Below are 72,089 nucleotides of genomic sequence, written 5' to 3'. Positions count from 1 at the left end.
AAACCATAGACCTTAGATGTTATGACTTTTCCTTGAAATCGTGTCCAAGGACGAGAGGTGTAGCCAAGGGAAAAGAAATGGGCTATAGTTTGCGAGTAGCCTCTTGGAATGTATGTACTCTTAATAGTAAATTGTGGGAGGTAGTTGATGCACTTAAAAGGCGTAGAGCACACATAGTGTGCCTTCAAGAGACTAGGTGGAAGGGGCAAAGAGGGGATGAGTGCAATGGGTATAATATGTTGTATTCGGGGTCAGATGGAGCCAAAAATGGGGTAGGATTTCTGCTGGCATTGGAAGTGCATAAGAATGTGGTTGAGGTGATTAGATACAATGATAGAATTATGGTGTTAAGATTAGTTTTAGGCGACGAGGTAGTGACAGTGGTCTGTGCGTACGTGCCACAAGTTGAATTGGGGGACGGGAGAAGAGAGATTTTGGATTCGTCCAGACATAATAGTGAGGGCCATGCCTAGTGAGGAGAAAATTTTTATAGGAGGTGATTTTAATGGCCACATTGGTAAGGACAATGATGCCTTTCAGTTGATCCATAGGGGTTTCGGCGTTGGGGTTAGAAATGACTCTGGTAGGGATCTCTTAGAATTTTTGCTGGCCCATGACTTGAGCATTTTAAGCTCGTTGTTTGGGAAGAGAGATTATCATTTGATAACTTTTAGTAGCGGGGAACATCATACACAAATCGACTACCTCTTGACAAGACGAGAAGATCGAAGATGGTGGTAGGACTGCAAGGTTATACCAAGGGAGACAACAGCGGCTCAACACCATTTAATGGTCGCGGATACAATTCTCAGACAAAAATTGATTGTAGGGGAGAGGAGATTTCTACCTAGGATCCGATGGGGGGAATTTAAAGGGTGACAAAATTGAAGAATTCAAAGATAAGATCGTTTCAGTAACACCAACTCGGCAAGGGGAGGATGCAAACCAGATGTGGGAAACTATGGCGACTACCATTACCCAAGTAGCGAAAGAGACCTTAGGGGTTACGACTGGTAGGTCATGCGGGCAGAAGGAATCCTGGTGGTGGAGTGCGGAGGCACATAACAAAATAAGGGACAAGCAAGAGAGTTTTAGGGTTCTCCTAAGGTGCACAGACGAAGAAGAGAGACTACGGTTGAGGGAGAGATACAAAAAGGCCAAGAGGGAGGCAAAGAAGGCAGTCGATGGTTGGTTAATTTGTATATATTTAAGTTCGTTTATTTACTAGTTTTAATAGTTTATTGTGTGAACTGTACTTCATACGCGTGTATTGTATCTCAGGTCACAAGTATTTTAAGCAGCTAATTTGGACCTGTTGAAGCACGGGATGAAGACCCGGGACGTCCAACATGCAAAACAATGCTGAATAACATTTGTTGCCGGTGAAGAGACCCATCGCGATACGCGATGCGAGATCCAGAAGACCCATCGCGTATCGCGATAGGATTAAAATAAAGCTTTGTTGACTTTGGTCTATCGCGATACGCAATGGACCCCATCATGTATCACGATGGGTTGCGAAGACGTGAAAGTTAGGGTTTTTGATATTTTATTTATTTGACGACCCTATTGTTACCCCACTCATTCCATGTAGTTTCTAGAGCAAAGAGGGGGGAAATACATCATGCCAATTCATACCGAGATCACATACATGTTCCACATCTTTAGAATTGAAGATTTCGTGATGTTGAGACTCGGATAATACATTTGAATCATATAAGTGATGTAAAGTTTGTATTACTTTTATTTTTCTCATATACTAAGAACATATACTTTGTAATTATTGTTGATTAATCTATGAGTATTGATGTTTAATATTGTTTTGCATTCAGTCGGTTTAGGTTTACGTTGATCAATACGATTAGTTTGTCGGTTGCGATAATAATTGTTCATAGGATTGTTTTTACTAGTTTAATACAACGAAGCATACAATTGCCCTTAGTTGAGTCACACTGGTAGGGACCTTTTGATAACCAGTGTCGTGTGTTAGCGATTGTTGACGCCTAAGGTTTAGCTCGTTAGTCAGTCTGTTTTGATCAGTGATAGTTAATATGTTAGGTTGCATGAGACAACTGTTTGTTTGCATACTTGAACCATGGGTGTGATTTGTTTTTGTTAATTGCTTGAGTGTTAAAGTGTTTAATCAGTATTAAACTAAATTATTTGCTTGTGTGAGCAGCACTACAATCTGCTACTTCATAAGTTTAGAAATTTCTTGCACGCTACATTTACCACATACTTCTCGTGGTTCAACACCCTGCTTAACCTAGCTTTCTTAGGTGATTAGGAACTTAATTTAATTATTTTTTACTAGATAACAACAGTCTAGCATCATAATGGCGCCATTGCTGGGAGTAGTGCACTTAGTGTTTTACTTGTTATTTGTTTTTTTGTTTATTTTAGTTTTAAGCTAGTTTTAATTTTTAGTTTAAATTTTATTTTTCCATTTTACGCGAGGTGTGTTGTTTGTGCGGGTAACATGTTTATGCACACCTGCTACTTGGGTAGGTAGTCACCACTTATTTAAGAGCCCGAGATTGAGAGGTTAGCTCGGCAGAACCGAGCTCAGAATAGAGGATCATAAATGGAAGGCCAACCTCAGAACCTGAATCAAAAGCATAGCCATAACCAAGATCCAAACTCACTATAAGAAAGTAATGTTTTCAACCCAGCCAATGATTACCTACCCAAAAATGGCCAACTCCCACCGATAAATTCCAACCAACAACCTAACCCGAACAACTCAGCTCGTTTAATTAGACACCGAAACCTAAACCAAAACATCGATCAGGCCGGACCATCAGCCCCACATAATAGCCCCAGACACAGAGTTTAGATTAACCCCGATGAGGATTATGTCAGTATTCATATAGAAGAAGAAGAAGAAGAAGAAGGGGAATGGAATGATACGGGTCACGGTGTAGAAGGAGATAACGGGGCAGATTGGCAAGTAAGAGATAACAATGAATTCGATCCAATAATTGAAACATTCGTTACTTTTCAAACCCGAAAACTCGACCCATTTTAAATTTTCGGTTTTTATTAAGGAATATATGTACAAATATAAATAAATTTAGGGTTTTGTCTTATGTATTTATATTCGTTGAACCGACACGTTTTGACGTTTCGATGCCATCGTAATTTTTGTTTATTATTTGTATAACATTCTCAAAAATTCAAGTAATTAATCAAGCGTTTTCTATTCAACCCATCTAATTTATAAACTTCGGAATTTAATGTTGTACTTAAATGAGACCCGAACTATCCGGACATAATGCGAAAAATATCTAAGATTATAAACTTTTATTTCCATTTCTAATACATCTTAAAGTTCAAGGTTTAAAATGTAAATATATTTTAATTTATATTTAAAAGAAACATGAAAGATGAAGGGCTGAAAGTGTAAAATTATTTCAAATATAATAATAATAATAATAATAAAAATAATAATAATAATAATAATAATAATGAAAACATGCAGCAGCCCACCCTGCCCCAATTCTTCACGTTTTTCCGGTGAGTACTCTGGCGGCCAGAAAACGAAGGCCGAGAAAGCCGATAGTCACGTTTAGACACCAAATCAATCCGTTAATTAACCCAAACGTCGTCTCCACAATTTCTAAACATTATTAGTTGAATAATTTCATCATTTACACACAAATAAACTCGCATTAATTACCGCGACCATCGGATTATAATCAAATCAAATTAACGCGAAATAAACACTAATTGATCCAATTTTTATTACGAATAGAGTCTAAACAATCATCTAAACTTGCACTAATTATCAAAATCTCTCTAATATACTCTTTATAATTCCGCAATAATTCTTCAAAGTTCGTTTCCGGCCAAGCTCCGACCACCGTCAAACAAGAACATAATGAAGTAAGTATTGTATGTAAACTAATCGTTTCAAGCCGTCTAACAAACCCCCCAACCTAATTTGTGCAAACATGGAGCCAATTAACATATTAGGATTCTAGGGTTTGGTAGTGTAGAAGACGAACTGGAATGTTTGTATATATATTAGTTTATATTCTTTCAATAAACTAATATGCTTGTCCAACTGGTTAGGTCCTGGATGTGTCAAACAGGACCCGGGTTCAAACCCGGTCATGGCAGTTTTGTTTTTTATTTATTTATTTTTAAAACCTATCTTTTAATATATGTTAACCAAATAAAAAAATTTATAAAAAAACTATATTAAATCAATAAACTTATATAAAGTTAAATTAGTTATAATCTATTTTCAGCTATAAACCCTACTTTCATTTCCGTTAAGTTTTCGTTAAAACTCCGACTAATATTAAATTAATATATATTATTTCGTTAAACTTTATATCACGCTAATATAATTATTTTTCAAAGCTAAATTTTGTGAAGATCCATAATGCATAAATGTTATAGATCTTAAACCCGTCAAATTCGTTTAAAACAAGTTTAACTTATATATATATGTATACAAATTTTCCTTCGTTAAACTCTAAAGTTCATTAACATGTCGTTGTTCAAAATAAAATATACCATTAACATCCAAATTCTGTAAACGTTATAATATTCAAACTTAGCATTTACCTCGTAATAAAAAAATATTAGATTTAATAAATCGTTAAATTATATTATAATATTATAATATCAACCTTCATAAAATGATGAAAAATATATAACACTCCCGACAACCCGATTTATCTACTTTTATCAGTCGTTAGTTAATATTAATTTTGTGCTTTTAATTCTAGTTCGTGACGTTCAATTGCTTCGGTTTCATTTATGCACTTTCGGTTTTATTTCAAGTTTGTCTTCAACTTCAAGGTGAGTTTCTCACACCCCCTTTATACTCTTTTACTACTTTTGGCGGTAGCATATATATCCTATCCAAATTACAATTTTGTTTATTCATTATTACAAACTACAATTCGCTACATGGACTTGTGTGTTTACTTGTTACTTGCTCAAAATTACTTGCACATGGATTACTTCAATATAATATGATCATACGCCCCCCTCTGCGCTCAAGAAATTTGTTGTTATGAGTGGAAAAGGGCCTCATTATCCGAGTACGTTGGTGCGCAATCTCAACTGGAAAGGACCTTACTTGCGCTTATCTGAGTACATTGGTGCACAATCCCAGTTGGAAATGACCTTACTTGCTCATTTACACTTGTTCATGGAATTGTATGATTTTTATGTACGTATATCAAAAACTTGTGTGAACTCACCAACTATTCATTTAGTTGACATTATTTTATATATATGCTACAGGTACATCTATTCGAAGTTGACACATGAAGAAGACATTAGAACTTAGGTTATATTAATAAATGGAAAATTGTTAATTGTTCTTATATTTTTCCTTGTATTTATTGTTACAAACTTGTGTATTTGATGTATAAATAAATTAATGATAATATTGTCAGTTAATAGTGTCACATGTGTTTTGAGCAATCTGTACGTCACACTCGGGCGTATTCCGCTTTAGCAGGGGTGTTACAATAATCGAGGGTAATGAAAATTGGGATGAAGTGGTGGAAGAACCGGTGAACCAGAGACAGGGTGAGTTCGTTAACAGAAACATGGGGAGAAATGGTATTGGGAGAAACATGGTTAATAGGGCAGAAAGAGTTAACAAAGTTAAAAGAGGTCAAGCTACTCAGGTTAACAGATGAGGTCTGGTAAATCCCAAGGGGCGAAGGAGGAATTATGTAGCCCCGGTTCAGGGTGTTAACAGTCGGTTCAGACCGGACATTTCAGACGGTCCATCACTAATTGTCCTGCAAGTTCGTGTACAGGGGCACCAGACTTTTAAATCCCGTCCATCGTACATCAACATATTACCTCTATTTCACGGGATGGCCTCAGAGGATCCATATTCACACTTGTCTGACTTTTAAGCTATTTTTGGGTCCATTGGAGATGGTACGTTTGACTAGGAAGAGGTTCGGTTGTGGTTATTCCAGTTTTCATTGAAAGATAAAACAAAACATTGGTTTAATTCGCTACCGATGCACATTATTGGTAATTGGGCCGAGATGCAACATGTGTTTCTTAATAAGTATTATTCACAGTCGAAGACAAACGAGACCCGAATTGAGATTCTCCATTTTCCACATTACCAGGCGAACTGTTTCACGAGGCATTCACCAGATTCAAAGAGAAGATTAGAAAATGCCCACCTCATCAGATTGAGTTGCGGAAATTGGTAAAGTGCTTTATTGACAGGTTGACTTACGAAGATAAAAAAAAATTAAAAAGCTTCATGTAATGGTCAACTGTTCAACCAACCCGAGGAAGATGACTTGGATTTTCAGGAGTTTATGTGAGAAGACTCTAAGTCAGAAGAAGCAGCAGAAAGACAAAGACACCATACTACTTCTAGGTCAATAAAGTCAGTCACGAGTGAGTCTGAACGGATAGCGAAGTTGGAGCGTGAACTGGATGGGTACAGAAAAGGGAAAAAGAAAGAAGTTGGTAAAGTCGGGGTTAAAATCCCGGCGTGTGAAGAATGTGGTGAGCTCGGGCACAAGGCAGAAAATTGCCTTGAGTTTTATGATGATGATGAGGAAGATCCCGAGGAGGTTAACTATGCTTACGGGGAGTCCAAGGGCCAAGGGTTTAATTCAAACACTTATCACCCGGGTCATAGGAATCACCCGAACTTTCGATACGGGAACGCGACTACTCTGTTGAACCCAAACTTTTAGGGATCTAATCAGAATAGGCAGCAAGGAAATTACCGCCAAGGAAATTATCAGTAGTAGGGTTCGTATAATCAGAATCAGGGGTATAATAGAGATGGTAACCGAGGTGGTAATTCAACGGGTAATCAGAATCAGGACCTGTAGAAATGGTCCTCGGGAAATTCGGACGAGCCTATGCACTCGAAGTCGGATGCGTTGCTGAAGATCGTGACGGATAATCAGATAGACACTAAGAAACAGTTCGAGTTACGGGATAAATCGGTGGAGGCAATGTCAAAACAGATTGGTCAGCTCGCAGTAGATATGGCAAAATTGTAGAAGAGTGTTGGTCGACCCCCGAGTGATACTACAGTCAACCCGAACCACTATAGCTCGAGTTCAAAGAAGCACGTTAACCACATAAGTATTTTAAGAAATGGAAAAAAAATATGATATTAAAGTTGGGGTTCCAGCATCATTGGTTGAGAGGGTGGTGAAAGAAATTGATGAACCTCTCGTCAATGATTTCGAGCTGGAACCGGTTAATTTAACTGAACCTAACAAAAGTGAACATAATATTAATAAACCGGTCCCGAGAGATGACAACAACAATCCTATGGACAAGGGGAGGGTGAAAACCGCCCTTATCCCGATGCATTGTTGGTGCCATCTAAGGCGAATATGACATCCAAACGGGGTCCAAAACAATAAGAAATGTGGGATACGTTTATACAACTTAAAATTAATATCCCCCTTTTAGATGCTATAAAAAAGGTTCCCGCCTATGCGAAGTACTTGAAAGAATTGTGCACACAAAAGAGGAGTCTTAAGATTCCCAAACAGATTGATTTTTCCGATAATGTGAGTGCAATCCTTTCGGGTGTTGTTCTACCCAAGTGACAAGATCCGGGAACACCTATTATACCCATTCAAGTGGGTGATTTTAAAATGACAGGGCACTCTTGGATCTTGGAGGTAGTATTAGTGTTCTTTCGGGAAGCCTATACGATCAGTATGACTTCAATCCGCTTCGGGCAGCCGCCACCACGGTTGCTTTAGCTGACCAAACACCGAAACTTCCCTGAGGGATATTGACTGACGTTATCATCAAGGTGAAAGATTTTTACTTTCTAGTTGACTTTTTGGTCCTCGATTATGTTTCGGGTGAATGGACCAAACAGCCCATGGTTATCCTCGGTAGACCATTTTTAGCCACCACAAATGCCAACATAAATTGTAGAAGTGGTACTGTTGACATGGCATTTGGTAACCATAAGTTGAGAACTAATGTTTTCACGCATGCAAATAATTCTCCTGTCGATGACGAGTATTTCATGGCCGGTGTCATTGACAAGTGCATCCCGCTATACGACTCTGTCGTCAGCACATATGGCACAACGGAGACGTGTTTTTTTGTTTGACAGATTACAGATGGAAACTGATAAGCAATTGGAAGAGGAAGAGAGACAGTTGGAGGTTGCAGCTGTGAGAGGAGACCGTCCACCATGGTTAGTTTAGGTGGAATCACCACCCGAGAAGATAGATACCGGGTTGGAACCTTCACTGCACGAGGCACCAGAAGTCGAGCTGAAGGAGCTCCCAAAGCATTTAAAATATGCTTTCCTTGGTAATAATGAAACTTTACCTATTATCATAGCTTCTAATTTATCTTCTAAACAAGAAAATGCTTTGATGGCGGTGCTGACTGCAAACAAGGAGCAATTGGGTGGACGATAGCGGATTGAAAGGGATTAGTCCCTAGATTGTTATGCATAAGACTGAAAGGGAGCAAACAAGGTAGCCACCCGGCAGGTAACTAGGTGGCGTATTTGTATTGATTATCAAAAACTGAACGCGGCTACATCGAATGATCACTTTCCACTTCCGTTTATTGATCAAATTGTTGAAAAGGTATCTGGTCAGAAATTTTATTTCTTTTTAGATGGTTATGCCGAGTATAACCAAATAACTATTCTTCCCGAGGATCAGGAGAAGACTACGTTTACATGCCCGTATGGCACATTCGCCTTTAGGCGAATGCCATTCAGGCTATGTAACGCCCTTGCCACCTTTCAAAGGTGCATGATGAGTATTTTTGCCGATATGGTGCGGGAGTCTTTAGAAATATTCATGGATGACTTTTTGATTTTCGGCACATCTTTTGAATCATGTTTAAAACAACTCAAAAGATTATTTAAAAGATGTGTTGAAAGGAACTTGGTTCTTAGTTGGGAGAAGAGCCATTTTATGGTCCAAGAGGGGATTGTTCTGGCCCATATTGTGTCGATTCGTGATATTGAGGTGGACCGAGCTAAGGTTCAAGTTATTTCTACTCTACCTCATCCCACGAATGTCAAAGTCATTAGATTATTTTTGGGGCATGCCAGGTTTTATAGATGATTTATTAAGGGTTTTAGTGATATCACTAAACCATAATGTAATTTATTGTTAAAGAATACACTGTTTGACTTTAATGATGAATGTTCTAAAGCCTTTGATATTTTGAAATTGAAATTAGTTGAAGCCCCGATATTGCAATCACCTGATTGGAATTTACCTTTCTAAATAATGTGTGATGCAAGTGATTATGCGGTCGGGGCTGTTTTGGGTCAACGGGTTGAAAAGAAACTCGTTGCCATATACCATGCAAGTAAAACCCTCTTGGATACTCAATTGAATTATACAACAACCGAGAAGGAGTTACTAGCAGTAGTATATGCTCTAAATAAATTCCGGTCTTACATTTGGGGTAGTAAAGTGATTATTATTCTTACCACTCTGCATTCAGGTACCTTATGGACAAGAAGGGTGCAAAACCGAGGATTTTTAGATGGGATTTGTTGCTTCAGGAATTAGATCTAGAGATTCGGGACAAGAAAGGAAGTGAAAATGTTTTTGCAGATCATTTGTCCTGAATTATGGTGGAAGATGGAGACAAGTACGAGCACATTCACGAGTCTTTCCCGGATGAACAGATTATGGCAGTCTCACAAAATCCCTGGTTTGCTCATATTGTTAATTTTAAAGTTGCAGGTGACACGTCAGAGCACTGGCCAAGAAGGAAAAGGAACATTTAATTTCACAAGCTAAACAGTATATTTGGGATGACCCGAACTTGTTCAAAATTGGTGCAGATCAGATGATCAGACGATGCATACCCGAGGAGGATGTCAGATCAATGTTAAAACACGCACATCCGTCCGCGTGTAGGGGTCACTTTAGTGGCCAGAAAACTGCTAGAAAAGTCCTTACGAGTGGTTTATTTCTGCCATCACTTTTTAAGTATGCTCACGAGTTCGCGACACACTGTTTAAAGTGTCAACAACTTGGGAGCATTTCTAAGAGGGATGAGATGCCCTTGAACCCGATCCTTTTAGTTGATATTTTGATGTTTGGGGGATAGATTTCATGGGCCCATTCCCTAGTTCACACGATAATTTATACATCCTAGTGACCATCGACTATGTGTCTAAATGGGTCGAAGCGATATCCACTAGGACAAATAATCACATGGTCGTTTGCAATTTTGTGCAAGTAACATATTTTCAAGATTTGGAGTCCCCTGAACCATCATAAGTGATGGGAGATCTCATTTCACAAACTTTAAGTTTGGAAAGCTTAAACGATATGGTGTGGATCATAGAATTACAACGCCATACAATCCACAAACGAGTGGACAAGTTGAGTTATCTAATCGGTAAATTAAACAATTTTACCAAAAACAGTTCGGACGAACCACAAGGATTGGTCAACCAAGTTGACCGATACTTTATGGGCCTACCAACCGTTTATAAAACACCTATTGGGAGCACCCCTTATAGAATTGTGTATGGAAAGGATTGCCATTTAACGTTAGAGATTGCACAAAGAGCATATTGGACTAATAAACAAGTTAGTATGAATTATGATGATGCAGGTACGACAAGGAAATTGTCTTTGTGCAAAATTGAGGAATTAAGGGGCAAGGAATATGATTGTGCATCCGCTAACAAGTCAAAGATGAAGAAAGTGCATGATGCTAAGATTCGGTTGAAGAACTTTGAAGTTGGACAAAAGGTTTGGTTATACAACACAAGAATGAAGCTCTTCCCGGTTAAGTTGAAAAGTAAGTGGACGGGCCCATACTTAATTGTTGGAGTCAGAAATCATGGTCAATTCGAGATTGAAGACTTTGACGACCATTTGAGATGGTAGTGAATGGTTATGGATTGAAGCCATACTTAGAAATGGATGACATTCAAAACATGGACAAAGAATCAGTGAGTTTCATTATGACCTCACCAGTTTAAGAAGATAATTAAGCATTAAAGGCATTGTTGAGCTTTAGACACGCAATTCAGAGCTTACCGCGAGGCAACCCAGGGTTTGTAAGTGTCTTTACAATTTGTTTTCAGTTATTGAGTCGTGTATTGATTGTTGTCTTGAGTTTTGTGCAACAAATATCAAGTTTGGGGAAGCTAGTTGGTGGAATTTCATTTTCAAGAAGTTCGGTAAGAGTTTGGTCATTTACACGTCTTTCCAGGTATGTAAAGTATGTTTTGAGTTCGGAAACGTGTTCAGGGTGATGTCGGGATTCCGAAAAGTGGTCAGGTCGGAAAATGTACGGACCTAAATTCGGGCAAAACTTTCTATGGAAAAGGACCCATCGTGATACGCTATGACCTCTACCACAGCTCCATCACGTATCACGATGGGTAATCACATTATTTTAAAAGTGAAGGCATCGCGATACGCGATGACGTCCATATTAATCCCATAGCGTATCGCAATATCATTTGGATCCCGTACATATGTGACGTAATCACGATACGCGATGACATCCTTAACCACCCCATCGCTTATCGCGATCGTTTCAAGCCCTAATTGAAATACAATTGGGTTGCGATACGCGTTCCAATTTCATTTTACCCATCTCATACCGCGATGGGTCATAAATACTCCAAAAAAAAATTATAATATTAAGCATCACCATCTTCCTCATTACATCACATCACACCAATCACCTTCCACCACCATCCTTCTCAATCATTATAATATCATTACCCACCACCGTCCATCGCAGCCCTACCGTCTTCCCCATATTATTCACAGTCACCCACATCATCAATCATTACAACCATCACCACCCATCATCGTCCACAATCACTATCAACCACCACGAGCCGTAACCATCACCACCCATCTCCGTCCACAATCACTATCAACCACCACGAGCCATAACCATCACCCACCACCAACGATCACCACCACTGTTCCAGTTCACCTCCAACCATCATCATCCATCACCACCGCCATACATAACCACCACCAATCACCATCTCTATAGCCACCGTCATTTCACCATCACCATAGTAGTAGCAGACCATCACCACCGTCATCTTTGATTTGTAGTTTGACTGTATTCCTGACACCAAGGCATGGTTTAACTGATATATTATTCTATTATTATATTATTGTGTCGGGTGGTTAGAACTTTGTTTGGGTGTCGGGTAGTAAGGACTTAGTTTGGATTTGTGTAGATAGGTGTGGTTGGTGTTCGGTTATGTTTAAATGTTTTAGGGCTTATAAATTTTCGTGGTTGTCGGGTCTATTGGTGGAGTACGGTATATGGGAATATTATCATACGTTGTCGGACATTGTTTAACATACTAGTTTGAGGGGTTGGTCTTAAGTACAAAATCAAAATCATTAGTTTCTTATTATTTTAATGACAGTGAACCGTCAGTATTAAACGAGTATTTTGAACTAAGAATATTAATATTAATATTCTATATCTTGAACCCGACCTGTCATCTATTTATTTATTTCACCGAAATATGATTTGTTTGTGTGCATGTTGTTCGAGGCTGATGCAACGATAAAATAATAATGAAGATCAAATCACGTTGATTCTATGATTGCCGTGATGAACTTCTCAAAACTCCCAAATCTCACCCAAAGGTCAAGGAAAATGAAGCGAAAATTCTTTATTGATAAAATTTAAGTCTGTCTTCTCACATTACATTAGCATCATATAAATATACTTTCGAATTCGAAATGGGCCCAAAAAAGTCCATGGGCCAGACACAAACCCAAAAATAAAAATGTAAAATCTGATGAAAATGTATAAAAAAGCCCATAACTTTATTTAGGAGGCCTTTTTGGGCATTGGACAAGGGAAAAACCGTGCTCCTCGTCTCAAGCTTCCATTTGACTGGTCGTGGGCTTGAAACAGAGCTTCGTAGGCCAAGTTATGCCTGTTTTCGTGGGACACCTTTGGAAGCACGATCATGTGCCTCCAAATATAACATGGCACCCTCTTCAATACTTGGGCCTCCATCAGAGGCAGATAGTCATTTCTTTGCGTGTTTGATCGAGTCAAAGTGTGAACGTGTTGTGAATAAATCGATTCATTTGTTTGCTTAGTTTAATCGAGTCGTGGGATTAGTTTTTTAGATTGTAATTGAATTGAATATTGATTGAACCGCCCGTACTCAATTTCCATTCGGGCGGGACAATCTGGTTTTTTAAATACTGTACAAGGTGTCCCCTAATTTTTGTTTTTATTTAATTTTCATTTTACTATTTTATTATTTTAGTATTATTTTATTGTGTGGGATGACCGCGACCAAAATGTTATATGGTCGTCACCACAACTTGTTGTTGACATATCTAACTTGAATGTTTTAACTTTACAGATATGTCTGACATAATAGGACCATCACGCGCCGCAGTGCGCAAGAGATCGAGGACCCGACCAAAAGGTTCGGGCATCCATGGTCGTGCTGCTGCTCCCCAGGGTGCACATGACCCCCCTGCATTTTATCGAGCAACCACCAAGACTGCCTTGCGAGATACGTTATAACGGTTCGGAGTTACCAATTACTCCGGACATAGAGCGAGAGGATATTGTTTGAAACAGTAGACACACTCACCACATGGTGAGGCAACAGTGGTTGTACTGCTTCTGAGTGTAACAGCGTTAGCTATCGCATTCGGGTTGGTGATTGTGTTGCTTCGAAGAGTGCCGGGTGGTCTTTTGGATAATTTTCGGGCAATTTGTTCGATTTGAGTTTCTAGATTCTGTAATGATGCTTGTTACCTTTTGAGGTCGGCTTCATGTATTAACAATACTCCGCTGATATCAACAGCTCTTGAGAAGGCCTTCTTTTCTGCTTCATTTGTTTTGGTCATAATTTGGATCAACATTTCTTCGATTTTTGAGTAGCTTGGGTTTTAATGGCTACTGGAACTTTAATCTTGAAATTGGGGTTTTGGTTGGAAAGGTTGATTTGTCGGCCTTTTTTTTAATCCGGGTAAGGGTTGAGTGTTACCTCCGTCTTTCCAGCTGAAATTCGGGTGGTTTCTCCATCCTGGATTGTAGTTATTGCTGAAAGCGTTGTTCTGTCGAGCGATGAAATCGACTTCTTCCATAGCCATGATGACTTGTTTACAGTCACTTGTCTTATGACTTCCTCCACAAGTGTCGCAGGTGAGTTTGGTTTTTGATAGCTCGGCTTGAAGTTGTTCGAATTTTTTAGAACGGGCTTCAAGCTGTGCTGTGATAAAAGTGTTGGAATTAACATGGTGTATTCCTTTATGGGTTGGTGTACATCTTGGTGGGTTGTAAGCGAAACTCTTCTTTGCTTCCTTTTCCAGGACTTCAAATGCTTCGCTAGGTGATTTGGATCTCAGGTCTCCACCAGCGATTTGATCGATGGCCTGTTTGTTTTGACTGGATTGTGTGTCAAAGAAAGTTTGTGCTTGCAACCATACGCTCAGTCCATGATGTGGGCACCTTCTCAGAAGGCTTTTGTGTCTTTCCCATGCTGCGTGTAACGATTCATCATCATCGGTCCGGAATCCGGTAACGGTGGCTCGGTATTTGGCAGTTTTATCAGGCGGAAAATATTTGAGGAAAAACTGTTCAGTCATTTGGTCCCAAGTGATTATGGATCCAGAGGAAAGAGATTCTATCCATTACAGGGCTTGTCCCCTAAGTGAGAAAGGAAAGACTTTAAGTTTGATTTGATCGTCTGAACAGTTTAGTATTTTAAAGGATCCGCAGATTCGTAAGAATCGAGATATGTGAGAAAGAGGGTCTTCGTCGAGGAGACCATGAAATTGAACTGAATTTTCCAACATATGAATGGTGCTTGATTTGATTTTGAAATTTTCGGTGATTTCGGGTGGAGCCACTCCATTGCCGTAGCCTTCGAGGGTTGGCCTGACATATCGGCTCATGTACGGCTCATTGTTCTGGGCCGCCATCATTTCTTCTGTTTGGTTTTATCCTGATGTGGTGGCGTATACTGATTCGTCTTTAATTGCTTCAGCGGTTTGTGCAGTCTGTTTACGTGCTTGTCGACGAAAGAGTCGTTCCAGTTCAGAAATTAGAGAAACAAGCTCAGGCTCAGAAGTAGAGGACATACATGGGACTAAATCAAATTTAAAACTAAATGTTAGTTGAAGTTAAAATACGAGTTAGGCTAAGCTATTTTAAACTAAACTAAAGTCTAAGTTAATTAAGCTAAAGGTTAGGTAAATAAAGGTTAAAATTCAGCTAGCCGTAAAATTATATAGTTTTGATATATTAATAAGTGAAAGAAATTAAAATAAAAGTTCAAAAATTTCTACAATTATAGACAATGATTAAATTAAAACTTGGATCGTTCTTAGAAACGTACCGTGTCCCTGGCAACGGCGCCAAAAACTTGATGTGTGCTGCGTGTAGCTTGTAAAATATGATGGATAGGATATTTAGCTTTTGCACAAGATCGTGTTTTAAATTTATAAAAGTGATTTCTTCAAAGACTAAACACACACAAAATAGGCAAATGTACATATATTATATGTAGAATAGTATTGGTAAGAACCAAGTATCGATCCGTGGACACAAATGTTTATAATAATGAATCGTCGTCTTACTTTAATCGGAGGTTTTAATCATATTGGGGTTGATTTTTGAACTTTTTATAAAATATAAATACTTATATATAATATATAGGTGACCAAGACGAGAAATTCTAAACAAGTAGTTCAATTATATGAAGGTTACCATCTAAGATCGAGAATCCACTCCATTTTATTATTGATGATTAATATGTAAACATGTGATAAACTTGCCGTAATAATATATGATAGAATAGCCCCTCATTTCTAAGCGAGCATCTATGACATAAAAGAAAGTAGCATGCACATTTTAAAGTCGACCCTTTCCTAATGTCATGCTACCACGAGAATGTCAATTTAAGTTGGCAAGTAGTTTAGTAAAATAGAAAGATTAAGATTTACTTCGATTTCTCAAATATCAATTCTAAAAACTTCGGGTGATTATAGTTTAGTCACACAACCTCCCCTTGGTTTATTTAAGTAGGTTATAATTACACATTCCGTTAACATATGATTTCTTTAACTAGCATGATATCCTAAGCAATTGTGTTAGCGATGCCATTTTAGATTACCAAAACTTAAAGAAATAGATCATAACTTATATCTCATAATTTCTAAGTACAATACAAGGATCCATGTTTCGATAAGTTATCAAAGTATTTCTATCTTTCAAGAACATGAATCGAACATGAATGATTGTCAATATAATCGACAATCACCAACTTTGAATTGTTGAATTAAGATGGTGAAACATTTCCCTTCAAAAGATAATTGCAAGATAACCATGTACTTTACTAAACTAAACCACATGTTTTATATAGTCATCAAGTAAAACAAAGCTTCTTCATAGATTTTATATGGTAAATGGAGTTTAGCTCATAGTGAGCATAGTTATGAACATTAGAATGGATGATAATAACAAACACATGATTAAACTAGAACAATCTAACCAAATGTGGATGGATCTTCCTTCTTAATGATGATGGTGGATAGATGATGATGATGATGATGGTTGATGATGATGACCTCCAAGCCTTCAAACTCTTCACTTGATCTTCAATATGAATGTTAGTGGGTGTTTTTATAAGTGAAAACCGTATAGAACTCTCATCAAGGCACACCAAATGAGTGCAACATGAGCCACTATTTATAGGCAGTCTTGAGTGAGAAGCAAGGCCCCGTGCTTTTTATGACATTTGCTAAATGGGGGCATGTTTCTTGAGGCATGGGGGCGTGTTTCTTGCTTTTCTTGCGTTTTCTTCCGTTTTTCTTCGTGTTTTTGCTTGTTTCTTCGTTTGGGGCTTGGTTTTACCTGAAATTGTATTTTATTATGATAAGAAGCCTTCTGTGCTATGTTATTTGATAGAATTGGCAGTTTTTAGAGATTATTTGATGCTAAAAAGATGTATAATTTTATGTACATCAAACATCCCAACACTTGAACATTGCTTGTCCTCAAGTAATCTACTTATAAATATTCTCTAATAACAGCAAGTCAGGACCAAAGCTTAAACATCCCCTAAAAGAGTTCCAAGAAAATGGAAACAAAATAACCAATCTTAAATTATAGGAATATATGTAGTGATATATAAAAAAGGTGATTTGTTTTTATGAGCTTCTATTTATGCAAAAAGTCACGTTCTCACAATGTTCACTCACACTCGGTTTTTTATCTAATCATACCTGTGATGTATGTATGTGAACACTCTTAGCCAAAATGTAACCTGTGATAAATAGGCTAGTAACAACTTCAAATCTCCACCTTCGTGAATGATTGCATATATCAGAAGATAATATGGGTTGGTTTTGTGTGAGTAGGGATTTTGGTATTTTGTGATGGTTCAAGGGTTTATGTTAATGAGGATGGTAAATACAACTTCTGTTGATTGTCGGGAGTCTTCAGATGCCTTCAATGGTTAGCTCTTTCTCCCAATTGCTGATGATTTTTTTTTACTACAAACATAGTGACTCTTTTAAGGTCAGATCGTCAAGACCAGTTTTGTCGAGGATGTGGATCAGTTCTTCCTCAATCCTGTTCTGAACATAACTTCTAACTCTATTGGATCGTTCTGCTTTGAGCCTAATAGCCCCCACCCTCATTAGCTCGGTATATTCATGCTGAGACTGAGTTTGACTTTTTCTACATCTTCCTTCGTGGGACCAGTTTCCGCAACCTAAGCATCGTTTGTATCTTTTTTCTCTTCTCTTCATTGCGCTTTTGGAAACTCCACAAAATGGTGGCTTTTGTTCGTCTTGGCGCCACTTTTTCCTCACCTCATTGCTAAAGAGAAAGATTCTCTCCCTAAGTTCTGGAGGCAACCTATGTTTTGCTAAATGTATGCAGCAAAGGAAATTGAAATCGAATGAATGCATTTCTAGTTCTTTAGGGTCTGCCGGTAAAAGACCAGTGTTGTATTTTATCGGTGAGATGGATAAATTGGTAAGGTTTTGGTTAAGGTTTTTGGGTTTTGTAATTTGGCCGGGGAATGTTTTATGGAATGGTGACAATATTACCTTCTTCTTTATACAACACTTCGTGTGGCCTTGAAATGAATATTTGCGACAAGTTCTAAATCACACGAAACATATGACTCACTCAAAGCTTCCAAAAAAATATTTATATGGCATGAGGTTTATCCCACAGTAACGGAGGAATTGGGTACAAACGCCATATTTTGCATAAATTTCTTCTGAGTATTACAAATTGTCTTTTTACCTTTTCACTTTTCTTTGGTCATAATAGATTAGTAATTGGTTATTTGCAAAAAAATTTCTTGGATTTTTCTTTAGGTTTTGTTATAAAAATAGTCTTTGTTTGCTGCTAAAATTTCGTTGATTAGAGAATTTTTATAATTATTTGAGCATGCAATTGGTCAATTAATTCCCCTCCCCCACACTTGATTCTCACATTGTCCTCAATGTGAAAAGATTCATGAAAAGATTATAATTCTAGTTAAGTATGGTGGGTTAGAATGGAGAGGTACTTCCCTACGGGCTAACGAAATTTTGACAGAGCGTCCCCTGTTTATCGTTCGTTTTCCTGTTTTGTACCTGTAGAATATAAAACTGCAAACAACCACAAACAACCAAGCATAATTTGCTGACAATTGGGTATGGAATTATCCATCCCTTGCCCGAACGGGTTAAATAAGTACCTACTAATAATGTCTTGGCACCTACGGACATAAAAGTATCCAACCAAAAGACAAAAGATGGAAAGTAAATTGTTCAAACAAACATTATAATAATAGTAATGTCATGAAAGAGCTACCAACCCGTGCATGCCCATACCCTTACCTACCAGTGCCGCTGCTCATCAGTAACCCGTGTCCTGGTCAAATGGTCCCCACTGCTTATCAATGCGATAGCCCAAACGATCAATCTCTCACCTTGTTTCTGCATATTCGGCTGCCCACTGTGCATCGGAGGCAGCCATCTGCTCTGTGATCCTGTCAAACGAGAAGGTGGTTCTTTCTGAGAACTGATCAATTAGGCCGTTTAGGCCCTCGAAAGAATATCGGCTATCAGGTGAAGAGCTAGGGCCGGCCCCTGATGAATATGGGCCTCATCGCTGAGAGTAGGTGTGGCGGCGGTACTGTCTGGGCGGTGATCCCCTCTTCTCGGGCACATCCTGGAGTAGCATCTCTCCCGGGTCTTCTGTGTGACACTCGTCAATTTCAGGTTAACTCCGTTAATCCGAACTCCGTTAATTCAAACTTAAGATCACACGAACTGCAACGCATATCTCATTACATTTAAATTAGGGTTTAAATGACGCATGACAATCATTAGATAAGTAGTCTTTCATAAATTCACTGAAACACACATGAGTCGATTCATACCGTTGGTGAACAAACGATAAATATCAAAACAACAAGTAATTGATAATTATGTGTTACGTTTATGTCTTACTTGGTGTTTACATGTATAACATTAATTCATGAAGAAAGTAAACTAGCTTGTGCTAGGAATTGATTAACTAGAAGTCTAGGGTGTGATGTGTAACTTATGTTATAATTATTATATATATAAACAACCTTAACTAAAACCCTAACTCCCTCTCCCTCTCCCTCCCTTTGTACGACGCAGCAGCCCCCCCCTCTCCTCTCTTGTTCGACCGAGACCACAAGCACATACACACACATACAAAGTGTTACAAGCTTGATTGAAGGATTTAATTGCTAACTAGGTAATCAAACACACCCTTTTGACCTATTCTATTTGATTATGCACATCCTTAAACATGATAATCATACATCCTAGATTCTAGATATGTTGTTTATTGATATGCTAGGGTTACATGCATTATTTCTAGTTCATAGGTTAATAATATGTTGAGTTTTGATGAAAACGGATGCTGGACAGATTCTTAAATTCGTGTTTAAATGACTGTAACTTGATTTTAATGTTGTATTTGGACGTGAGTATTGATTCTATGATGTAGTAGGTCAAGTCTAGTTTCTAAAAAGTCTGAGTTTGTAATTTTTAGACGGATAAAAGTTAGTTTTTATTATTTTACAAATCTGTTGTGCATGTCTGATTCTGGAAGTCTGCTGGTAGGCTGTTTTGTAATTAATATATCTCATAAAAGGCAAGACCAATTGAGTTTATTCCACACCTGAAAGTTAATATTTTGAATTAGGAATCTGACCCAATTGGTTTGGTATTAATTGAATTTAACATGAAACAGGAATAACAAATAACATTCTGTTGCGCATGAAAATGACTGCTATGTACTTGCTGTGATGTTTTGATCATTGTGAGAAAACCGTATGTGATAAAAATATAATAAAATTATTTCTATAAACCTAACTCACGTGTGCTTCTTTTATGATTTTTGGTTATTTACTTGATATGTTATGATTTATTAAATAGAGTTATATTTTTGAGTAAAAATCTGCCTTGATAAATTAGCTGCTGAATTACTTGAATTAGCATGAAAAATGATTTGTTGATTGATGTTTGCTATATTATGACTTATTTGCCCTTGTGAGGGCTAGTTGCTAGTAATATACAATGGTAACACTTAATACTTGTCTTCACATGTAACTAATCACCAACGTGTTTGTCGAGTCGTACTTATTTCAGAAACAAAACACGAAACATATCTCATGCATAAGTTTTATGTGTCAAGTCTAGGAACTCACTCGTAGTAAAAATATTTAGAAAATCTCATTTTTTTTAGAGCACTAGTGAGGATTTTATGTGATGCACACCTCTCTCGGATCCTTTTTGTTATCTTCGCAAACAGTGAGTTTCAGGGCCCCTTTTACTCTTTTTAACGCTTTTATTAGGGGGAGATAACATACTCCACGCTTTAGATTTTGTTATTCTTTATATATCACTTGTAAGACTAAGTGGAAAACAAACCAACTAAATTCCTTCTAAACATCGAACCGGTTAATATTTGGATAATAGCGAGTCACCTTTGAGTAGTACTACTGGGTTTGACAAACCCCACCCAACTCTAAACTCGACTGTAGGTCGAGTGGGTGTAATCTTGGCTAACACATTACCATGGTCGTGGTTGACATAGTGGCAAGGCAAACATTAAACAGTCAGCTTCGGTGTCGAACACTTAGTAATGCATGCTTGATAGGTTAGCTACCTATTGATATATAATTGACTTAACACTATCTGGTAACGCTAAAACACAAACGCTTTAATTTTATAAACCTGTGAACTCACCAACCTTTGTGTTGACACTTTTAGTATGTTTATCTCAGGTAGCCGAGGCGGGCGAGCGGTATAGGACATGCATTCGCTGAACACCATTTCTTTAAAAACTTCTTTTAATTTTTATCTTGATAACTTGTGTTTTTAAGTCGTCCTGTGTGGCGCAACTTTTTTCTTTACAATTTACGCTACCGCATTTCATTTAAGACTTGATGTCTTGTTGGTTTTGGAAACTTTAAATATGGTGTTTGATTATAACTAATGATTCCGATCCTGTTAGTTCACACCCTCTGACGGTAAAACTCCGTTAGTGGATTTTGAGGGTGTGACATTCTGGGTCCCAAACCTGGTTATACTTATCACAGAATCTCCATACATCCGGGTGTTGACTGATCCGCTGACCCATCTGCATGCTAATACAATAATCAAGGGTGAGAGCAATCGAATATGGGCTTCATGTACCTTCTCTGTCTACACCATAAGCTTCATAGATGTTAAAGATCCATGGCCCGCCAAATATTGGTGTGTTCCCTCTAGCATTTTCATTTGTCGTGAACAGCTTACATAATAAATACGTGATGTTGCACGGGACGCCGTTCTTCATGCAATAAAGTGTCCAAAGATCCTTTAAATTAACAACCCCTTCACTCTGACCTCTAGCAGTGACAGTGTGACTGAGCAGGAGGTGAATGTATCTCATAAGTGGGTCACGTAGTGCCGTGCTCTTTGAAACAGTTGCATTATAGTTCTCGGTCCCATAGCTCAGTTGTTCCCATGCATGTCACCGTGTGCTCCCGGCTTCAGCATCATCATCACCGTCTTCGTCTGCAAATGTTGTCCCTACTCTGAACCAGATTTCATTGTCTGTTTCCTCAGCTGTGTATATTCCCAGATCAATCCCAAGTTGGGTGAAAGAAGTTGTGTGCCATTCACCCCACATCTGAACTCAATGGCGTCCTCATCCCACATGTCCGGATTCTTGGTCTTTATATGGAAAGAAGCCAAAAATTCCTTTGTAAGTTCTGTTACAACTTCCCCTATTTGACCAAAAACTCACTTCAATGGTCCTCGAACAAAGGTTTTGTACCTGTTCCATTGGTTGACTTTCCTTAGTGTGTTCCTGCAGGCGTAAAAGTTCGCTTCTAGAAATCGACGGTTAAGGTAGGTTAATCTTGTGTTGGCCCGTCTATTCCTTGTATCATGTCCGGGAAAGACTAGAAAAGCGTGTGTGTCATCACCATACTCGGCCATATGCAATTTGTGTTCAAATTAGTCAAAATGTATTAGAAATTATTAATATGATGGAACAGAGAGTTAAGCACAACACCGTGCTTTTAAAATCACGGCCCGTGCTGTTACTGTTCGTCAGTTTCCTTCAAATTTGACTTTCTGTTGGCCAAAAGATGACCACGATTCGTGTTGTTTAAAACATGGCTCGTGTTTTTAATCCTAATTTCAAACTCATCAAGACTCGAACCTGCGTTTCCAACAGGATGTACCAGACGTGAGGTCGAAGACTCACTAAAAAATAAACCGAATACAACTAATTAGATAGCGGTAAGCGGATATCGAACACAAGGAGTTTGTGGAAAATGTATTACTAAGTAGTTTTATAATTAAACTATATTAAACTAAGTGCAAAAAGTAAATTCAAAGATTTGGTTGTTGGTTTTGATTAACAAAAATAGCTAAAACAATAAACGAGTTTTAATCAATATGAGACAATATGCCTTCCCTCGGTTTGAGGTTTCTATGAATGTCAAAGTTAATGTTTAACTGAGATGAACAATAAATAAAGTTCGTGTTTATGTAAATGATCGCGATAATTGAGGATCAAGTACTTGGATTATAAAACGCAAGGTAATCACTCAAAAACCAATTAGTTTATCCAACCCCGAATCCCTCCCGATTAATCTCGATTACTTAAAGCACCAAGAACTGACGGTTTAGAACACAAATTCGATAAACTAACAATCTATCAACCAATACATAAACACCATAATAATGAAATCAATAAGATAATTCATTATCTCAGAAATTGCATAAACATTCAACAAAACATTTATAAATAAACCTTACAATCCGAGGGAAAACAATAAGGAGTTTAGCCGAGCATGACTCGGTTCATCATTCCTTCGATTATAGTTTGCATACGAAAAAAAACGAGTCTTTAATGATTACCACACTCAAAATATTGTTCTTGCACTCCAAAATCGCCTATTGGTTGCTCTAGGGTGAAAAGATATGATTAGAATCTCAAAAGGCGTCCCTAAAACGAGTTTATAAGGCTGTTACGAGTTTCAGCGTCAGGCCCACCGTAAGCTACGGTGGCCACCGTAACTTACGGTGGCTTCCAAATTCCCTACGGTTGTTTTAAACTGCCATACGGTGGGTTTTTCTTCAGATTCCACCGTAGCTTACGGTGGCTACCATAAGCTACGGTGGCCTTTAACATGGCCTCCTTGTTTTCGTCATAACTTTCTCGTTTCAAGTCCATTTTCTTCAACGTTTTCACCCACGTACTCGTAATTACATTCTCTATCTTCTCCTACCGGCAATTATATGAGTAACCATAGTCAACTAATTCAACAAGATAAACCCATTAAACATATGATTATTATTGTTCTTAAACCACTTAAAGGTTGTCCCATGGACCACCCGTCAGTACCATTTGGGTTTTTTTATAGTTTGTCGGATTTGCAACCCTAGACCCGAACCCGAATGGTTTCCTTAATCAATCTTTAACAAACCAACTATCTAACAATTCATTATCCTAGACCTAACCGAATAACCTATCTAATTTTCGGGTTTAGACCCGATTCAATCAATTGGTGATATTTAGGGTTAAATTAGACCTAGAAAGATGAATTTGAACAATAGATTTGTTAAATCAACATACCTTTGGTTTGAGATCGAAGAATTGATGTAGAAATTAGTGAAATAGGGGAGTGGTTGGCGGTTTGTGTTGAGGAACGAAGTTGGTTTTAGGGTTGAGTGGTTAGAAAATTTATTTATCAAGTAAAAACTCGTAACTGCACTGGAGATAAAAACACGGCCCCGTGCTTTTAAAAACACGGTACCGTGCTGTACAAGACAGAAAGTTTCTTTTGTTTATGCTGTTTATTTGTCGTGCTGGTTCGTTTTTTGACTAATTTCTTTGTAGGTTAGGATTAAGACAGTAATTAAAAGTCCTAAATTTTATTAAAACATAAAACATAATTAAACATAATAAGAAAAGTACGATAACAATTCTAGATCCTAACACATAACACTAGCAAGAGCAACTTCAACAAAGTCGGAACTTCAACGACCACCATTCCCAAACAGGTCTTGAATGTGTGGTGGGGCTCGCTTAACTTCCAAGAGCTTAGAAAGCTTTTTTTCTAGCTTTGTGATTAAGATAGTTGAGCTTGAAAGCCACATCCTTTTTGTGGCTATCCACAACATGGAAGTTTTCAAACCGAAGCAGTTCGACTTTGTTGATTAGCTCGATTACGCGAGCTTCAGTTTGGATGTTGCTTTCGACTTGGTCTCCTATGATGCATTGTAGCCTCATGACCTCCTCCTCAAGATTTGAGGAAGAATCATGTTGCTTGCTTTTCCTCACTGGCCACCATTCAACTTTCTTGCTTTCTATTTCAGTAATTTTGTGTTTGGTATGAATGGAATAGTGAGTTTTTGCATGCATTATATAGAGACTGGAAAGTCGAACACGACCCCGTGCTGCTAGGGGAATAAATGTTTCTGAGTTAGAGAATTGTACGGAGTCAACGCGTATCATGCTGAAGATTCTAGGGTGACCACGGCCTCGTGCTTCTTGAAGCACAGCCTGTTTTTTTTTGTCACTGAAATTTTCTTTTATTTTTCAGCCAAACACAAGAGCCGGAATTTTTGATGTTTAGCATGTTATTTTAAAAGTTTGGTCATCCTAAAAATTACTTTTCATTAAAATTAAAGGTCCTAAAACAAATATGGGATAAGCCCGGTTTTCCTAGAAACATAAAAATATTTGGGTTAAATCCGAAATTCCTAGCACAATGTGCGTAATGCATTTGTTTACACATGAAAACAGAAAATTAAGGTTCCTAAATATTCCCGAAAGGTTCTCCTCCACCGAATGGCCCTAGTGGTAGAAAGTACATGAAACCGAGAACTTGAAACTAGAGTTGTTCGTTAATTTCTCGGAATTCCATTTTCATGTTTTCCACTGATTCGGTGAGTTGAATGAGGCGCATCTCAGCAAGGAGATTCATTTTGGTGGGTTCCTTAATGAGTTCTTGAAGTTTCAAGAGACGCTCGGTTTTGGAAACATGGGGGGCATCGTTTCTCGGTTGTCGAGGAACGGGAATTTCTTCGCTCATTTCAGTAGGCATGTCGAATTTTCAGAAATGAGTGTTTTGGTTTTGGTTTTGGTTGGTGCAAGGAATGCATTGGCAAGAGGTGCCTTTTATAGCCAACCAGCTTCAAGGCACGATCCTGTGCTTTTGGAAGCATGGCCCGTGGTTTTGCTCTGACAATTCTGTTACAAACCAGTCTGACTGAGATATTTGCAGCGAAGTTTCCGGTCCGCATATTATGGCACGGCCCCGTGCTTTCTTAAGCACGCCCCCGTGTTTTCGTATTTTTATTTTTCAAATATTTACAAGGCCTAGTTTGTGGAGGTCTTGGCCAGACCTTGTCTCCTTATATTTCTATTTAGGGAGTTGGAGGACTATTACCTCCGAGACTTCTTAAATTGGCCCATCGATATACGGTTTTAATCGATGTCCATTAACTTTGAACTTGTGGCCGTTAGAATTTGAAATCTCGATTGTCCCATAGTCGAAGTCTGATTCAACTATGTATGGACCTGTCCATCGCGATTTTAATTTCCCTGGGAAAAGACGTAAACGTGTGTTGTATAGCAGTACTCGATCGCCAACTTGAAACTTTTTGTTTCCTTTCAAATGGGCGTCGTGCAGACGTTTAGTCTTTTCTTTGTAAGACCAGGAATTTTCATAGGCCAATGTTCTTAGTTCTTCGAGTTCGTGAATTTGATCTTCCCGGTTTATGCCGGCGGACATTAGATCGAAGTTCACTGCTTTGAGAGCCCAGTAGGCTTTGTGTTTTAATTCTACGGGTAGATGACATGTTTTCCCACAAACAAGTTTGAAGGGTGTTGTTCCTATGGGGGTTTTGTAGGTTGTCCTAAGGGCTCACAAAGAGTAATCTAACTTTTATGCCCAATTTTTGCGATTGATTCCTATAGTTTTTTCGAGGATCCTTTTTATTCCCCGATTCGAGACTTCTACTTGCCCACTGGTCTGTGGGTGATATGGTGTTGCCAAACGGTGGTGAACTCCATATTGTTCTAAGACTTTTTCCATTAAGGTATTGCAGAAGTGAGTACCTCTGTCGCTTATTAGGGATTTTGGAGTATCGAATCATGAGAATAACTTTTTCAGAAATCGTACAACTACTCGAGCAACGTTAGTGGGAAGAGCTTGTGCTTTTACCCATTTAGACACGTAGTCGACTGCTACAAGGATGTACTTATTTTCGAATGAGTTAGGAAATGGGCCCATGAAATCTATTCCCCATACATCAAAGTCTTCAAAAATTTGAATGCCTTTCTAAGCCATCTCATTTTTGGCTGAGATGTTTCCGGCTCTTTGACAAGCATCGCATGCTTGGATCAAAGCATCTGTGTCCTTGTATTTGGTGGGCCATAAAAATCCTGCATCAAACACTTTTCTAACCATAGTGGCGGTACCGTGGTGTCCACCAGTAGGTCCTTCATGACAGTGTTTGAGAATATCTAAGGCTTCCTTTCCTGCTACACACCTACGAACAACCTGATCGGCATCTATCCTAAATAAGTAGGGATCTTCCCAGAAGGAGAACTTAAGGTCGGAAAATAATTTCTTCCGTTGTTGATTTGTAAGCCCTTTTCTTAGGATTCTACAAGCTAGATAGTTTGCGAAGTCGGCAAACCAAGGACTTTCGTCTTTCTCCTGTATGACTGCCTGGATATGCATGAGAACTTCATGTGGAAAATTATCATTGATAATTTCCTTGTGATGTTCTTCTGAAGATGGGCATTCTAAGCGTGAGAGATGGTCTGCGGCTACATTCTCTGCTCCTTTCTTATCTTTAACTTCAATGTCAAATTCTTGGAGTAGTAAGATCCATCGGATAAGTCTGGGTTTGGCATCTTGCTTGTTGAAGAGGTAACGTATAGCGGCATGGTCGGTATAAACTATGGTTTTGGAAAGGACTAGGTGGGATCTAATTTTTTCAAAGGCAAAGATTACTGCTAGTAACTCTTTATCTGTTGTGGTGTAATATTCTTGTGCATCGTTAAGAGTTTTACTGGCATAGTAAATTGGGTGAAAATGTTTTTCCTTGCGTTGTCCGAGTACGACTCCAACTACAAAGTCACTTGCATCGCACATGATCTCGAATGAAAGGGTCCAATTGGGTGTAGTCATGATTGGTGCATTGAAAAGTTTGTCTTTCAATATGTTGAATGATTCAACACATTCTTCAGAGAAGATAAAGGGTGCGTCTTTCTCCAAAAGTTTGGTCATAGGCCTAGCAATCTTGGAGAAGTCTTTTATGAAACGACGGTAAAATCCTGCGTGACCTAGAAAACTTCTAATGGCCCTTACTGAAGTTGGGTGCGGAAATTTAGAGATAGTTTCTAGTTTTGCTTTATCAACTTCTAATCCCTTTTGAGAAATCTTGTGACCGAGAATGATGCCTTCTTTAACCATAAAGTGACATTTTTCCCAGTTAAGCATTAGATTTACTTCCTCACACCTGGCTAACATTTTGTCAAGTTTTTTTAAGCAATGATTGAAGGAGTCTCCAAAGACTGAGAAGTCGTCCATGAATACTTCCATAGAGTGTTCGATCATTTAGTGAAATATGGCCACCATGCAAGTTTGGAAGGTGGTTGGAGCATTACATAGTCCAAATGGCATTCTCCAAAAGTTTGGTAATAGGCCTAGCAATCTTGGAGAAGTCTTTTATGAAACGACGGTAAAGTCCTGCGTGACCTAGAAAACTTCTAATGGCCTTTACTGAAGTTGGGTGTGGAAATTTAGAGATAGTTTCTAGTTTTGCTTTATCAACTTCTAATCCCTTTTGAGAAATCTTGTGACCGAGAATGATGCCTTCTTTAACCATAAAGTGACATTTTTCCCAGTTAAGCACTAGATTTACTTCCTCACACCTGGCTAACATTTTGTCAAGGTTTTTAAAGCAATGATTGAAGGAGTCTCCAAAGACTGAGAAGTCATCCATGAATACTTCCATAGAGTGTTCGATCATTTCGTGAAATATGGCCACCATGCAAGTTTGGAAGGTGGTTGGAGCATTACATAGTCCAAATGGCATTCTTCAGTAGGCGAAGGTTCCATACGGGCATGTAAAAGTGGTTTTCTCCTGATCTTCAGGAACAATGGGAATTAGGAAGTACCCGGAAAATCCATCAAGAAAACAGTAGAACATTTTTCCAGATAAATTGCAAGCATTTGATGGATGAAAGGAAGTGGAAAATGGTCTTATCTTGTGGCGTCATTAAGTTTCCGGTAGTCAATGAAAACTCGCCAGCCTATAATGGTTCTCATTGTTATTAGCTCATCCTTTTCGTTCATTACAACTGTCATTCCTTCCGTCTTGGGTACTACTTGAACGAGACTAACCCAAGGTGAATATGAGATTGGGTTGATTAATCCGGCATCAAGGAGTTTAATTACTTCTTTCTTCACCACATCTTGCATGTTGGGATTGAGACGTCTTTGATGTTGGACAACGGGTTTTATTCTTCTTCCATGAGGATTTTGTGAGTACAAAAGGAAGGACTTATGCCCTTGATATCCATGATCTTCCATGCGATAGCCTTCTTATGGTTTTTGAGAACCTAAAGAAGTTCGTCTTTCTCTTCTTTAGAAAGGTGAGATGAAATGATTACTGGGAGTTGAGAGTCGCTTTCTAGAAAGGCGTATTCGAGATGGTTTGAAAGTTCTTTTAACTCTAAGGCTGGTGGTTCTTAGATTGATGGTTTTGATTTTTCATTACATTCAGTTAACTCACATACCACTTCTGATGCTTTATGATAGTCATCATTGAGATTTTCGTTTTCTAAAATGTGATGGTTTTGTCTAAGACTTGCATTTCTAGTGGGTTAGTGATGGAGGAATCTCGCATATAGCAACTCAAGATGGAATCTATGATGTCGACACAGTATAACGTGTCATCGTAATGTTGCAGATATTGCATAGATTTTCCTATGTCAAAAGTGATTGTGTCGTCATTGACCTTGAGAGTGAGTTCTCCGGTACAAACTTCAATAATAGCCTTTGCAGTGGCTAAGAAGGGTCTTCCTAAAATAAGAGGTACACTTTTGTCTTCCTCCATGTCTAGAATTACCAAATCTATTGGGAAAACAAACCTGTCAATTTTGACAAGCATATTTTCAACAATGCCCCGAGGATATTTAACAGATCGGTCAGCTAACTGAATGCTCATGCGGGTGGGCTTTGGTTCTCCTATCCCTAGTTTTGCAAAAACAGCATAAGGCATTAAATTAATACTAGCTCCTAGGTCAGCCAGGGCATTGCTAAAAGACAAATTTCCTATGAGACAAGGGATAGTAAGCTCCCTAGATCGGTCATTTTTGTTGGTAACTTGTTCTGGAGGACAACTGAACATTCTTCACATAGGGTGACATGTAAGAGCTCCTCCAGCTTCCTCTTGTTTATCAGCACTTCTTTGAGAAACTTGGCATATTTTGGCATTTGAGCGATGGCTTCAGCCGTCCAGGGTATGGAATAGGTGGAATATAAGTTCAAACTGGATCCTTGGGTTGTACGGTGCTCGTTGGGATCAGACTTTCTTACGTTTTATCAGGGGATTCTTTTTCCGTAACTGGTTATGAAGTTGGTGAGGCAACAGTGGTTGTACCGCTTCTGAGTGTAACAGCGTTAGCTTTCGCTTTCGGGTTGGTGATTGTGTTGCTTGGAAGAGTGTCGGGTGGTCTTTCGGATAATTTTCAGGCAATTTGTCCTATTTTAGTTTCTAGATTCTGTAATGATGCTTGTTGACTTTTGAGGTCGGCTTCATGTTTTAACAATACCTCGCTGATATCAACAGCTCTTGAGTCGCCCTTCTTTTCTGCTTCATTTGTTTAGGTCATAATTGGGATCAACATTTCTTTGATTTTTGAGTAGCTTGGGTTTTGATGGCTACTGGAACTTTAATCTTAAAATTGGGGGTTTGGTTGGAAGGGTTGATTTATCGGTCTTTTTTAGAATCTGGGTAAGGGTTGAGTATTACCTCCGTCTTTCCAGCTGAAATTAGGGTGGTTTCTCCATCCTGGATTGTAGTTATTGCTGAAAGCGTTAATCTGTCGAACGATGAAATTGACTTTCTTCCAAAGCCATGATGACCAGTCACTCGTCTTATGACTTCCTCCACAAGTGTCGCAGGTGAGTCTGGTTTTTAATAGCTCGGCTTGAAGTTGTTCGAATTTTTTAGAACGGGCTTCAAGCTGTGCTGTGACAAGAGTGTTGGAATCAAAGTGGTGTATTCCTTTATGGGTTGGTGTACATCTTGGTGGGTTGTAAGCGAAACTCTTCTTTGCTACCTTTTCCAGGACTTCAAGTGCTTCGTTAGGTGATTTATATCCCAGGTCTCCACCGGCGATTTGGTCGATGGCCTGTTTGTTTTGACTGAATTGTGCATCAAAGAAAGTTTGTACTGGGCATCTTCTCAAAAGACTTTTGTGTCTTTCCCATGCTGTGTGTAACGATTCATCATCATCGGTCCGGAATCCGGTAATGGTGGATCGGTATTTGGCAATTTTATCAGGTGTTCAGAAGCATGAGGGCGTGTTTCTTGCTTTTCTTGCGTTTTCTTCCATTTTTCTTCGTGTTTTTGCTTGTTTCTTCGTTTGGGGCTTGGTTTTACCTGAAATTGTATTTTATTATGATAAGAAGCCTTCTGTGCTATGTTATTTGATAGAATTTGCAGTTTTTAGAGATTATTTGATGCTAAAAAGATGTATAATTTTATGTACATCAAACATCCCCACACTTGAACATTGCTTGTCCTCAAGTAATCTACTTATAAATATTCTCTAAAAATAGCAAGTCAGGACCAAGCCTAAACATCCCCTAAAAGAGTTCCAAGAAAATGGAAAAAAATAACAAATCTTAAATTATAGTATTATATATGTAGTGATATATAAAAAGGTGATTTGTTTTTATGAGCTTTTGTTTATGAAAAACGTCACGTTCTCACAATGTTCACTCACACTCGGTTTTTTATCTGATCATACCTGTGATGTATGTATGTGAACACTCTTAGCCAAAATGTAACCTGTGATAAATAGGCTTGTAACAAGTTCAAATCTCCACCTTTGTGAAGGATTGCATATATCAGAAGGTAATATGGGTTGGTTTTGTGTGAATAGGGATTTTGGTATTTTGTGATGGTTCAAGGGTTTATGTTAATGAGGATGGTAAATACAACTTCTGTTGATTGTCAGGATTTTTCATATGCCTTCAATGGTTACTCTTTCTCCCAATTGCTGATGATTATTTTTTTTACTACAAACCTAGTGACTCTTTTAAGGTCAGATCGTCAAGACCAGTTTTGTCGAGGATGTGGATCAGTTCTTCCTCAATCCTGTTCTAAACATAACTTCCAACTCTAGTGGATCGTTTGGCTTTAAACCTAATAGCTCCCACCCTCATTAGCACAGTATATTCATGCTGAGACTGAGTTTGACTTTTTCTACATCTTCCTTCGTGGGACCAGTTTCCGCAGCATAAGCATCGTTCGTATCTTTTTCTCTTCTCTTCATTGCGCTTTTGGAAACTCCACAAAATGGTGGCCTTTGTTCGTCTTGGCGCCACTTTTTCCTCACCTCATTGCTAAAGAGAAAGATTTTCTCCCTATGTTCTGGAGGCAACCTATGTTTTGCTAAATGTATGCAGCAAAGGATATTGAGATTATTTGATGCTAAATAGATGTATAATTTTATATACATCCGGGGCCACTTGAGCACAATAGTGGAGTCATCCATACGGGACCCCGTCCATCGCTATCTACATAGGATCGTTGCTTTCACTATCGTTGGCCATCATTCAGGCTGCGAGAAGAGCAACAACTTGGACTTTCTTTGCTTGTTATCGATTGTTACTGCTCGAGAGGCCAACCTCGCGATGCTTCGCTCGTTGCCATAGTCTACAGGGTTCTTCGGTCCATTTATCGTTAGGGTCGTATATTACGAGGATTGCCAAGAGGTTAGGGGCGTTCGATAGATACCCAGTCGAGTATTTCACCCCTAGCCACGTGTCAGAGGTTTTTACGTTGGAGGGTGCCGGAGGGCCGAGATTTGTGAGCTTCATTATCCTCCCACGCTAGTTCCGGTCAGACATGGACCACAGGCTCCACCACCTCCAGGTATAGCAGTGGAGATCGCGATTCAAACGGCTATTTCGACACACCGACAGCATGCTCTGCTGCCGCGTATGATGCGACCGCATCCTCAGTACGCACTTCGGCAGCCACCACCACAACCATAGAATCCAGTAACGCTTGATATGATATACCAGCACCATCTCACCATTCTTGCAAGTCAGGAGGAGATGCAGACCCACTTGGCCCGCCATGTGATTATTTTCGTATATTATTTACTCATATGCAGGTACCGATCCCCGCGTCTCTTCAGATTCCTGGTCCACAAGCTAGCGGTCAGGCTGAGGGAGCGGGTTGTGATGAGGCTACGGCTAGGGATGCTGACATTCATATGGAGGAGCCTTGAGCCGATGTTCAGCAGATTACCAGTTACATTTTGTTTTATTTTCCCTTTATTTTGTTTTTGATGATCATGGTCTATAAATTAATATTATATTAGGAAAAATAGTATGGGTAACCGGATAGGTAATATATATATATATATATATATATATATTTGGTTTGATGTCTTTTGTGTTTGATTTATTATATATTTTGTTGTATTTAGAACTTTGTGGGTGTAGTTCACCATAAATCCTCACGAGACCTCACTCGTCCACCCGAGCTACCGGGAGGTTTAAAGGGATTGTTTCATATGCTAAAATGTAATCGTGATTCCTACAAAAGCGAGTTAGGTCTTTTAACAATTTTATTTAACTTAACAAAATTTATTATGAAATTAATTAATTCGGCTCGGTAGTTGTTTTGATAAAATTAACATAAATCATTTTAATATAACTCTTAAAAGACCTATGTCTTACACTTGTGAGAAGTTTTCTTCTACACGTCTCGAGACTTTGCAGATTCGGTTGTTCGGTTGGTACTTAGATGAGACGAGTGTGCACATGTGTTTACGAGAGTTATAGGCCAGTTTTTGCATTGCGTTGTCTTCATATCAGGTGATTTCAGTTTCATAATCTATTTTGTTATTTTCGTTTGAAGTGTTAGAAGTGTAATTGTATAATTTTTTAGTAGAACCATCACATTAGAGCCCCGAGTTTTAAAAAAAATTGTTAAACGGTCGATTTTAACACCGTCCCTAAAATGTTCGTTAATTGTTTAAATATTTTAGCATTGAGGACAATGTAAACCTCCAGTGTAGGGATGGAGGAAATTTTCAAATTTTAGCCCAATAGGACCTCGAAGAGTGTTCGGAAACCAAAGTTATAAAGGGTTAATTATTGTAATTAATGTTAAGTTATAGGTTTCTAGTCAAGGTTGGTGTTTCAGCTTCTCGATAGTTTTCCTAACAATGTTTTTTCAAAAACAGAAGTTGAAAATGGGGTAGTTTTGGCGGGGATAATGAGTCAAGGGACGGGTATACATGTTTAATATCGGCAGCCCATAATTCCAGACATATTGTGAGATAGCCATTATACTTAATACATATATTATATAATAAATACAGAACATGTCTTCTCATTTTTTTAGGGAACCCAATATGTTTTACAAAATTAGAACTTGCTTGTCACATGCTTATCGATATCTTAATACCACCACATGTATGGTGATTAGGACTTTAGAAAACCCATACATATATTTTCCCCTACTAAATAAAATTCCTTACCCGACATTATCCCCCTAGGAGCCCATTTGGACCTTATTCCTTTTTAATTTGCTAAACCCAAATTACACACCATTTTAGCCTTGGCCTTAGTTTTTATTTTTACCCGTGTGATGAAATCCAGTTCGTTATCGAGTTGTATATAGTCAGTCGAGGAACATAGTACACAATGTACATATGTCTTGGTAGAGTTGTAAATATTTGTTTATCAAACAAAATCAACAAAAATCCAAAAAGAAGTTATCAGTTTATGATCAGTCTGTGTAATTAGCAGTTTGTCCGTTTTTTATTATTTGTTTGTGTATTTGTAAAATTGGGTTTCATCCACCGTAGTCACTAAACATGCCAAATCCGCACCCAAACCTATGCCTTAGAAAAAACCTTAGTCCGAGTCTTTATGCAACTGGTGGGTAATGAGTGGAGATAAGACTGACTTGCAAACATATTAAGTTGTGACTCATATTTGGTATTTGAGGGCAGAGACATATACTAGCACATCTTTTGCTAGTCGAGATATTAAGCCGAGAGGAGTGTTGATAGTTTGAGGGGTATGAACATGTAAGCCTTAACCGGAAACAAAGTACACTCGTATGGGCGGCTCTATTGTTTTTATAGCACCATTTAATCATATTTGTGGGTTGTCAATCTAGAAAGTGTCAGTCTGGGAAACTGGGTATGACCTTAAACCTTACCAGCATTAATGGTGATTATTCACATACCTATGATGAAGGTTAATGTTGACTTTAGAGTTTGCTTGAGGGCAAGCAAAAGATAAGTGTGGGGATGTGATGGTTGGTTAATTTGTATATAATTAAGTTTCTTTATTTACTAGTTTTAATATTTTATTGTGTGAACTTTGGTACTTCATACGTGTGTATTGTATTTCAGGTCATAGGTATTTAAAGCAGCTAATTTGGACCTATTGAGACACGGGATGAAGACTCGGGACGTCCAACACGCAAAAACAATCCTGAATAACATTTGTTGTTGGTGAAGAGACCCATCATGATACCCGATGGGAGAGCTTGAAGACCATTGCGTATCACGATGGGATTAAAATAAAGTTGTGTTGACTTGGGTGCATCGCGATACGTAATGGACCCCAGAAGACCCTAGCGTGTATCACGATGGGTGGCGAAGACGGGAAAGTTAGGGTTTTTGATATTTTTATTCTTTTGGCGAACCTATTGTTACCCAACTCATTCCATGTAGTTTCTAGATCAAAGAGAGGGCAAATTCATCATATTGATTCATACCAAATCATTAGAATATTTCGTGATGTCGAGACTCGACTAATCCTTTCGAATCATACCCGGGATGTAAAGTTTGTATTACTTTCAGTTTTCTCTTGTACTAAGAACATATACTTTGTAATCATTGTTAATTAATCTATGAGTATTGATGTTTAGTATTGTTGTGCATTCAGTCGGTTTAGGTTTACGTTGATCAAAATGATTTGTTTGTCGGTTTCTATAATAGTTGCTCATAGGATTGTTTTTGACTAGTTGAATACAATGAAGCATACAATTGCCCTTACTTGAGTCACACTAGCAGGGACTATTCGATAACTAGTGCCGTGTGTTAGAGATTGTTGATGCCTAAGGTTAGCTCGTTAGTCAGTCTGTGTTAATCAGTGATAGTTAATCTGTTAGGTTGCATGAGATTACTGTTTGTTTGCATATTTGAAACCCGGGTGTGATTTGTTTTTGTTAATTGCTTGAATTTGTTAAAGTGTTTAATCAGTATTAAAACTAAATTATTTGCTTGTGTGATCTGCACTATACTCTGTTACTTCATAAGTTTATAAATCAATTGCACGTTACATTGACCATATACTCCTCGTGGTTCGACAACCTACTTTCCTTAGCTCTCTTAGGTGATTAGGAACTTGATTTGATTGTTTTTGACTAGATAGAGGCAGTCTACCATCAACGATGATGGAAGCAAGAGCACGACTTATAAGCGAATGTATGAAAGTCTAGAAACAAAGGAGGGGGGGACATGCTATGTTTAAGATTGCCAAAGCCAGATAGCGTAGAACACATGATTGGGAGATGAAGGAGTTCAATGGCTAACTCCTATGTTCAACCTTATCTTCAATTCAGGAGGAATGTCAGATCAGTGGAGAAGTAGTTTCATAGTGCCAATATACAAGAAGAAAGGAGACGCCCAATGTTGTGGGAATTATAGAGGGATTAAGTTTCTAAGTCATACTATGAAATTATGGGAAAGAGTAATCGAGACAAGAATTCGAAAAGAAGCCCAAATTACGGTAAACCAATTTGGTTTCATTCCAGCGAGATCAACTACGGAAGCAATTCACATCTTAAGAAGATTGATGGAAAAGTATAGGGAGAAGAAGCGGGACCTACATATGGTCTTCATTGATCTTGAAAAGGCATATGACAGTGTGCCACATAGACTGATCTGGGATAGTTTTAAGAGTAGAGGGGTTCCTGGGAGGTATATAGACATAATTAGAGATATGTATGATCCGACAAAAACTACTGTTCGGGCACCTGTAGGGGATACTAATTTGTTCCCCGTGGAGGTAGGACTCCACCAAAGGTCAGCATTAAGCCCCTTTCTTTTTGCGATCGTCATGGATGGGTTTCCAAAGTCAATTTCCGTGATGTATGATTTTTGCATGTCATTGTATTAGTTGCTGAAACTAAACATAGCCTCAATGCGAGGTTAGAAGAATGGCGTGCAGCCCTAGAGGACAAACGATTAATAATTAGTCGCTCGAAAACCAAGTATATACATTGTGATTTCAGTGGCGCGGGAGATGACGGGGACTCTCAGCTCACCATATGGGGTCAAGTGGCTCCACAAGCTACTAAGTTCAAATAGTTAGGGTCATTTCTACAGAGATATGGGGAGATGGATAGTGACATAACCCATCGCATTCAGGCGAGCTGGTGTAGGTAGAGAGCAGCTTCGGGGGTTTTGTGTGTAGGAGGTTCCCAAGTAAATTAAAAGGGAAGTTTTACAGGATTGCGGTTAGACCTGCTTTGTTATTTGAGACAGACTATTGGGCGATCAAGAAAAAACAAGCGTGTAAGATGGAGGTGGCGGAGATGAGGATGTTGAGGTGGATGTGTGGGCACACAAGGATGGACCAAATCACAAATGAGGTTTTTAGGGAACAACTAGGAGTTGTTAGTATATGTGAAAAAATAAATGAGGGGAGATTGAGATGGTATGGACATGTGAAGAGAAGATAGGTAACAACGCCAATTAGAGCAGTGAAACCCTCAATGTAGAAGGACAGAGTAGAGGCAGACCCAAATTGACTTGGGAGGAGCGGATTAGGCAGGATTTGCTAGATTTACACCTCTCTGAGGACATGGTCCACGATAGGCCTTCATGGAGACATAGGATTATGGTTAAGGACTTTTAGAGAATGCCACTTTTGTATCTTAGCTTTAGCGTATGGACATAGACTCCTCTACATTTTAGGGGATTTTGTTTGTGCTTGTTTGTTTGTTGGTATGTCTATCTAGATTCTATGATTTTATATGTGCTGGTATCTATCTACACCACTTTATCACTATATGTTTTGTTATTGGTACATGTGTATTTGTATGTTGCATGCTTTGGAGTTGAGCGTCTCTTTGGAAGAAGTCTCTTTATCCTCATGGATAAAGGTAAGGTTTTCCTACATCACACCTTCCCCAGACCCTACTAATATCTTTTGCTATTGGTGGGATTTATTGTGTACACTTGTTGTTGTATAATTATCTATGCATGTTTTTGGAAATTTTGGTGTTCTTAAGTTTATGATGAGTTCTTGAGTAGAAATTAATGGTTGAAATGCTTGTTATTTTACACAGTCCTTTTAATTTGATGGATGCTTAACCATATTATGTTGGAAAATCGCGTGTTGAGTGGCTGTTTATAAACTTTGTATGTGCATGAATGTTTAGTTTATATGATTTTGTTAGGAATAACTAGTGAAATTTAACTTGGTTGTAAGATTTTAACCTATCACTTGATGTTGACAATTATATGGTGATAACATGATTCTTGATGTAGTTGATGTTTGTTAGAGGTTGAGGCCACAATCCTTAGTTTATACTTGCTAGTTGAAAGATTCATGTGTTAGTTTTGGTTGCTTGAGTGTGTCTATTGTTACATGATTTTATGTGGTTAGGATGCTATTTTCATGCTAGCTTTCCTTTGATTGTGAGATTGGGTAGTTTTGACAAGCTTTCCAATATGTGTATACAAACTTGAATAAATGCTCATCATGATGTTTTTATGCTAGTATTAAGTCACCTTGATTCGAATCTAATATTTATATTTTTCATTCATGATGTTTTGTCATTATCATTGCCAATTGTATCCTAGTTTTGTTGGATTGTTATTATCATTATAAGTGGATGCATGGTCTAGGTAGCTTTGTTGGATTGATTGTTTTTTTTTATTTTTAATTGCTTTGTTTCGGTATGCTAGGTTAAGTAGTTAGAAATTCAAATTGAGATTTACTTGTTCGGTTGGTCATGTACAAAGATTTAGTACTAGAAAATTACCATGTTCATGGATTGATAGTCGATTCTTACCGAGATTTTATTACAAACGACAGGTACACTTGCCTTTCGTGTGTCGTTTTGTTATAGGTGAAAACCTATTTTTAAAACCCGATTTGTGTGGATTTTTTTATCTAAATTTATATATATATATATATATATATATATATATATATATATATATATTCATACGCGTCAATGAACTTCATCGATTGTTAAGGTATCTTAAGGGTACCATAGACTTGACTTTGCATTATAATAAATGTTTTCTTGTGTTAGAAGGAGATTTTGGTTCTAATTAGGTCTCTGATAATGATGAACTAAGTTTTACTAGTAGGTATGTGTTTATGTAGATGGTAAGGTGGTGCAATTTCAAGAAAATCTTCTAAACAAACATGTGTTGTATGCTCCATTATGGAGTTTGAATTTATTGCTCTTGAGTTACTTAGGCAAGAAAAAGAATGGTTGAGAAGTTATTAGGTGATATTACACAATGGGGAAGGGAGGTAACTCCTATTCCTATTCATTGTGATTCACAAGCTACTATAGGTGTCGCCAAGAATGATGTATATAACGGCAAGATACGGCACATGCGTCTAATACATGGTTCGGTAAGAAAAATGTTGAAAGATGAAGTAATGGCTTTGGAATTGTGAGATATGAGAGGAACTTGGCAGATCCATTAACTAAAGCTTAACTAATGGTTTTGTCTTATCAATGTCGAGGGTGTGGGGCTTAAACCCAATAGTGAGGATCGTATGGTGGGCAACCACAGTGGTTTAACGAAACCATATGAATCCTAGATTACACTACATTCCTATCCATATGGCAAAAGGTTGTTGATGTGATGTGGGGTTATATGAAAAAGGTGTTAAGTTTTTCTTGAAGGTTTGTTCACACAATTTCTAGTTTTTAAATTTATAAAAATGATTATCATTTTAATTAAACCATACACAAATAGGCAAGTGTACCTATCATATATGTAGTAAAGTATAGGTAATAACCAAGTATCTATTCACGGACACACTTGTTTGATTTTTTACTACTAAATCGTTGTATTTACTTTAACCCGAAGTGAATATCATTCTATATATATATATATATATTGTTCTCGGATCATGTAACCAACTATTGGATGAATATATACCCTTGGATCAAGCTAAGATGAAATGTGGACCGTTTAAAGCCCAGAAATTCCTTCTAGAAGGGGAATTACAATAAGTTATTTGTTTTCTTCAACTTCCTACACACGTTGTTGATAATCGCTACTACTCCCGGTAAGATAGGGAACGACACCTATATCGCCCCATTCTCCGTTAAGACTTTTACCAAAATAAAAAAAATGCTTCCACTTCATTTGTAACTATTTTCTTTCTCCCTCATCTTCAACTGTTATTCCTGGCTACAATTACTCCTACATCGCCTACCTCGTCGGTCACAACGTCACCAAATTCAAAGTTTGTTCCTTTGCCCAATGCATCATTTCTGGTGAGTAATTATTTCCTTCTTTGCGTATCAAACCCAAATTGTTTGAACTTATGATTTAGTATATGAGGTCAGGGCCGACCTTATTGTTAGTTGATTTCGTATTTGAGATATGATGGCAGGGCCATATGGACTCCATCGATCAATCTCTTGTATTCAATGGTCTGTGGACAATTGTATTTTAAGTCCAATGATATGCTAATTTCAAGATCATGAGTTTATCCTATATATGTTTGTTGATTCTTTGCGACTGTAAATCCATTAATTTTAAGTGCAACTTTGTTTTTATTTCACAGGAAAAAGTGATCGGTTGATGCATCATCGTTGATGCATCTGTAGTAACGAGTTGAAGGAACCTGACAGTTGTTGCCATAATGTTCAATCTAAAGGATTAACAAAATTCTAAACTATTTGTGTTGTGCAATCTTTAATACCCACTTGTTGCAAGCTTATGAGGCACGATCAGATAGTTTGCGTGCAATGGTTCATAAAATAGATACATCTTCATTCATGTTCCCAACTTGATGAACACAATTGTTATTTCAAATGTTAGATTATCACTGTAAGTGTACAACTTTATAGTTTCTTAATCATACTTAAAAGTATCATATTACTTGTATATTAAAGAAATTAAATCTAGGAAAAGTGTTTTTATGTGTCTGTCTTACAAGTCCAAAGCTTACATTAAACCACAATCTCGGTATAAATAACGTGTGTATACTTTAAAGTGAGACATGTGCATTTGTTTTCTAACATTTTTGTCTTCATAAAACATAGATAACTACCATAGAGGAAGCAAAGAACTTTTATCCATTATTTTGTCTGCATTTTATCTTGTCGTCAAAGATTTTATGATTAAGGATGGGACAATTTTACTCGGAAGCAATCGTTAATAAAAATAGCCGAATTTATATATCAACTACACATATTTAATCATGATGTTTACTTACACATTAACCTGGTGTATATAGGCATGTTCTTTCTTACATTTATTCAGTATACTTGCATGAACGTTCAGTTGGACACTTGGACATGTTATCTTAACTACTTTTTAATTATGCAGGACACTGGTAGGAAGAGCACATATGGCCAGACACTTAAGAACCAAAACTTAATCGTGAGTTAATCTATTCTTAACAAGGGATTCTGTAATATTCTAATCGAGTCAATTGACAGTATCGTTATAGAAAGAAAATACCCTATACCTTTATGGATGTTATTCTTTGCCTTTAAGGCATGTCTATTGCATATTTGCAGGGTAGAGGAAACATGTGCCGGATGTATTATAGTTTCTTTTATCCATCCAACTTTATTTTATTTTCTTAGGATATATTTACTACATTAAAAAGTAAGCAACTTGGTCAATTTTCAGGTAACATTTTTTTTTTTTAGATGACAAACAATCAATGCATCTTTATTATTTATTTTAGGTGCAATTCATCAAGAAAGAATATTGAAGTACATAATACATATGAAATATCTTGTTAGTATATAGAAAATGGTGTGATGAATCTGGTCATACACTTGGAATGATGGAAGTTGGATGTATTTACATATGCAAGTACATGAATAATTTTCATTGCTTTGTGTTTTATATTAATGAAGTCGGTCATTTTTTTACTCATAAGTATTATTCATTGCTTTGTGTTTTATATTAATGAAGTCCGTCATTTTTACTCATAAGTTAAACAACTTGTGCCTTTATCTTAAACATGCGTCATTTGATTTAGAATGCAAAAACTAAAAAAAGAAGGTAGTTTTGTCTTCATAACATTAAACTACCCGTTCACTGGACAGATATAAAACTAGTTTGTTTTAGTTTTGATAAGTAAGTTTAACGAAATTAAAGATATAAATTAAAAGACAATATTGTTGGGTTTTTAAAATTTTTAAATAGATAAAAGATCAAAGAAAAAAGTGTATTATCTTGGTTCAAACTCCTCTTAACTTTGGGTCTAACAATGAAATAGTAAACATGTGAGAGCTTGCTATGGTGATTAAATGTGGGAATAACACCTTATCCTAAGTCATGTTGTTCCATGATAATTAAAGAAAGAGATATGCATAACTTCATGATCTTCACTAAAACATCATTTTATGTAAGAAAGTGGTCTATGATAAATATTTATAAGATAACTCACTTTTAAGACGAGACAATCCCTTAAATTACTAAGTGAATTGTCGTTGATACTTTAGTAAAAAAAACGTTTGTATTATACATAAAATATCAATTAAGATTAGTCGGTTCGTTAAGGATTAACCTTGAATTACCAAATCTTAATCCATACAACTCTTGGACAATTATAGAACTCATGTAATCACCCAAGAGTTAAATATTGAACAAAAATTAGTAACAAAAATTATATATATATTTAAATATTTAAACGATAACAAAGTTAAAATATCTTAAAGGTTCTTACATAACATAGTAATTAAATTTAACAAACTGCAGAAGCAACAGAGACGAGTCTTATGTTCAGTTCGCATCACAACTTGATCTTCTTCTGGTTTGTCATGAGAGTTTAGTTACCTAATTAACGCTACAACAAAACGTTTAGTAACTTATTTTATAAACGAGTCGCTGACTCATAAGTATAAAATAGTAAATTATAAAATTTTCCCGTCACTTAGCACGACAGATTTTTTTTTAATTCGGAACCAAGTCGTCACAAAGCATGACGGTTGATGAGTTGACTCGGGTTAGTTGGCCATCTCCCTCGCGCTTCAGGTGTCTATTATTGCACTCCGCTAAATTTAGCATGTGTCTAGGTTGCACTCCTCTAATAGTAGTAGGTTCCATATTTGCATCCTTCTAACATTAGTAGGTGTCCAGATTTGAAACCCACTTATATTAGTAGGTGTCTAGACTTGCAATTCTCGAATATTAGTAGGTGTCGAGATTTGCACATCTCCTTTATTAGTAGGTGTCTAGATTTACAACCCTCTTATATTAGCAAGTTCTTGTTTTTCTTTTCAATCTTAATTCCGATTTCTAACTCAAATTATTTGGCCCTTTAAAGCATTTTCGTCAGTAATGAATTCTCTTAATCGATTAAAATAGTTATTTTAGTTCTTCCAACAATAACACACTTTATGATTGGTATATGATCCCACCTCGGCTTCTAAGACTCCATAGTCATTTATGCCTTGGTTTTAAATGTCGATGTCGGTCCAAGGCCATACAAACCATAAACGGCGGTTTAATTCATTCTTGTGATATCCATCACTTGTGAAAGAATCCGATGTTATAATCCAATTCCCCATGGTCATAGCCATGTTCTTTTACTTAGGGTATAACCTTCACCGTTATGACTCCGTGAGTCATTTACATGTTGGTTTCGATAAGCCCTTTGCTTTCACCCATTTTTAAGTTCATTGTTCATTGTTTTAGCTTACTCAAAATTTCAATATTAAGCATTATGTCAAGATAACTACATTGGCGTATAATTTAATACAAATAAATGCGCTAACTAGTCACGTACCTTAATGCTTCCCTTTTAGGTTCACGTCTCGTCAAGTTTGATATACCGAATTGCCACTCGAGTTGCCTACAATTCACAACCCGGTTACTTATTTGGATGTGCTTCCTTTCATACTCTATTCATTAGCACATGCTAACATTTACCCAAGAAGTTCGTATTCTCCTTCTTATGGCGTTTTAGACATTATATTTCTCATTCAAGCATTTCATCAAACACCTTATAGGCATGATTCCTAGTTATTAAATTCAACTGAATTTCATAACTTTCTATCACTTCATATAATCCTAATTTCCTTCTAATATTTCAAACAGTCAATTTACATGTAAAAGTCAATTCAATCAAAGCTAGCACACTGCCTATTGTTCATGAAATCGGGTTCTTAGCCTTAAGGTTAAATTCATAGTAGACTTGAACACTAACAAAAAAGTGTTTTGTGCCAAGTACACCTTAATTTCAACATTTAAAATGAATTTAAGAATTCATATATTATCAATTTCATCATAAGAACATAATCCATTCTCAATTGAAATGTATTCTACTTGTTATCTTTCACAATGATTGTCAAATATGAATTCTAGACATACCTTATGATCACCAAGTTGAGATGATCATCAATTTACTCATATGCAAGGGCTTTGTCGCTAATTAGCCATTCAATGTGTGTGTTTCCCCAATTTTTTTATTTTACAAGTTCTAGATTGCTCATATACACAATCAGCGTTTGTACTTTAGTTAATCATTTAAAAGACTCATTACACTTTAATCTAGTTAAATAAGTTGAATTCTTAGTTGTCACCATTTTTTTGTCAAATAACACTTAATACACATATTCATTCCTATTTAATAACGTACAATATTTTTCAGGGTTTAACAAGTACACCCTCCTTATAAAGGTTTCGCCCCTGAAACCTTGTTTACTGCCGAACAAAAATGGGTAGTATCTTTTCATTTCTTCTTCGGACTCCCATGTGATGTTCGATCCTTTTCTATGTTCCCATCTAATTTTGACTTGAACAATTTCTCTACCTCTAAGTTTCCTCACCTTCTAGTCAAGGACTTCAATTGGCCTCACCACATAATTAAGCTTGGTGTCCACCTCTAAGTAATCGAGAGGCACGTAGGCCGTCTCATTGACTATGTACTTCCGTAAATGCGAGACATGGAATGTTTTATGAATTCCCCTTAGCTCTTCCGGTAACTCCAACCGGTAAGCTACCTCTCCCACCCGGTCGATTATTTCAAAAGGCCCAGTAGATCGAGGGCTCAACTTTCCCCTTTTTTCTGAAACGGATTACTCTCTTCCAAGGAGACACTTTCAGCATCACTTTGTCCCCTATTTGGAATTTGATGGGTCTTCGTCATTTATCAGTATAAGATTTTTGTCGATCTTTAGCCGCTTTAGATGGTCTTGAACCATATCTATCTTTTCGTTTGTAGCTCTTACCACAACCTTGTGAGCGAGTTCCCTAGGACCCACTCCTTCCCAACACAACAGGGTTAGGCACTTACGGCCATAAAACATTTCGTACGGTGGCATACCAATGCCAGAATGGTAGCTGTTGTTGTACGAAAATTCGACCAACGGTATATAGGTGTCCCAACAACCGCCAAAGTCTAATATGAATGCCCGTAGCATATCTTCCAAAGTCTGAATTGTTTGTTGACTCTGTCCATCCTTCTGAGGGTGATAAGTTGTGCTGATTAGCAGCTTTGTAACCATTTTCTCTTGGAATTCTCGCCAAAAATCTGCGGTAAAGCGGGTATCTTGATCAGACACAATAGATACCGGTACGCTATGGCGTGACACAATTTCATTCATGTACACATTCGCCATCTTTTCGGAGGTATAGGCTTCGCGGATAGGAATAAGTGTGCACTCTTTGTCAACCTATCCACTACAACCAAAATAGCATCGAAACGTCGCGCCATTTTCGGTAATTTGGTTATTAGGTCCATAGTGATATGTTCTCATTTCCACACGGGTATGTCCAATGGCTGGAGTTTATCGTAAGGCTTTTGATGTCCCGCCTTGACTTGCAAGCAAGTTAGGAATTTCTCTACTTATTCGCAACGTCTCTTTTCATTCCCTGCCAATGATAGTTACATTTCAAGTCCCCGGTACATTTTGGTCACTCCTGAATGAACCGAGTAACATGACTTGTGTGCTTCATCAAGCAAAAGATTCTTAACGCCGCATGTGTGTGGAACCCAAATTCTACCAAACCGGGTCTTCAACCCGTGGTCACCATCCACTAAATCTTCCACTTGGCCTTTTACACGTTCCTTTCTCCAATTTTAGGCTATCACTGCTTCGACTTGCGCCCTTTGGATTTGGTCAAGCAAGCCTGAAGTCACAACGAGCTGCACTGACTGCACTCGGATAGGTGTATATTCCTCCTTTCGGCTTAGCATATTCGCCACTACATTTGCCTTTCTCGTGTGATAATGGATTTCATAGTCATAATCCTTTACCATTTCCAGCCAACGCCTCTATCCGATGTTCAACTCCTTTTGGTCAAAGGATTATTTCAAGCTCTTGCGGTCGGTGAAAATAGTAAACTTTACCCCATATAAGTAATGCCTCCAAATTTTTAATGCGAAAACCATCGCTGCCAGCTCAAGATCATGAGTAGGATATTTCGTCTCGTGAGCTTTAAATTTCCTTGAGGCATAGGCAATTACCTTGCCCCTTTGCATAAGTACACATCCAAGCACGTGATGTGATGCATCCGAATACACCACCATATCCTCATTGCCTTCTGGTAAAGTTAATACCGGTGCACCAGTCAATTTTTCTTTACACGTTTGGAATGCTCCCTCTTGTTCATTCCCCATATGAATTTCTCATTCTTGCGGGCCACTTTGGTCAAAGGGGAGACAATTTTAAAGAAATTTTGAATGAATCTCCGATAGTAACCCGCAAGCCCCAAAAAGCTTCTCATTTTCGATGGGTTCTGTGGTGCACTCCGCTAAAGTTAGAAGGTGTCTAGATTAAACTCCTGTAATATTAGTAGGTGCTTAGATTTGCACTCCTCTAATACTAGTAGGTTCCAGATTTGCACCCTTTTAACATTAGTAGGTGTCCAAATTTGCACCCCATTTATATTAGTAGGTGTCCAGATTTGCATTTATCTAATATTTGTAGGTATCCAGATTTGCATCACTCTTTGATTTGCACCCTTCTTATATTAGCAAGTTCTTGTTTTTCTTTTCATTCTTAATTCCGGTTTCTAACCCGGATTATTTGACCCGTTAAGGCATTTTCGTCATTAATGAATTCTCTTAATCTCTTTAAAAAGTTTTAGTTCGTCCAATCATAACACCCTTTATGATTGGATTATAATCTCAACTCGGTTCTACAATTCCATGGTCGTGTATGCTTTGGTTTAAAATGTCGATGTCGGTCCAAGGCCATATAAACCATAGACAACCCGTTTAATTCATTCTTGTGATATTCATCACTTGTGAATGAATCTGATGCTATAATCCATTTCCCCATGGTCATAGCCATGTTCTTTTACTTAGGGTGTCACATTCGCCGTTATGACTCCATGAGTCATTTACACGTTGGTTTTGACAAGCCCTTTGCTTTAACTCATTTTAAAGTTCATTGTTCATTGTTTGAAATTACTCAACATTTCAAAATTAAGTATTATCTCAGGATAACTACATTGACATAGTTTCGCGTCTCGTCTGGTTTGATCTCCCGGATTGCCAATCAAGTTGCCTACAATTCACAATCCGCATACTTATTAGGATGTATTTCCTTTCATACTATTTTCATTAGCACATGCTAAAATTTACCCAACAAGTTCGTATTCTCCTTCTTATGACGTGTTAGACATTATATTTCTCAATCAAGCATTTCATCAAACACCTTATAGGCATGATTCCTAGTTATTAAGTTCAACTGAATTTCATAACTTTCTATCACTTCATATAATCCTAATTTCCTTCAAATCTTACAAACAATCAATAATACACTACCTATTGTTCATGATATCAGGTTCTTCGCGTTAAGGTTAAAACCCACTTCATAGTAGACTTGAACACTAACAAACAAATGTACTTAAATTTGTCAAAATATTTAAACATTCTTACATATATATATTTTTAAATATTTTAATGATAACAAAGTCAAAATATCTTAACGTTCTTATATAATATAGTAATTATATTTAACAAAATGCAGAAGCAACAAAGATGAGTCTTATGTTCGGTTCGCATCACAACTTGATCTTCTTCCGTCTTGTCATGAGAGTTTAGTTACCTAATTAATGCCACAACAAAACATTTAGTAACTTATTTTATAAGCTAGCCGATGACTCAGAAGTATAAAATAGTAAAATGATAAAATTTTCATGTCGCTTAGCAGTAAGCACGATGGATTTTTTTTATTTTGGAACCAAGTCATCACACAGCATGACGGTTGATGAGTTGACTCGGGCCTCGCGCTTTAGGTGTCTATTATTGCACTCCGCTGAAATTAGCAGGTGTCTAGATTGCACTCCTCTAATACTAGTAGGTTCCAGATTTGCATCCTTCTAACATTAGTAGGTGTTCCAGATTTTAACATTAGTAGGTAGTGTATTAGCTTTGACTGAATTAACAAACAAGTGTTTTGTGCCAAGTACTCCACAATTTCAACATTTAAGACGAATTTAAGCATTCGTTGTTCTGTTAATTTCATCATAAGAACATAATCCGCTCACCATTTGCAAGTATTATACTTGTTATCTTTCACTATTATTGTCAAATATGAATTCTAGACATACCTTATCATCACCAAGTTGAGATGATCACCAATTTACCCACATTCAAAGGCTTTGTCACTAATTAGCCTGTCAATTTGGGGAATTAGCTCAACAGGGGGGGGTTGTTCTTTTCTTCATGATGATCCACACATACACGCACGTGTGTGTGTTACCCCAATTTTATATTTTACAAGTTCTAGATTGCCCATATACACAATTAGCCATTGTACTTTAGTTAGTTATTTAAAACACCTATTACACTTTAATCTAGTTAACTACGTTAAATTCTTAGTTGTCACCATTTTTTATTTGCCAAATAACTCTTAATACACATATACGTTCACGTTTAATAGCGTATAATATTTTTCGGGGTGTTACAATGTTGCACACTCACTTAACGAGTAATTAAATGATCTTAGTGGATGAATATCAATAATCGTGATTCACATTCTAAAATGGTTAATTACTACTAATATTCCACTTAGTCCATGTCAATATTAGGATTCACTTTTTTCCCCAACCAAGCCCTTACTAGAATGGCGATTCCTTGACTAATCGTCAAGCTTGGAACTTGGCAGCTCATGTAAAGATTCTTAATTTAATTACCAAGATTTTACAAGAGTGGCAATTCCTTGACTTATCATCAAGCTCGGAACTTGGTGTCTATTTTAAGGTTCGCCAATGCCTCACAAGGCTAGAAATTTCTCGGCTTATCGTCAAGCTTGACACTTGAGGTATCTTTTAAGAGTATTTTAGCATTTCTTATGAAGTGATAATTGCAACATAACCATTACTTATTAAAAACCGGTCACATGTTTAACCATCATTATTAACCTTTAATTAAGATTCATTATAAACCAAGATGATACTATGAAAGTTTAGCCAATAATAAACATAATGTTAATCATCAAAGTAATAGATACAAATATGATCAAATTGAAATAATCTAGCCAATTTGGATGACTAATTTGTTAAGCTAATGACCTCTTCCAAGAGCTTAATCTCATTAATCTTCAAGGGTTGGATGGATGGAATAATTCACTTATTAATGGTGGTGAAAAGAGGTGGTTGAAGTGGAGTAAATGAGGTTGGAAGGTGTATTGAATGAATAATATGAGCACTTAATTTATAGATTGTCCAGGTGCCCATAACACGGCCATGGTGACTTTTTTTGTCATGTTGCATTAGATGCTCGTCATCAGTTCGTACAACAGAGGTTAACACGGTCATGCTTAGCTTGGCACGGCCGTGGTGAGTCCACAACAGTCCAAATCTCATCCAATTTTATCATTTTCTCTTATACTAAAGGCATGGTCTTGTTTTGGGAAGACATGGCCATGTTTTGCTTCAAAATCTTCTATTTTGTCTTTTCCTCTTATTCTTAATAATATGGGTGTGTTTAGGTTAACATAGACATGTTTTGACTTCCTAATTTTTGTCTTTACTTTGTATGCTCTAGGCATGGCCATTTCTTGATTCATCATGGGGTGTGTTGAGTCTGTTAGCTCGTTTTATTCCTTAGGGCTTTATTTACATATAGATAGAAATTGTAAACATTAATTAGTGGTTATTTAATCTAATATATTTTCCGATATTACGCGTATTTGGAGATCTTTTAGCGCTGAAAAGATGTATAAATTCTTATACATCAGTAGTGTTTTTAAATAAAGGTTGAGAATTATATTTCTTAATGAATTCATATCCTAATGAGTAGCTTCTTTGAGACGAACTTGATGAGTTCACCAAAAATGTGTAGAGGTTGAACTTTCATATGTTCTTAAAGATTTCACAACCAAAGTATAGTCTATGTATGCGATAGACTTTTGATTGAAATCACCTATGTGAGTGTGAAGGTGATGCTGCCTTCTATAAGAAATATGGGCTCCCTCTTTAGAGCACTTATGAGTTTCAAGGTTTATGGGCCATATAATTTATTGTAGTATCATGGAGATTGAATAAAACCTCGATTTTGTTATGTGGTGTGGGGGTCTCATCTGAATTTATCAAGTTCAAGAGTTATTCACTTGATGAAGTTCTTATGTTGCCTCACTCCACTATATGTTAATTCAAATCGCAAGATACAAACCTAACATATGATCAGGAAATTGGAAATTTTATGACGGTCTTCTTGTGAAGAAAAGAAAGGTTATTTAATTTTATTATATCATTAAATATAAATTAATAAAATTACTTTCTTTTTAACATACGGAAGTTCCAAACAATTTTAAAGAAGTTATTTTGCAAAACCCTAATCATTCCCATCGCTCCAACTTTCTGATCATATGTTCCATTCATTATCATCATTGAATTTTTTTTGGGTATACAAGAATACTTTCATCTCCGTGTTAACCTTGGAGATCGATCACTAAATCTATTTGTATCCCAGTAGTTCTCAAATCGCTTTTAAGGCAGCCTGATTACACACAAAACATGTTTATTTTTTTTTTTTTTTGTATTGTTTTCGTTTATTCAATTGTTTGATAAAACAAAACCCACCAAAAACATTGAAGTGCATGACAATGGATTGCATGGTGATAAAGTTTCCGGGTGTCATTGTACATGCTTTTTTATCATGATAATAAAGTGTAATATGAATGAATTATAAAGGCCGAAAAGGAAAAAAGAAAAAATTGACAGAAACAATTATGGTTACACATGATTAAATAATGTAAAACGGTATAAGTTAATATGCTAAAATATATATATAATTTAGTTACTTCGTTGATCAATCAAAATCATGTTTCACTATTTAAAAAATGAGTATACCAATCGATTATGTTTCATTGATCATACAAGATTAGTAACTGAAATCTTGTTAACATTAAATGGTACCATGCATCTACCATCCATACACCTTTGTACAATGTTGATGAACGTGAACTTGTTTTCAAGGCTTCTGCTTATCATATGCCCCAACTTCCTCATTAATGAGCCACTTTCCATTAAAATTTCTCCAATGGTGATTTAAATCAATTTGTCAAAATCACTTTTAAATATTTAATTGTTTTTTTAAAGAGCTCCCAAATTAATTTTCATAAATCCAATTTAATCTTTTATGGCCAAAATATTACTTAAAGGTCTTGTTACTCCAAGCCCACAAGGAGAGGAGCCCAGTGTTTCACACATGTTGAAGGTTGTGTGAAGATATAATATACACGATAATGTACTTTTTATGGTCTAGAAATATCTCATAAATGAAACTAAAATAATCTAATATTTCTTTGATAATACAACCAATTTCTAAAACGTTTTTAGATATAATAATTTATTTATTGGATTAAATATAAGAGAATAAAGTGTGTGGGTATAGGTTAGATATGGAATTGGAAGGCCAGAAAGAAGATAAGAAACTAAGGTGCTGTTTGTTTTTCAGAGGTAAAATGTCAGAAGACTGCGAAATCATATCTGCCAACATCTGTAGCAGAAGAGGTGGACCAAAACTCTGCAGTCTGCAACAAGAAGACTGTTTGTTTTTTAATAACTGCAGACTACCAAAACTATTCTAAATCTAATCTAATCTAATCTCAGAAGACATATAACAAGTTAATGTTTGATATATTAGCTAGCATTCACAGTTCAAGTAACTTCAAAGCAATTATCTTTTCCACAAACTAACGCCTAACATAGCAACAATTATCAAGTAAAATCATGAAAATGTTTATAGCATAAAAATAACAATCAAAACACGTATTCATTACCACGAGACAAACAAACACACACTCTGGTTCAATAAGCCCTAACAATCACCAAAATCAATCCAAACATGTATTAACCACTACGAGATAGCATAATCTGGTTCAATAAACCCTAAAATCACCAAACTCAATAATAATAGAACCTACACATCAAACATCAATAGTAACAAAAGGTATGAAATTAAACCCGATATGGGGGAATAGAGGACGGCGGGGTTGCAGCGGTGGGGCGGCACTGGAGCAGTAGAGCGGCAGCGGCAGGTTGCGGCGGTGGGGCGGCGGCGCTGGAGCAGTGGAGAGATGGGGTTGCAGCGGTGGGAGAGTTGGGCGGCAGTGGAGCGACGGGTTGATGGTGGGTGAGTTGGGTGGCAGTGGAGAGGATGAGGGGATTAGGGTTTGGGAGTGTCTGATGGAATAAGAAAGATGGAAAGAAATTGGTTAGAAGAGGTGAGAAGTAACAATACCAACACTTCTGGGAGAAGAGGGCGCGCAGACGTTTTTTAATGAAACGTCTTCGGAAAAACAAACACACTGCAGAGCCCAACGTCTGCGCGCCCTCTTCTCAGTGCAGACAAAAGAGGTAGAGAAGTGCTTTTGAGGAAAAACAAACAGCACCTAACATAGAAAGAGAAGAGGAATTGATTCAATGCATGGCCATTGGCCACATGAAGTGATAAGGAAGAGGGGTATATTCCCTCATATTTGTTTTTTCTTTTCTTTATTTATATTTTAAATACAAAAGAATATAATTCAAATTTAATATTTTGTTAGCTCTTAACATCACTTGATATTCAAAATTAAATATTTACTTCCTACACTATCATCTAATAATAAATAAATAAATAAATAAAACATGTTTACTTAGATATTAAAGTTCAACAGATACTAATTAATACTTTTATAAAATATATATATTAGTGGGCATCTTAAATATTTAACATGAATATTTTCATTGTGATCATTTAGTTGAAAGTCTCGTTTTAATAAGACAGATGAATTAGGTTTTAAGTTCAAAATTGTGAAAAGTGATTAGGTTATAGGAAAAATACCTAATTATGTTAGATATCATACCAAAACCGTATTTTGGTTTTATACTACACATTATTAGATAACCCTTTAAAGAATAATGCGGGTATCTGATTCTTCTGTAGCAAAGATGTCATATTTGAATCTTACTTTCACTTATTTCGTTCTATAACTTTTTGAAGCATCTACATAGCACAAGCTGCAATTTACATCATCTTGTTGTAAGGTATTGACGATATATCATGAATTTTTCAGTAAAGGTTTCTAGTGATTACCAAAAAAAATGCTAATAATCAATATTTTGGCTTTAATTTTAACTATGCTCGGTTTAAACTCAAGCTCACATCCAAAATGAGAGAATTAATGAAAATTCAAGTGAAATTATACAAAAAAGATGTACATTAAGTACAAACAGTTTATCACAATCATTACTATGTAATGGTTACTTTTTCAAATTCAACTTGAAATAAAAGATACACGTGAAATATAATCATTAAATAACAACTAAGATCCATGACTTAAAAAAAAATTTAATGACTAAAAGAAAACATGTAATAACTATGTGAATTTTCCTAAAAGAATGTATGTTAAGTCCTATGTAAATTTAGGATCTGGTGTAAGGCCCCGTTACCGGTAGCCCTATTTTCGTGTTGGATTTACTCATAAACGCAGTTTTAAATATCAGAGTTAATTAAAACATTCGCGGAATATAAAAGCTTTCATAAAACATTTCATAATAAAACACGTCTTGTCTTAAAACATCATTTTGTCTTTCAAAATAAACGAAACATTAAACTTAAACGTCTTGAGTCTTCCGATGCCAGCCTCTTATTCAGTGCCACGTGTCTCCTCAAGCGAGCTGCCTCATCCTACTCACCTGCGTGCATACTAAAAGTCAGCTACGCTGAGTGAGTTCTAGTTAATCATACACTATGCAATACACATAAACTTATATTCTTTCATTCATACTTTCATACTTTCATACTTTCATACTTTCTTTTGTATTAACTTACTTTCATATCTTACGTTATAAAGAGCATTATGCCCTACATTCCTCGAGTATTATTAGGGCTCGGTACCCTCCTTCCTCGAGTATTATTAGGGCTCGGTACCCTCTTTCCTCGAGTATTATTAGGGCTCGGTTCCCTCTTTCCTCGAATATTAGTAGGGTTCGGTTCCCTAGTTCTCGAATATTAGTAGGGTTCGATTCCCTCTTCGTTACCGTACATCCATCCTTTCCTGCTTTTATTAACTTTATCACATTCATACACATAAGCATACATATCATACTTACCTTATACTTAGCGTTACAACCTGACAGTACGTGCAATATCCGAAGATCGTTCACGTACCGTCAAGCCATCATTCATACATTTCACATTATTCACATAAGGCATACACTTATCTCTTAGGATAAGCGTATTAACAAACATATTGAGTATGCACACAGCCCCGAAAACATGACACATAATTGGGGCTAGAAACTCACCTGAACACGGTTACGTTCACCGTTAATTGTAATCCCTTTCTTCAGTTGTGCACGGCTGACTGTATAACAAGTATACGTATCAATTAACTATCACTTCTCATATCATCTTTCTAGTCTTAACTAGTACCCACAACGAACGGGGGTCCGGGGGCAGCGCCCCTGGCAGCGGGGTCTAGGGGCGGCAGCCCCTAGCAGGGTCCAAGGGGCAGAGCCCCTGGCTGGGGTCGAGCTGCCAGGTCAGCTTGGAAAAATTTTATTTACATTAACTGTCTTAACACATTTTCCATTAGGTTTTTAATTTATTTTCTAAGCGAACTTAACTTTAGGTGAAGTTAAACCTTAAGCGAACTTAGCTTTAGGCGAAGTTATCAGTTAGGCGAACTTGGCCTTAGGCGAAGTTAAAACTTAAGCGAACTTAGCTTTAGGCGAAGTTATCAGTTAGGCGAACTTGGCCTTAGGCGAAGTTACCAGTTAGGCGAACTTGGCCGTAGGCGAAGTTACCAGTTAGGCGAACTTGGCCGTAGGCGAAGTTATCATTTAGGCGAACTTGGCCTTAGGCGAAGTTACCAGTTAGGCGAACTTGGCCGTAGGCGAAGTTAAGCCTTGAAGGCGAAGTTAAGCTTTGAAGGCGAAGTTACCGTTTTGAAGGCGAAGTTGCCCAGTTCGCAGGCGAAGTTGCCCAGTTTGCTACGGGTTTGGTTTTTATCGCGCATTTTGGCGATTTTAATACCCTTGTTATGGTTCGACATCACCCACTAACATTCCCTAACCATTTCGTTCGTATATATATCCCGTATAAACTATAAAGCTTGGATCTTTAAGCTTAAGGACATTCAATAAAACATAAACTTTAAAGGTCAAGAACATACCTTTTGTGCTCGTTTGGATCTCGTTTAACTTGTTTAATCACAACTAATCGTTTACTCTCTCTCGGATCTTGCTCGTTTCTCTCCCTCGGCCGCCGTCCGTATATGGCGGTGTGTGGTGTGTGTGTGTGTTTTGGAGTGTGTTAGAGAATAAGATGGAAATGAATGATGGTTTAGGGTTTAAGGTTGGTTTAGGGGATATTTATATCCCTTAAAGCCCATGGACCTAAGGCCCATTCTCATTTAACCCATCTCAATTAGTCTAAGTCCATGATCCGTTCTTTACTCGATGTTAATTAATTAATAACGCGAAATCACTAAACGTAACTTTCTTTATTCAACATTATAAATTTTAGGATGTTACATCTGGTTTATATTTGTGTAGTGTATGAGCTGCCATTGCAAATAACAAGTATCATTGAATTTTTATATGTATTTATGTTATCTTATTTAGAGAAAAAACAAATTTTAATAAATATTTTGTTTTTTCTTTCATTTTCATAACAAACCAACAATATTAACTTTATAAATTAAAAACCAATTCAAAATTACTCTCAAGGAGTATTTAGCTCAAGTGTACTAAAAATTTAAAAGGAATAAAATATGGAATTGAGTGTCAAGTATTTAGAATTTATATCTATCAAAAGAATTAAAATTTGTTATATATCATGTTAACAAAACATACTTCAAGAATTAGAATATATCATTGCTGCAATCATCTCTACGGCCTCAAATGCTGCCGCCCCTCCCTCCACTCACCGATTGTCCACGCACATCGCCACCCCTACTTCCACCGACGACGACAGCTTTGGTGGTGGAAGTCCTAGCACTTCAAGGTGATGGTGGTGGCGAGGTAGGTGATGACAGGGTTGGAATTAAAAATTCTAATTCTTTTTTTCTAGTTAAATTCTTTCATAATTAAAAAGGATTTTTTTTACAAATTTGATGAAATTCATGTTTTCTTTAGAATTCATACAAATTTGAAATGGAATTCAGCATTAAATTCCCAAAAATCATGGTTACATATTTAACTTGACATAAACGTTTATACCCTATGGAATAGCGAAAGGAATAGGCATATAATGCCTTGGATTATTAAAGTGCTTCTAGTTCCATGGCATATCTGCCATATATACCGAATTAGTTGTATTTCTTTCACATTCCATCTGCTTTTTTTTTCTTTTAACAAATTAAACCCTTAGAAAATTCTCATGGGTTCGATATCATGAGACCTAATCGACCAAGTGGTACTTCACCGGTTCACCCTGGCTTAACCCAAGAATATGATACATGAGTAGGATTCAAACCCAGGACGTCAAAAATTAATCAGTTGACCTTCAGGTGAACCTAAGGTAAAACTCTCCACCACCAAATCTACATTTAATTAGAACACTAAAAATACAAATAATTCATTCTAAAAGCATTAACTTTTATTCATTTTACCTATCATAAATTAATTAACTCATTTTTCAAAATAATTTGTTAAAATTTTCCCATCTAATCAAAATACTTGTCAAACATTTGAGTCATTTTTTACATTACATGTTTATAAATAATAACATTAGAATAAATTCGATTTAAAATATTTGTAGGAACATGATCATATTTTAAAAAAGAAATTGTAGTCCACTGATTTTATAATAAAATGTGGTAGAGAATATGAATACTAATATGAATGGATGGGCAAAATACCCACATCAACCCATCTTCAATTTATTTCACATCCACATCCAAAAATAATAAATCACGGAAATACCATAACCAAAACTTTACATAAAACTGGAACCAAAGTATACAAAAACTCTAAAACAATAAATTAATTATGCATTTTACATGGATTTTTTTTATATAAAATCATGCTTCAAAATATTTTAAATATTTTACAATCAGTATGAATAAGTTTTGGTGCTAAAAAGCAAATGGAAAGTGAAAAGAATCTTATTCTCAAATGTATTTTACAAAATAATTTTAGCAAACAGAACAAGGCATAATATTATGTCTTGTATGCCAAAAGGCCTTTATAAGGTATCAAGCCCCTCCCACATATCTGTTTCAAACCAAGAAAACCACACCACCTCCCATCATCATTAACATCACCACCACCACCACTGCCACCAGGTAACGGCTACGGTTTCAAGATGGCAAGAAACGAATGGATAAACGGGTTCTTAGAGGCAATATTGGACGTAGGAGCAAATCTAAAGACTCAAAAAGGAGTTGATGCAAAGATGAAGCTTGAAAAGCTTCAAGACAACGTCAAGCGGAATAAAGACTTCAGTCCAACCAATTACTTTGTTGAAGAAGTTGTTAATAGTGTTGATGAATCCGACCTCCACCGGACGTGGATCAAGGTAAAAACCATCTCCTCTCTATCTAGTTCACTATATGTTATGTGTTTACTACACCTTACCATAACTTCATATATGATATATCCCCTCAAAACTTGTTACAGTTATATATTTACCCAACAAAAAATCATAATATCAGATATACCCATCATCAGTTTTTCACATTATTTTTAATATAACGGGTAAATATGAAATTTTATATATTTTGAAAAGGAGATGATATTAATCTTTTTGGTTTTGGGTAAATATGATGCCATGCAAGTCTTCAGGGTATATATAAAATTTTATTGTTTACCATTTAATCCATACATTACTAATCATGTAACTGGTAATATGGCATGAAGGACGATTATTAGTTACTAACCTTTAATCATTTGTGCAGGTAATTGCAACAAGGAACACCCTTGAAAGAAGCAACAGGCTCGAGAATATGTGTTGGCGGATTTGGCATCTTACCCGTAAAAAGAAGCAGGTTTGATCCCCAACCTTTAAAAGCAAAGCAAGAAATTAAGGTTATAATCACTTCTATGAAAAAGAAAAATACAAAAAATTGTTGCTTTATTTAAATTTCAGTCATAAAGGATCTTTTTGTTGAGATTATTGATGATTACTTAAGTTGACAAGATTTTTGCTTACAAGCTTGAACTTAATATAAAGTATGCACCTAAAGATGCCAATTTCAACCCGTTTATATACAAACGGGTCGATGTGGTAAAATTTAATAGCTCAAATGTGATAAACTAACAAATTTAACTAAACTAAAGAGAACATGTCAATGGGTCAAGCGGGTCAAACAGGATGAAAGTCAACTGCAAGTACAAATGCGTAATAAACATACTTCGCATATCACTCATTTACAAATAAAAAAGGCACATAAAGTAGTGTTTGAGGGTGGCCCATTTTAAGGCACTGTTTGTGTTGATCCGTTACCACAACTGACCCAACCCGCCTATTTTTTCAGATAGCAGTAGATGATGCACAAAGATTGGCAAATCGTCGTATTGAACGGGAAAAAGGTCGCCATGATGCTGCAGAAGATCTTTCAGAGCTCTCAGAAGGCGAAAAAGAAAAAGACGAATCTCAACCCGTTAACAAGATTTCAAGAATAAACTCTGAAATGGTAATGTGGTCAAACGAAAGTCACGAAAGCAAATCTAGACAACTTTATATTGTCCTCATCAGGTATCCTAAAACTTAGAAACCTTAAAACAAATTCACCATTAAAATCATACCTAATACATGTCATGTATAATGTATAATGTATTTGTGTAGTATACATGGATTGGTGCGGGGCGAAAACATGGAGCTCGGGCGAGATTCTGACACGGGCGGGCAGGAGAAATACGTGGTGGAACTTGCACGGGCATTGGCTGACATGGAAGGAGTCATACGGGTTGATTTGCTGACTAGGCAAATAGCGTGCGCGGATGTGGATTATGGTTATGGTGAACCCATTGAGATGCTCTCGTCTCCACCTGAAGGTTCAGGAAATTGTGGAGCCTACATTGTTCGTATCCCTTGTGGACCCCGTGACAAGTAATTCCTCTACACACTTCAACTTTTTACCATGTCCATTATATATGTCGGTTTCAACCCATTTACTTATCAATGGGTCGAAACTAGGGCGTTCAAAAAGCTTGTGGCTCTCTCAAAAGCGGCTCGTTTGTAAACAAGCTGGCTCAGTTTGTAAACAACTTTAGGCTCGTTTGGAAACAGCGAACACGATTGTAAACAAGCTGAGCCCGAGCCAAAGCAATTTCAGTTCATTGGCTCGTTCATTAGCTTTGTTAGCCTCGTTCAAACTATAGCCCAAATGATAATATATATAAATTATAGCCCAAAATTATAACCAGAATTTTAATATATATAAATTATAACCCAAATTTTATATACTTAATTATAAACCAAATTTTAAAATATATATAAATTAAAGATTTTGTAGTTTATAAGTTATGCATTATGTGTATGTTAAAAATATTATTTTTCTTACCAAAATGTGAAAATATAAAACTAAATTTTTTACAAGAATAAACGAGCTGGCTTGATGAGCCACGAGCCGGCTCAAGCTCAACATTTCAGCTCCTTAAGATAAACGAGCCGAGCCGGATTGGCTTGGTTAGTAAGCAAGCCGAGCCCCGAGTGAAAATGGGTTACAGCATATACCAAATGAGTCAAACGGGCCAAATCCAAACATCTAGCTAAAAGAGAAACATGTCATATAGGTTAGACCTTATAACTCACCCAAAGTGTAATTCAAAGCTTAATACCTCCAAAAACCTTTTTATTTAAAAACTTAACTAGATTATTATTATTTGTTAGCATAGTTCTTGTAATTGTAATTAGTTGTAATGTTTATGCTCGTTTCAGATACATATTTAAAGAGTCACTATGGCCACACATCCCCGAATTTGTTGACGGGGCACTAAGTCACGTAGTCAACATGGCACGAGCTTTAGGAGAGGAGTTTGATGGCGGAAAGCCGATATGGCCATATGCAATCCACGGTCACTACGCAGACGCGGGTGAAGTAGCAGCCCGTTTGTCCGGTTCCTTAAATGTGCCTATGGTGCTGACTGGACACTCGCTGGGAAGAAACAAGTTTGAGCAGTTACTAAAACAAGGAAGACTTTCTAAGGAAGATATTAACTCAACTTATAAGATAATGAGACGCATTGAAGGCGAAGAGTTGGCATTAGATGCAGCTGAAATGGTTGTTACTAGTACACGGCAAGAAATTGACGAACAATGGGGTTTGTATGACGGGTTTGATGTTAAGCTTGAAAGGAAACTCAGGGTTAGAAAGAGGAGAGGAGTTAGTTGTCTTGGAAGACACATGCCTCGGATGGTGGTAAGTTTTCTATAAATTCATGATCTTTTTACTATTCAACGTTTTTGACTCGAGTGATCCTGGTCACCATTAGATCATGTTGTAAATATTGATTATACGAGGTAGTATTACGTAAATATGGGTTATCCTATATAACCCACACTAAGGCTTATCTATTATAAATCTAGACTAATGTATTATGGTGTTTGAAATAATATAGGTAATTCCACCTGGCATGGACTTTAGCTATGTGAAAGCTGAGGATTCGATTGAAGGTGACGGGGATCTTGAGTCGATAATTGGTCGTGATAAAGCTCTAAACAAAATGGCAGTACCTCCAATATGGACTGAGGTTAGTTACTGTTAATGGGCAGATTTGGGTGATGATTATCTCTAAAGGGTCATACTGGTAAAACGAAAATATAAGTAATGGTTATAAAGGACAGGGTCCAAAGCCCTCTAAAGTTTACTTTCATTGGAGCTAAAATGCTTAGGTTAAAAAAAGATAAGATAATTGTAACAAAATATAGCTATTGTAACCAGAATAAATATGTGAAAATATAAAACTGTAAAATAGTGTAATCCGTTAACAGGGCATGTTAAAAACCAAAAATTCAGTTGTTGGGTTTTTGAAAACCGTCCAGTTTCAGTTTTTTCGGATGTGCCATTTGAATTTGAAATTTTTTAGCTAGAAAAGATGGCCCAAAATAACGAATTTTGGCTTAATTTTTAGTTAATCAATGATTAATTGATTATATACATTTGGGCCTAAAATGTTTGGGCTACAGCGTTTTTATCTTTTATAAATAGCTTAACATTCGGAAAAAAAAACATTATATTATATAATAATATAACAAAAGTTGGTTTTTCAGCTTTGCAGGTTCGGTTAAGTTTCAACAGTTAGGTTTGGTTTCTTTGGTTTTTTGTACATGCAAAATCGAAACCGAACCAGAATTTTAGTTTGTAAGGAAACATGAAACCAAACCCTCGGTTTTGGTTGGATTCGGTTATTTCGTTTCATGCACACCTATCATTTTTCCGTTCGCAATGATATTGAAATTTTATTAATTCCAATCTTTTTTATGCCCATTGCAGATAATGAGGTTTTTCACAAATCCACACAAACCAATGATCCTAGCATTGTCAAGACCAGATCCTAAAAAGAATGTTACCACATTGCTCAAAGCTTTTGGAGAATGTCAACCACTTAGAAAGCTAGCTAACTTGGTATGACTCGTTTATCTATATCTTGAGTTAAGGATTTTAATGTCAATTTTAATTTTTTAACATGAGTTTAAATCGGTTTGCAAAATTGTTAAATGCAGACACTTATACTTGGAACAGGGATGACATAGAAGACATGTCAAGTAGCAGTTCAGTTGTTCTTACCACGGTTCTTAAGCTAATCGACAGGTATGACTTGTATGGACAGGTGGCATATCCAAAACATAAGCAAATCGAGGTTCCTGATATATATCGTCTGGCTGCAAAAACTAAGGTAGCTATCAGTAAATGCTAGTATAAGCACCAAAATTTATAGTTAAAACATATGGCAATGCGCATAATAGTATCTAATGAAAAAAGAATATTTTTTTTGGCACTTTTCAAGCTATAATTACATCTTTAATAATCAGCAACATTAAATGTTATTTACCTATTGGCCCACAAATCCCCTGTTTTGCACTGTTAAAGGGTATTTTAACCATTTGACTAAAGTCAAACACTTGTGTTAGACTACATGCCAGAGTCAAAGTTTATAACTTTTATGTAAGGAGGGTATACCAATGATGATGATATTAGTAGTTATCATGTAACATAACATTCTTGTTACAAGAAAACATGTTCAATTATAACTTCCTATGATCTTATCATCTATTACATTAACACAAACATACATGATGTTAATTTATCTTGAAGGGTGTTTTCATCAACCCGGCTCTTGTGGAACCATTTGGTCTAACTATCATAGAGGCATCAGCTTATGGTTTGCCAGTCGTTGCCACGAGGAATGGTGGGCCCGTAGACATACTCAAAGTACGACTCGTTATAACATTATTAAAATCACGTCATTATTCATCATATCTTAATCAAGGGTTATGCTCTTAATGTGTTTTTAGGCACTAAATAACGGTCTTCTAGTGGACCCACATGACCAAAAAGCCATTGAAGAGGCTCTACTAAAGCTCGTTGCAGATAAAAACCTATGGATCGAGTGTCGTAAGCATGGCCTAAAGAACATCCATCGTTTCTCATGGCCCGAACACTGCAAAAACTACCTCTCGCATCTTGAACATTGCAGAAGCCGCCACCCTACCACCCATCACAAAATAATCCCTACCAGTGAAGAACCAATGAGTGAGTCATTACGCGATGTTGAAGATCTGTCTTTAAGATTCTCCATTGATGGTGATTTGAAAGCTAACGGAGATGTGGACCCCGCTACTAGACAAAAAGAGCTTATCGAAACATTCACGAAAATGTCAACATCAAATAGGAAGTCAAACACTAGTTACAGTCCAGGAAGAAGGCAGACACTTTACATAATAGCCGTTGATTCTTATGACACAAACGGGGACCCCACAGAGGAATTTCCAATAATAATTAAAAATTTGATGGAAATTGCGGGTGCAGATTCAGGGGTGATTGGTTTTATATTGTTGACAGGGTTGAGTTTAAACAAAACGAAAGCAGTGTTGAAAAAATGCCAAGTGAGCATAGACAAATTTGATGCATTGGTTTGTAGTAGTGGAAGTGAACTATATTACCCGTGGAGGGACCTAACGGTTGATGAAGATTATGATAATCACACCGAGTACCGATGGCCACAAGAGAATGTGAGATCAACAATAATGAGAATTGTTAGATTGGAAAATGAAGATGATGATAATATGGTGGAAGAAATAAAGGCATATAGTTCTCATTGTTACACTTACATCATCAAACCAGGAGCCAAGGTAATTTACTAATATATGAGATGATTAAAATATAGTATTAGTAAGATATTTTTAGTTGTGAATTTATAATAATGTGTGTAATGCAATTGTAGACCCAGAGAGTGGATGATCTGCGCCAGAAGCTAAGGATGAGAAGTTTCCGTTGCAACACGGTGTTCACACATGCTGCAAATAAGTTAAATGTGATACCATTGTTTGCTTCAAGAGCTCAGGCATTAAGGTGTGCAACTTTTTTCCTTGAATATGTAATAGTTGGTTGGGGCTTGCAGTGCAAATGAGACAAGCCGCTCGTGAGCTACTTGAGATCGGATCGCTAAAAGATCGATTGAGCCAAGCTTAAACGGGCTTGAACCTAAAAAGAAGCTCTCGTTTAAACAAACGAGCCCCAGCCCGAGCTCGAGCCGGCTTGCGAGCCTAAACGAGCTTATTATTTATATAACTATTATTTAATATATTAAAAATATATTTATATAATTATTATAGTATATAAAATTATAATAAAAACTTATTTATAAAACCAATAATAAATTTATATAAATAATTAGTAAATAATAAACGAACCAAGCTTGAGCGTAGTCAAGCACGGGCTCAGCTCAGCTTGTTTACACCCCTAGTTGGGGCGGATTCATTACAAAGCCAATTTTAAGTAGAGACAAGTGTATAGAACTGCACACACACTTGTATGTAGTGCTACTCAGATGTAGCGGGAAAGAGATAGACATGCAGTTATGTGTTTACATAACCGCTTTATGTATCACAGACAAACCAATAGATACAAGTGTTTATAACTTTATATGATTCTTGTAATTCACTTATAGCCCTCTTAGTAGCTTAACTTGTTACAAATATTTTCAATGAATTTATGTAGGTATCTATCAATTAAATGGGGAGCAGACCTCAGCAAAATGGTTGTGTTTGTGGGAGAAAAAGGTGACACAGATTATGAAGACCTCCTTGCGGGCCTCCACAAGACGGTTATTTTAAAAGATTCGGTGGAATACGGAAGTGAGAAGCTTCTTCGCGGTGAAGAAAGCTTTAAGACGGAAGACATGGTCCCGACAGAGAACTCTAACATAGTCGTTTCAAACGGGTATGAAGTTCAAGATATCAGTGCAGCATTGCAGACTCTCGGGATCAATTGACTTCTTTGTAACTATATCTTTATAGAAAAGAAATAAAGAATATACCATGTTGATAAAATCATTATGTATATAAACCTAAATCATAGTCCATGAGAAGTGCTTTCACTTTTGTTTTTCTAAATTGTAATTCATCATAAAAGTATGTGTGTGCATATATATGTGTTTATAGCTACTCAAAAATTTTAATTGTTAAACTAACTTTATTACAAAATTCATTCCCTACATAGACTTATCAATTTCCTACACAAAGAAACATATCCTAGCTATAGGAGTGTAAACAAACCGAGCTCGACTAAGCTCAAACTCGGCTTATTTAGAGCTCTATTTCTAAAGCTCGGCTTGTGGGTAGTTTTTCTGGCACGAGCTCGGCTCATTTCCTATTTATTAATTATTATATATATATATATATATATATATATATATATATATATATCAAACTATCTATATAATTGCTTACTATAAAATCCTACGTGTCGCTCTCAGGTTGTCCCTCATATTCTCTAGAGCCACCAGATTGCTTGATTTGTAAATGTAGGCTTCTCATGCATTTAACCCAAAATCGTGGGTATGGGTCTTACCCAGATAATCTTTAAATGGGTTATAACATCTCATTTATATGTGAAACTCTTTCATAATCAAACAATAATTTTCGCGGGTCATGGGTCTTACCAAACCCGGATAACCCTTGAACGGGTTATAATATCTCATTTATTTGTGAAATAACCCCTTAATCATCAAAAAATAATTTCCGCATGGGTCTTACCAAACCCTAATAACTCTCAAATGGGTTATAAGATCTTATTTATTGGTAAATACTTTCATCCTCAAACCCTAATTTAATTTATATTCTTTACATGTTCTCTATTGCTGGTCTATCATCTCCATCACCAGTTACCTTCGGATACTACCCGCCATCGTCAACTACATCAACGTCCCATTTTTCATTAGACAAATATTTGTGTTTATGTTTGTTCATTAAAAAAAATCAACATGTTCGTGTTCATGTATTTTTGTTCGTTAAAAATCAAAAAAACCTACACATTTTAATTGAAAAATACCCAAACGCAAAAAAAAAAATATAATAACAAATTAATATATGTGTATTAAATTAAAAAAAAAACTACGGTTAAAAATAAAATAAATAATCATAAAATAGCAAAACAATTAAAAACAAAAACTTAGATAAACTCCTGTAATACGGGAGGATCAAACTAGTATATATATATATATATTACTTTAATTATAATTTTACGAGTAAAAACTATATATTATTCAGTTAATTTATGAAAATTATATATTTAATACTTGTTAAATAATAATTATAAAAACAATATGCTCATTTAGGCTCGCAAGTCGACTTGATTAGTGACGTTAGGGCTCGTTTATTAAAAGAATCTTAAATTTAGGCTTTCGAGCTTTTTTAAGGCAATATCGAATAGCTCTTAGGGTCGTTTACAGCCCTAATCCAAAACCATGTGGCTAGAACACTCATGAATCAGAAACTGAATTTCTTCGACTAAAAAAGGCACAAACAAACTCATACCCTCAATCTTAATAAAAATAATCAGCATACTTATTATAATCGTTTTTTTGCTAAAATGATGATCAAAACCCTAACAAATTAATAGAAAAAGGGTTTCTTACCTGCAACAAGTAAGTATGTATAATGATCATTTCTTCAAACCCATTGCTTAGATTTGCCCACATTTTAACTTCCATAGGGTTGATTTAATCCAAGAATGTTAACTATATTTGTTTCTCTAACCTTTTTTAACAAAACAAAAAACATAGAGATAATAATTCTGAAAAACAAAGCTACATTTTATTTTTTCGTCGATAAATTACTATGGATGATTCGCTGGACTTTTATCAGAAAATGTAATAGTTGTGTTGGTTAACTACGCGGTGGGTTTTAATTGGGCAACATTTTTTTTTATCAAAATATGAATTTTTGTAAACAAAAGCCAAAGCTAAAGTCACCCCTTGACCAACTAATTAATTTGCATCTAGGTCTACCCATAAACCAAAAAGGAAATATTCATGTTTTCATTACTAACGTGATGAACTGATCGACAATTGTTTTTTCCTCAATTAATTATATAAGATCAAAACTCGTGCATAAAAAACACATACAAGTTCTTGTTGAGCCTCGTAATCATATTGAAGTTGCAAATAACATTTACATTTTGTGGATTTTGTGCTATTATCATCTATAATAAGTTTAATAAGTCGATAGCGCATTCAAATTCAACTTGATTAAATATTAAAATAGCCATTTGTTTTGGAATTGTGAAGATATATATAAATAAAAAAGACGGGTTAGCAAGGAGCTAGATCCACAAAACAACACCAAAGTGCTTTACAAAATGAAAAAAGAATTCACACGACTGACACTAATCTATACTATCGGCTTTGGATCTGCTTTTGATCCATAAGAAAGTCGTAGCCATTATGCCCTAAATGGTTCTTTTGATGCAAACCTCTTTGTTGGTTAACACCTTATAGTTAAGAGCCCACAATGTGAAAAAAAAAATCCTGCAAATTATTATTTGTTTCTTATCATTGATCATAATCAAAAAAGGGAAATCCAAAACATATTGAAGACTCAACACATAAGCAACAGCCAATTTACACCAAACTTGATCACACCCCATCCATATATGTGTAGCAAAACTACAACAAATTAGAATATGCTCTAAATATTCAATGTAACAATCTCTAAGCGAACACAAATCCGAATCATTTATGTCGACGCTTATCCTAAAAACATCAACAGAATAGGAAGTCGATCTATAGATTCTCTCCAACTAAAAAATTAATTAACCTTAGTGGAAACCAAAACTCCCATTTATATCCAATCAAAAAAACTCGAATAAATCCTTAGAGTTAAAATGCAAATACCTTGCTAGAAAGGGTATATAGTCATCTGTATATTAGGATTCATAAGCCATTTAAAAAAAAACAAAAAGCAAGATACATAAAACATTCCAACAACCCACTAAAAATTCAATTTAATTCATTTATTGATTGAATTTGTCACTCACAATGGTCAAACTTAAAATAATATCTTCTATAATTAACGTGTCAAATGGCCCCATTGTTTGTGACGTGCAGATTCAATTCAACGCAATAACAACCAAAATCCCAAATCCAAATCCAAATGATAAAAAAAAAAAACAAAACTTGGATCAAAATAATAATATTCATTCAAACGACTTGTTCACCTACGAAAGAAAGAAAGAAAGAAAGAAAGAGGTTTATTTATTGAATTGAAATGATATGAATCGAAATTCATCAAATCATTATTAGTCAGTCAATCAATCAAATAAAATCACTGGTTCGTTCCAGCTGCAACCCACACGGTTTTTAATCAATCAAAATCATATAAGAAGAAGGGAGAAGTTGATAGTAAAAGGATGTCGGATCTGCCAAGACGATCTGGATTTCGAGGAATCGGTACCTGGATTAACAAGCAGATCGTTGAGCCATTTACGGATGTCGTTAGACGGTAATTAATCTACGTTTTAATTATTTTTAGGGGTTTCGAATCAATTTGTTTGTTGCAGGACATATTTAATTCATGAATGATTTAAGATCTTATTGACAGTTAATATATATGAATGAATTTGTAGTTGAGTGATCATTTTGTAACCCTAGTTTTGTAAATTAAGAGGAAATTTGTGTTTTTATGTGATTTTAATATCTATTTTGTTCATGTATTAGTATTGTTATTGTTTTAGGGGTGCAGAGCCTAAGGAGTTGGCATTTTCTGCAGCTCTTGGCATTACTTTAGGAGTCTTTCCAATTGTTGGTATGCTTTTTATTCATATGTATAGTATTATTTATATTTAAATAAAGTAATTGTAGTTTTTATTTATGCTTAAGTAAAAGTAAGATATTTTTTTAGATAGAATTCTACTTTTTTAATAGACGGTAAATCAACTTTTACTTCGAAATACTTGTCGCCCGCTTGCCCTTTAAACTAAGTTTTTTGAAAACTACGTTCATATATCTTGGGGTCATAGCGTTACTATGTATGACTGTTGGACCTGACTAAGTAGCTCCGCGCAAGGAAATACTAAGATGTTTGTTTTTATGAAAACAGGACTGACTTTTTTTCTGTGTGTGCTGGCTATAACAATGTTTGGGAGTTATGTCAATGCTCCAACTGTCATGCTCGCCAATTTCGTCGCTACTCCAATAGAGCTCAGGTCAACTCTCTTCTTATTTTTACCCAAATTATATATATCTTTTTGTTGCCATAGTGAAAAGTTGCTCGAGTTTAGGGTTTTCAACTTCATTGATTATGTTGATTAGAGGTGGGAATTTTTTTCATCTATTTATGAATGGGTCGGGCTATGCTTAATCTTTAACGGGTCAAAAGGGTAAAATAAGAATGAGATGGCTGAAATAGAAATGAGTTGAATGAGTCAATGGTCTCCCAAGATAGTATTTCAAGAAAACCCGGATGGGTTAAAAGTTACATACTTGCATGTTTTATCATCATATATATCACGTATAAACCATTTATCTGAAGATTATATTAGGCTGAAATAATGTAGCTTTTGAAGTATATACATGACTTAGTTATTTTAAATAACATAATCATCTTGGTCAAAAGTGCTTTAAGTCAACCCGATGCTTACAAAAGTCTATTGGTTGCGTGACCTGTTAACCAACCCCCACGACCCGCTCAGTGTTTACTTTTGTTGAAAAATGTTACACCTGCTCAAAATTTGGACTTATTTGATTCTTAAATTTATTACTGTATATAAATTTAAATCTCATTTACACTCCAGTTAATTGATTTAGTTGAGGCTCTAAATCTTGTTAAAGGAAAACTGCTCGGTTTCTGTCGGCTTGATTGTTTAATAAAGCTGTATTATTAAATTTCTGTAGATGTTTAACATCAAAAGTCAAAACTTTCCAAAAAAGATAAATTGTTGTAATTTAATTTGACAGATTCTTACATTATGTCGTTATAGGTGTTTAATATATTACCGGGTTAGTAGCCTGTGTATCATACGATTTGATTAAAGGAAAGATTAAATAGTTATTAATGAAGGGCTAGAAATTATAAAACGGTATTTTTGAGATAAAATATAATTGAAGTGGGTCAGTGAGATAGAAATCAATTTTCTTAAATTTTGCAAGCTGTAAATTAATATATTACGAAGGGATGAAAGGTAAAATAAGAGAAGCGAGAACTAGTAGGTTGGGCCCAAATAATTGTGACACGTGGCAGTGAATAAATTACTTGTTTATTAAGCATCTATATGTCTATAGCAGTAACTTTAAAATTATGTTGTTTTTGTTTCTGATTTTTGTCTTTTACGAATACAGTTTGATAATAGTGTTCTTACGCTTTGGTGAGTTTCTTACGGGTGGAGCTCACTTTCCTCTAACCGCTGATGCTCTAAAAAAGGTATTGACCGGCAAAGCTTCAACTGAGATCTTGCTAAGCATTGTTCACGCGGTATGTCAAACAATAATCATTTTTTTACCAAAATATTTCATTACCTGATTATTACAACCTCAATCAATTCTAGTTATTGGATATTAGATAATCAGTTTCAAAACACACATCCACAATCGGATTAGTAACTTGCTGATATTATGTGCAGTTGTTGGGGTGGATAGTGCTGGCCCCTTTTATCCTGGGGCTACTGTATATTGCATTCGTACCGTGTTTCACCATGTTGGTCCGTAGATTCAGTTCAGTGTCGATCCCGGAGAGGGATGATGAGCAGTCCTACACCGAGGTGATGCTGAAAGCAAGAGATGTTTGATACGTGTGTTAATAGGGAAATTTGAATGTTATGTTATTTGGTTTCTTCTGTACATGTATATCTGTGTCTTTAGAACTGAAGCTAGTATTATGCATGTTAACTTCAAAAAATGAAGAGAAAATGACAAATGCCAACTTCTCATGAACAAATGATGAAAATCTTAGTCAAATTTTATGTTTTATTTTTGCACTTTTGCTTTAAATTGAAGGCTGGTGGTGGTTTTGAAACATTATATTTGCGCATGCCATGGTATTACTTTGATCATACGATCTTTAAGTGTTAAATGAATTTCCAGTTTTGTGCACATATGGAACTCTTGCAGTAACGCATGGCTGGTAAAACTTAAGTTCGATTACTACCCGTTATGTTCTCCTAATGTTGGAAAGCTTTACATTTACTATACTTTGTGCCTCATTTGTTCGTGTTTCTTGCTTTTCATCTTCAAATTCTAAAGAAATAGCCTTTTGTTTCTTTCAACTATAATAACCTCAAAAAGTGAATATGATATTTTTGAAAATTTGTGATCATGTTCTGAGAATCTCTTTTGTTAGAAACAATTATTTATGAAATATTTATTGAAGGACAGAGTTGAGAGATATCACCACATAAACACAAATTTATAAGATTACGTGGAGTGGAGGCTGTAAATTGGGGGCGATTTTTAACGTGAAGTTATGTCAGCAAATGAGTAATTTTTATTTTAGGGGTGTAATGGTGTTGTAGCCGCATCACACACACACACACACACACACACACACACACACACATATATATATATATATATATATTATGCACACGTACTAATATTAAAATACTATCCAAAACCCACATCATGGCGTCAAATGTATGCCCCCCCCCCCCAAATCGCCCCTTTGTCGCCTAGTGGGGGGGGGGGTGTTCTCGCCCAAAATCGCTCTCTTTTGTCGCCTACTACGCATGGCTAATGGTTTGTGATGTGCTAACAAAGTTACGTTAAATCCACTCCTTGGTTTTCCACTTTTGTTCATCTTTCTTAACTAGTAGAGACTAGAGAGCACCATTGTACAATCTCTTCTCATATTGGTGTAACTTTGTAGGAATTTTTTGCTGTCCAACGTTTTCTTATTTCTTTTTCTTTTTTGCATCTATTAGATTGTTTATATTGACTTAATTTTTAGGTTGGGTTGTAGGAGTTTAGAATTCAGAGCTAAACGATTATTGGGTTGCCGTGCTTGTTTGTTTAAAAAGGTTATTGGATTTAACAATGTTATTGTATTTTGGAAAATTGGTTTTTATTGGTCTCAAGTATTGTCTTTTGGTCATTGCCGGTCCCAACTAACGAATTGGTTATTGATGGTCCCAACTTTTAATGTATTTGTTTCTAACGGTCCGCGGCTAACAGAAATCTCTCTCAACAACAACAAC

The 72,089-nt window shown here is 36.4% G+C and overlaps 2 protein-coding genes and 1 pseudogene across 3 annotated transcripts; all 3 read left to right on the top strand.

Annotated features, from left to right (window-relative positions):
* Positions 1-77: 77 nt before the first annotated feature.
* LOC143597499 (uncharacterized) lies at positions 78-473 on the top strand. The gene has a single exon (XM_077075987.1). The coding sequence runs from the start codon at positions 78-80 to the stop codon at positions 471-473; it is 396 nt and encodes a 131-aa protein (XP_076932102.1).
* A 56,801-nt stretch (positions 474-57,274) lies between these two features.
* On the top strand, positions 57,275-65,005 carry LOC143597501 (sucrose-phosphate synthase 4-like; annotated as a pseudogene). Its single transcript, XR_013146923.1, has 12 exons — positions 57,275-57,976; positions 58,356-58,445; positions 58,935-59,155; positions 59,246-59,509; positions 60,341-60,821; positions 61,021-61,152; positions 61,896-62,027; positions 62,126-62,298; positions 62,718-62,834; positions 62,918-63,754; positions 63,847-63,974; positions 64,623-65,005. The product of XR_013146923.1 is annotated as a sucrose-phosphate synthase 4-like (transcript).
* Positions 65,006-68,274: 3,269 nt separating this feature from the next.
* LOC143597500 (uncharacterized) lies at positions 68,275-71,093 on the top strand. Its single transcript, XM_077075988.1, has 5 exons — positions 68,275-68,404; positions 68,637-68,707; positions 69,002-69,107; positions 70,240-70,372; positions 70,521-71,093. The coding sequence occupies exons 1-5, from the start codon at positions 68,313-68,315 to the stop codon at positions 70,683-70,685; spliced, it is 567 nt and encodes a 188-aa protein (XP_076932103.1). The 5' UTR covers positions 68,275-68,312; the 3' UTR covers positions 70,686-71,093.
* The last annotated feature ends 996 nt before the right edge of the window (positions 71,094-72,089 follow it).

The sequence above is a fragment of the Bidens hawaiensis genome, unplaced genomic scaffold (genome assembly GCF_021521415.1).
Source record: "Bidens hawaiensis isolate Kalapana, Puna unplaced genomic scaffold, B.hawaiensis_p1.1 tig00048383_1, whole genome shotgun sequence".
Lineage (NCBI taxonomy): Eukaryota > Viridiplantae > Streptophyta > Magnoliopsida > Asterales > Asteraceae > Bidens > Bidens hawaiensis.
The sequence above is the reverse complement of the archived record's forward strand: the minus strand, read 5'-3'. Positions and strand labels throughout refer to the sequence as shown.

Excerpts from the sequence above, each read along its gene's own strand:
- LOC143597499 (XM_077075987.1), top strand. The coding sequence starts at position 78 with ATGGGCTATAGTTTGCGAGTAGCCTCTTGGAATGTATGTACTCTTAAT.
- LOC143597500 (XM_077075988.1), top strand. The coding sequence starts at position 68,313 with ATGTCGGATCTGCCAAGACGATCTGGATTTCGAGGAATCGGTACCTGG. Across the intron at positions 68,708-69,001 it reads AGGAGTCTTTCCAATTGTTG|GACTGACTTTTTTTCTGTGT; the intron begins GTATGCTTTTTA and ends TTATGAAAACAG. Across the intron at positions 70,373-70,520 it reads TGCTAAGCATTGTTCACGCG|TTGTTGGGGTGGATAGTGCT; the intron begins GTATGTCAAACA and ends TATTATGTGCAG.